The sequence below is a fragment of the Pelophylax lessonae genome (genome assembly GCF_965119305.1).
Source record: "Pelophylax lessonae genome assembly, chromosome: 7".
In the NCBI taxonomy this organism is placed as follows: domain Eukaryota; kingdom Metazoa; phylum Chordata; class Amphibia; order Anura; family Ranidae; genus Pelophylax; species Pelophylax lessonae.
In genome coordinates this window covers 196518345-196590433 of record NC_138774.1, presented here as the reverse complement: position 1 = coordinate 196590433, position 72089 = coordinate 196518345, and the positions used below count along the sequence as shown (strand labels likewise).

General features: G+C 44.6%; 1 protein-coding gene across 1 annotated transcript; it reads left to right on the top strand.

Annotated features, from left to right (window-relative positions):
• The first annotated feature begins 35181 nt into the window (after positions 1-35181).
• ZBTB34 (zinc finger and BTB domain containing 34) lies at positions 35182-65527 on the top strand. Its single transcript, XM_082263659.1, has 2 exons — positions 35182-35281; positions 64007-65527. Exon 2 carries the CDS (start codon positions 64027-64029, stop codon positions 65494-65496), a length of 1470 nt encoding a protein of 489 aa, XP_082119785.1. The 5' UTR covers positions 35182-35281; positions 64007-64026; the 3' UTR covers positions 65497-65527.
• The last annotated feature ends 6562 nt before the right edge of the window (positions 65528-72089 follow it).

Sequence of the window (72089 nt, the reverse complement as noted above, 5' to 3'; positions counted from 1 at the left end):
TGTGGGCACTTTCCACTATTGATCGAAATATATATCGTTTTTTTACCGCCGATACCGATATTTTGTTCATCAGATATCGGTATTGGCCGATATTTTCAGACATTAAAAAATTAATATTATTTTTTTTCTACAGGTACTGTGGTGGAGGGATCTGGGGGTCTAAAAGACCCCAAACCCCTCCTCTGCACTTAAAAGCATTCAAAACGTCAAGTTTGGCTCTTTTGAATGTTGTACCTTTTTTTAATTCGGCGCCGCCAGTCATGACATCACTTCCGGGTACTCGGGGGCGTGAATTTAAAGAATTGGAGACCTGGTCAGACAGCGGCGGTGCAGATGGAGACCCGGTCAGGCGGCAGTGGTGAAGGTAGGATGCCCGGGTCTCCCGGTGGGATAGGAGACCCGGGCGAGCCACGGAAGGCCCCTCCCGCTCCTTGGAATGACAGCCGAGCGGCTTCTCAGCCGCATCGGTTGTCATTACAAGACAGACGACTGTCGACTACGGACACCGGTCCTGAGGTGATGCCTCTAGCTGCAGGCATCACCCCGGTACAAGCACTTTCCTGAAATATCGGCAATATCGGTAAATCAAAAGGCGGATTCCGATATACCGGGGAAAGTGCATATCGTCCCTCGATATATCGGCTTTGCCGATAATCGTTAGATTACTACTTTCCACCACAAACATTGGGGGGACCTCGGTCAGGTTGAGAAGGGTCTTGAAGAAGATTCCCCCTCCGCCGCCTCTGGAGGCCTAGGACTCTGATGTTGTTCCTCCTAAGGCGATTTTCTGCATCATCAGATTTAGCCACCAGGGTTTGGATGGTGTGTTGTAATGTGTAAAGGACAGCATCATGTTGGGCAGTAAGATCCTCTGTGGTGTAAATCCGAGACTCTGTCTCAGAGAGTCTGCCCCTACTTTTATCCAAATCTGCACTGATGAGATTGCATTCCGCAGCCAGATGGTCAATGCGGACCAGTAGGGAGGATTTGATCTGCTCTATTGCAGAGAGGATGACCGCAGTATCACTTGCCTGTGGTGCCGCCTGTTGCGGCCGAAACACAGCCGGGTCTGCCCCCATCTCCATGTCTGCTAGCAACACTTTGAGCTGATCCAAAATGGCATCTGGACTCAAGGCGGATTGAGTGGGCGCCTTCTTTCCCGGTGGCGTTCCTTCTGATTTGTTCTTAGAGGGCATGGAGGATTGTCCAGAAATATTGCAGACTGAACAAGATGGTGCTGATGATTGCCCTTTAAGGACTTCTGTGATTGAATTAGGAAGGAAGGAGTCTTCTGTAGTGAGAAAGCAGCCACAGGTGGATGGATGGCCCCCCGAGCACTCCCTAGGAGGCCGAAATGACTGCAGCCGTGTGGGTCGAACTAACAGCCTCCCATTGCAGTACAGCAGGCCTGCCCTCTCCAGGGGGAATCAGAAGCAGGGATAGAGGAGTGGATCCTGTCTCTGGATCTGGCAGGGTGCGGAGAATAGCGTAGGCCTCAAGATGGTGGCCAGATTACTGCAGCTGAATCGGCTGGCTAAACACGGAAATACTGAGAGTGCGCTGAAGCAGGGGATGCTAGGGAACTGGTATGGTAGGTATGCAGGCTCCCCAGGCTGATTACAGCAAGGATGGCAAGGGATTGGGACCGGCAGGCCATGGGAGTCTGGAGCTAGCTGTGGCCGGAATACTGCAGCTGAACTGGCCTGCCGTGTGTAGAAATATTGACAATGGGCTGAAGCAGGGGATGTGAGGGAACAGGTATGGGGTAGGTATGCAGGCTCAGCAGGCTGAGTCCAGCAAGGATGGAAGAGATCCGGCAACAGCTGGCTTCAGACTCCCGGAGGCCTCAAGATGGCGGCGGTCCACGGGAGTCTGAAGTCAGCTGTTGCCGGATTACTGTGTCTGAATCTGCTGTCCAGGTGTACAAATATTGATGGGGGGCTGAAACAGGAGATGTGAGGGAACTGGTAGAGTGGATATGCAGGCTCACCAGGCTGATTCTAGCAAGGATGGCAGAGGATTGAGTCAGAATGATTGGAGCCCCTTTGCAAATACGTCCACGTTGACTCACATGCGAATACGCCCCACTTCCTAAGCATTCTTGGACCCATTTGGTGATGGACAAACAAGCACAGTTATTTGGGTCACTGTGGATTGTTTTATTAGAATGGCCCACTTTGTGTCCTTGCCAAAGCTTTCCTCATTTAAACCTCATATACAATAACTGGCCCTATTCATCCACAGGAGTGTCTTCTTTCTTCTGTGTTTACAGTTGTCATCCCAATTTTTTTTTTTTTTAAAGTAATCTTTATTTAGTTTAGCATGTAAAACACAAATAAAGAAACAACAATACACAAGGATAGAAACAGGGGGGGGGGGGGCAAACTGTGCTACACACCCATAAACACAACGTATCAGATCAAGGCACATATTTGGCGAATATGACAACAACTGAAGCAGCACAGGACAGAGGACAGGCTGCCGGCAACCGAAATCTTGTAGCAACCGCGGGCAGCCACAAATGCAATCCATTCATTACACAGAGCGAGGGGGGCATATTAGCCTCCATCAAACCTCCCCCGATGCTGTCCCCCCAACCAGGGCCCCCCCCAATCGTGTCCCCGTCGCCCAAGATGGGTAACAAGGGGGAGCTTAGTAGCAGCCCGGGTCCCAGTGGGGAAACACAGGCAGCTTTCGGGCAGCTCCGCGTGGCACAAATGGAGCGCAATCGTACCACCGGCAGCCCAGTGAAGTCCAAAAACATAGCCATCATAGCCATCATCAAAACATAGCCATTTTGAGTTTACAAATCATTTTGAGTTTCCATCATAGCCATCATCAAAACATAGCCATTTTGAGTTTTCAAAATGAAAAAATCATAAAAAACCCTAATAGGGGGGACCTATAGAGAACTGACATAAAATCAGATGTACAGTTTATAATATACCGTATTTATTAATCACATATACAATTATTGCAAATAAGGATAAATACACTTATTACATATACAATAAAAATCTGTAAAAATATAGTAGATTACATTACACCAAATTCTCTATAGGTACTGAGTGGTGAGAAAGGTGAGATGCACCATGAAAAATAGATTACAAGAAAAAGTAAACGAGGCAGTGATTTGTAGGAACCAAGGTGATATACATGTCCATACCAAGGTGAAACATATGCAAAAATGTTTGTGCATAAATGGGTGCATAAAGTAAAAAAATATATATAAACCGTGAAAAGAGGAAAACTGTAACCATGGTGATTTTGGAAACTCATATGCCTAGTTGCACTCAATTAAAGTCCCACATCTCTTTTCCTTTTGCAATACAAATTTAGGGAAGGAGGCAACTAGACATACATCTAGACGATCTATGTGGCAGATCTTTCCCTTTTGTTTTTCCTGATCTATTTTGGGTGGAAGACACCCGCATATTTAAGGTCTGCCACTTTTCTGAGTATCTCTTCATATACTTATTTTAATTATCCCCACTGTATAATTATTCAATATTCTCTCATTTCCTTTGTTTTTTAGTTTCTACATTGAATCATTGCCATAAATGTAATCCAGAGTGGATTTGGAATGCGGGAGCTGGTCCAAGTTTCCGGTTCCGGGGCTGCGATGGTTGTTCAGCCGCTCCTCCCCCCTGCTTGTCTCTGCTCTTTAGCATCCAGACGGGGGGCGGGGCTGTGCTACAACGATCGGCGCCATATTTTGTTTACCATGGATGTGGCGCCACTCGGCGTCACATCACCATGGTTACAGTTTCCCATCTGCGTCTGAAGCGGCTCTTTCCGACCAACATCCGGTCTGGATGACCGGATGTGGGAGGCTCGATCTCCGCCTACTTAGATCAGACGCCATTATGGCGTTGGCGTGGACTCACCTTTGCCCATCGGGATATGCAGCCTGGATACACTTTCAGCTCCTATTGCAATCAGTCTATTTCTGATATTCTTTTACACTGTGGACGTGGGAACCGTGGTATATATCCTCTTTTCACGGTTTATATATATTTTTTTACTTTATGCACCCCTTTTTGCATATGTTTCACCTTGGTATGGACATGTATATCACCTTGGTTCCTACAAATCACTGCCTCATTTACTTTTTCTTGTAATCTATTTTTTATGGTGCATCTCACCTTTCTCACCACTACGCCCTTTCCTTTTCACCTGCCCCCCTAGACGGAGACACCTAATGTGGTATCACCACTCTTTTTTGCACTCTTCACATTTTGGATTTTTTAGACTTTCTGGCTTTTACTTATCTTTCATCGAATCTGATAGTGGTTTCATATCAATATGAGTTTTCTTTCATATGTCAATAGGAATATAAATAAAACAAAGCATTATTTATTTTCAGATCTTATTGATCCCAGTACATCCGCTATACTATCTCCTATGAGAAGTACATCAGATTTCTGGTTTATACCACATACCGGCTTTCAACCTTTTTGCATCCCCCCCCCATGTGCTGGATGATGTCTATGCCTCAGCCCCGGGTCAGGCATTTCTCGGATCAGCTTTCGTCTTCCTCTTCCCTAAACTGGAATATTTTTGGATATGTGACACTATCTCAGGTAGTGCCCATTCCATTCATTACTTTCTTATCTCTCCCCCTCTTTTTTATAATAACATTATGTTATAATCTAGATCTATTATCATTTTTAGATACCCCACTTATCTCTAAGCTCCTGATGAATGGACGGAGGTCCAAGAAACGCGTCGAGCCTAAATTTACTCAGATTTTATATTCAAGTATTTATATGTTTCCAGACCATGTACCTATAGAGAATTTGGTGTCATATGTAATCTACTATATTTTTACAGATTTTTATTGTATATGTAATAAGTGTATTTATCCTTATTTGCAATAATTGTATATGTGATTAATAAATACGGTATATTATAAACTGTACATCTGATTTTATGTCAGCTCTCTATAGGTCCCCCCTATTAGGGTTTTTTATGATTTTTTTCATTTTGGAAACTCATATGCCTAGTTGCACTCAATTAAAGTCCCACATCTCTTTTCCTTTTGCAATACAGTGTATGCCAAGACTCTACACCCAGTGCTGGAACAGGAAGAAAAAATTGCAACACGATGTTCACTTTCTAAACAGTGTAGAAAGCTGAAGACAGCAGATATACAAATACATTTTATTTAGGGAGATTTGTTTCATCTGTGTGTATCATCTGAGGCTGTTTCTTTCACTGGGTATATATGAGGGTTTGCATCCACTTTAATACCATAAATAATAACATGTTATTAGATTTTTATTTCAGGAGTATATAACGAGTTTGGAAATTCTAGAGGAATGCCTAACAAATGCATTACAATTTAGCTAAACCCATTAGATTTTAGCCAACTAAAATGTACTGGAGATTTTAGTCAACTAAAATACTAAAATACTAAAACTAAAACACTAGTAGGGTGTTATCCACTTATTGGGGTAGCCCCCTCTGTAAAATGCTCTATTACATGGACAATAGGTAATGTTTACCGTTTAAAATTTGTCCAGTTTTTACATATTTTGTGAGTACCCCATAGGGGATCCCCTTAGCAGTGGTATAGATGAAGTGCAGAAAAACTGAGAAAAAAAGGGCCCAATAGCACTATATGTCATAATACAGACAGCACTGAGGAAAACCATCTAAACCCTCAGGGCAATGGCTGCTCCCCTGCACTGGAGCCAGGTCAAATATTGACACAGCTCTCTTCTTCTAATTCTAACTCCCTCTCAGGTTTGCAACAGATGGATTATCTAACTAAGGCAGATTTCACTGCAACTATGTCTAATTTCTTTGAAAAAACCCTCTCCATTCTATCTAGAACCTTTTGCTTTCCAGGGTCCAAAAGCACTTTTCTGCCCCTACCGCCTACAACCTGAATTTTCTCAGGAGTATAACCCTGAACCTCCTAACCTCTTTGAAGGAAATATAGAGGAAGGAAGGGTGGATCCAGAAGATTAAATCTTCAGAGGAATTTTCACCTCATGCATGTTATGAGACAAAAGCTAAGGCTTTGCATTATATGCTTTCTACTGTGAGCTTACTTATTGATGTGGTGCACATTAGCCTTTTCCTAGCAGCATCAGAATCTCCTCAGCCTAAACAAATTACTATGGGCACAAAATGGCTGGAAGTCTAGAAAGACTTTTCCCTTTTCGACTCTGCTTTGCACGAGAATCGGCTAAATCCTGAAAAAATATTCCTTTCCCCAAAAACTCTTTGCTGCGTTATAGCCTATAGAAAAGGGAATTAAAAAAAAAAAAAAGGTTGGTCCCAGTAGTGAATGCTGCCATTAAAGTTTCCAAAAAGCATTTCACTATTTTTGTTGAGGATATTCCCTCCTTAAGGGATACTGTAAATAGATCTTTGCTCTTGCTGGTCCTGTATCACAACCAGCCATGGTGGCTATGTCAAGCGGTCACTAACTGTACTGAGTAAATTAATAAAGAACTAGACTTTTTGAGGACCCTATTAATGCCCTAGAGAATGTACTTTGCCAGGTTTCTAGAATTTCTCTCTGTGCACATGTGCAGAATTTTGTGGTTAAGGGCTTTGTCTGCTGAGACTGCTTGAGCCTCTCTCCTAGTCAGTCACCCAGTCAGGGTGCAGTTGGAAATTGCCATGGCTATGGCTTAAATGAATACCCAAGGGGGTAACAGAGGTCAGCAATGATTTACACATGTTACCGCTTCACTGTGTATGCCCAGATTCGGGGTGCTAGTCCAGATCTCAACTGTGAACTTCATATAAGGAAAATAGTGTGACTGCACTCCAGTAAAAAATATACAATTAAATTAAAATTGGAAAAATTATTATAAAGTATGACTCTCTGAGTAAGCACCTGATTCCGTAAAACGTTATTGTGGTCTCACTTCTCCTGCTGCATTGTATGGCCTTTTATTAATTATTTGTCTGGCAGCCCTGAAGGAAACAAGCCTGATTCTCTCCCAATCCATGAAACACATTCCAACTCTATCTGCTATCTACATACCGGGAGTGGAAAATTGGCAAGTGGACTTTCTGAGTTGACAATGTCTGGAATCAGGGGATTGAGCCCTCCATCCAGAGATCTTCCTGATCCTCTGTCAGTATTGGGGAAGACCAGATGTCGAGATCATGACCTCCAAATTTAACAAAAACAAAACTTGTTTGTCGCCAAGCCCACTCTTACGATGTATGCCCTGGTGATTCTTTGGTCCACACACAGACTGGTGTATGCATTCCCTCCAGTGAAGATTCTCCCTCAACTACTCCTCAAGATAGATGAAAAAAAGGATTCCAGTGATCCTCATCACCCCAGATTACTCCAGGAGGTAATCTGTCACACGGACATACTGTATATAGATTCCTGCCAAACAAGCATTGCCCTCTTTCAAAAAGACCAGACCTCCTGTCACAAGGACCTCTGTTCCATCCTGATTTTAAGTTGCTGGCTTTAATTGCATGGCTGTTGAAACCCAGGTCCTAAAAGATAGAGGTATTTCCTTATTTACTCTAGATAAGAAAAACTACTTCTGTTACAAGCTAGCATTGCACCTTGATGGCAAACTTTGGCTGGTGCAAAACCAGGCATCTGAAACCCCTGTAATATCTGTATGCTTCATATCCTTTGCATCCTAGCCTTCCCCCAGTCTTGCCTGGACCTGCATCTGGCTCTTAGTACTCTAAAGGGACAGGTTTCTGTCTTATCTGTTCTATTCAATAAATCTGCGGCTTCAAACTCTCTTGTCAAGACCCTTGAACAAGGAGTTTCTTGTGTCCATCCCTTACTTCAACCTCCTGTGTATCCCTGGGATTTGAATCTGGTTCTTTTGGTTCTTAAAGACTTCCCTTTGAAGCAATTTGGGATATCTCATTGGATCTCACCAGTAAGGTGGCTATTTTGATGCATATTTCCTCCATCGGTTGTGTATTTGAATTAGGAGCCTTTTTTTTCTTATTTTAATATAGAGACAAGATTGTTCTGAGAACCAGACCCTCCATCCTTCTAAAGGGGACTCTTTCTTTCACCTCAGTGAGGATATGAGCCTCCTATCCTATGTCCTGCCCCAAAGCATGCCAAGGATATTTCACTCTACTGCATTGATGTCAGTTAGAAGCATCTTCCTTCAGAAAATCTTTTTTGTCTCTCTTTATCCTCCCTGAAAGTCTCAAGAAGGGACATCCCTGCTTCCTCTGTCACCATTTCTAGTTGGCTCAGGCAGCTAATTTTCAGAGTTTTGACCACAAGGTGCTTCAAATGTTATGGGTCTGTTGACCCTTGTTTTCTTTGGGCCCATTTGCTATATTTTTGCTCACCCATTAGAGTGTACAGTTTTTAAAATACAGTTTCAGTTTTGTGAAAAGGCAACCTAAAAGGGTGAACTATACATACAGAAGTTTGAAGCACTTTGTTGCCACTACAGTGGTGGCATTTCCAAATAGGAGTGTAGGATTTTAAATGCACTTACATATTTGGCAAAGGTTTGCAGAAAACACATAGGTAACAATGGGTCCTAATATAAAGTAACTACCTGGAATGTATAACCAGCAGGATTGACTTCTCGCTCACTATATCCCCAATGTTTGCTGCACTGGCAGTGTCACGGCACCACTTTCATCTCTCTGTTGAATACAAGTGTACTTAAATGGCATTAAAATACTGTCCAAAGGTGAAGTCTTGCTGGCGCTGCAGTGTACTCTGTTCCCTTAGATTATACAGACCAGGATGTATATAGGGCATATTGCAAAACAGCCCTGAAAAACATATTAACGAGATCTTGCATAGCAAATGCATGTGTTGCCAAATGCTTCTGTGTCTTTATAACAGGGGACAAGAAAAGAGGAAACTGTGCACCAAATGATCAGTTCAAAAGTCCATATAACCTTTATTCTTAAAATTACCCATATGTGATTGCTTGGGTTCTTGCATCACACTGTCATTAAACCCTGCATGCTTTTAGTCAGATATTTTTTGAGGAAATTTTGATACAGTCTATATCCGGAACCCCAGCAATCAAATTTCAGCCCTGATAAAGGGGGATTTTTGGCTCCTGAAATGCGTTGACCACTGCTTTGACACCATTCTCAAAAATAAAGGTTATATGGACTTTTTAGTGCTTTGTTTCCTCTGTTCCTGTAATCTTCTCAAGTCAGGTGTCCCACGCCCGTGGAACAATTCCCCCAACCTCATGTTTTTTGAGCGGGCTGGATCAACTGAACAAGAACCAAGATCAATTTGCATTCGAAGTCCAGCACCTCTATTTTAATTTTGTTTTATTGGTAACAGAGGAGGCCATCCAAATTAATATTCCATTTTAGCATGGAACCAACTGCAAGAGATTATGGGAAAATATGCTGGCATAGGAGCCATGACAGTTTACAAGCTTTATTCTCTTGCAAGATAATCATGGCTGTGATTGTTTCCATTCCCATAGTGTAAGTACAGTTTATATGGGTCATTAATCAAATATATATTTATTTTAAATGCAATCTAAAGACACCAAGAACTGTTCGTGACTGTGTGCAACCTTAGAGTAGCGTATACTTACCAACCATCGCTGGTTTACAAAGACATACTCAGGGTGTGTCTCTGAAAATGTCCGCCTTCTCAATGTGAACCATTTTGTACTGGGATCGCCCTATATTTCTGCATGTCAGATTAAATTCTTACCAACTGTTAATCCTAGTTAAAGATAGGAATCTGATAAAGGTAATCTGAAGGCAAATCTGTCATGCTTCTGAAGGCAAGTTTGTCATGCTTCTCTGCTTGTCACTAGCGTGCAAGCAGGAGTAAAAGAATTGTAGCTTCCATCTGTAGCATCTTACATCCGTTTTGACAGATTATTTTAAAACGAAAAACTTCTTATAGAAAGCAATGAAATTCCATGATGTTACTAGAGTAAGGCTGGCCATGGACAGATATCTTACAACGCTAGACTAGCTCTAACTGCACATGTGTGATGCTTCATATAAACAACATAAATACTGGGAAAACCATGTCATTTATCCCAAAACACAATGATATTCAAGTCCAAAGAACAGTTGCAACTGTGTGAAAACAAATAGTGTCTAGTGTTCACATCTAGTGTTCATATCTAGTGTCCAACATGGCATGGCCATCATGTCATAGGGCTTTTAACAATGCGTTAATTTACAATTATAAACATAAGATAAATAGTTGATACTCAGTGCTTGTCCACTTCTTATAGTGAGAACCACTCGTGCCACCCTTCCCCTTGTACACACACTGCACTCTCTCTTAGTGCCAATCTTTTCAAAGAAAGGCAGATCAACTCATGGATGATAACCACTGCTTAACCGGGACACCTCTTTCTCGATCAGCACACCCTTAAGCTCCCAATGGCCAGATCAGAAGAAACCAACAGGAGAAAAAAAATCCACATAATGTAGTAGATCACAGTTCGTGATTTATTAAAAATCAGAAGCGTAAACCTCCCCTCTTTATCTAAGGATCAACTCAATAAACTTAATGAACCATTTACTGTACCTGAAGTTTCCAGGGTTATATCCATCCTTCCCATTAATAAATCTCCTGGGCTGGTTGGACTGACGGGAGAATACTATAGAACCTTCAATGGCATTTTGAGTCCACACCTTGAAAAAGTGTTCAGGGCCGCTGCGGTCTCCTCTTCCTTCCCCCAGAGATTTTAGAAGCACTGGTAGTTACATTACCGAAATCAGGTAAACCACCCGACAAACCCCAGAATTTGCGTCCAATTTCCTTACTGAATAATCACATTAAGCTGTATGCCAAGCTCATTGCCCTTTGACTGGTAGACATTATGCCAACCCTAATAGCTCCCGACCAATCGGGATTCATAAAAGGGAGACAATCCTCCGATGCTACGAGAAGACTGATTGACCTTATCCACTATGCGAATCAATCGCAAACGCCTTCTCTGCTCCTAGTTTTGGATGCAGAGAAGGCGTTTGATAGGGTTCATTGGGGATACCTCAGCAGGACCCTGTCGCGATTTGGCTTCTCAGGTCACATTCTATCGGCAATCCTATCGTTGTGTACGTCCCCGTTGGCCAGGGTGTACTCCTCAGGAGTACTGTCCCGGCCTTTTTTGATTATGAATGGCACCAGACAGGGGTGCCCACTGTCACCCTTGATCTTTAACCTATTAATGGAACCACTAGCATCCCATATGAGACAACATCCTTCCATCCACGGCCTGGAAATCAGTAAAAGTGAACATTCAATTAGTCTTTTTGCAGACGATATCATACTTATGCTATCTTGGGTACCTGAATCCCTGCCTGCGGTCTACAGCTCTCTCCAAGTCTTTAATAGCATCTCATACTACAAAGTAAACAGATCAAAATCTTTCGTATTGGATCTAGGCTTAGACCCTACAACCAAACAGGATATGCAAAATACTTATCCATATACATGGAAGGATGAGGGGATCCCTTATATGGGAACTATACTCACTAGCTTCCCTACTCTTCTAGTTTTGGCTAACTATCTCCCCTGGATAGACAAACTAAAGCACATTTTGATACAACTCGCACAACATAAATAATCCTGGTCAGGCCGTCTAGTGGCATTTAAAATGCAAGCACTACCTCAACTTCCCTACACTTTCAGGACAGTGCCTATACCAGTCTCGGACTCTTTCTTTAAAACCATGCAATCTATTATCAATGGATACTTATGGAAGGGGAAGAGGAACCGATGTGCCTTTGCCAAATTAATCAAACTGAGGAAGGCTGGCGGAATGGGGGTGCCAGATTTAAGAGACTATTATATAGCTGCAAACCTGACACAAAGCAAGTGTTGGTTTACACCCATAGTTCTGCCATGGTGGTGGGAAATATAACAAACACTGATACCTCAGGGAGACCCAGAGGCTTTCCTACATGCGTGTTATCGCATACCGCGCATCTCGGAAACCCTTCCACCTCTTGTAAAATCCACTGTAGCCTCGTGGAAAATTGACACTTCCCCCATATAGAACACCCCTACAGCTCATGAAATTCCAATTCCTCTCAAGACATTGACCTACCTGTTACAAGACCTTTCTTTGACCTCGTGGTCATCCAGAGGTATTACCTGGATATCCGACTTGTACATCAATAATAAACTTAAAACATTTTCAGACTTTTCAGACTGCTCAGAATTCAGTATACCACAATCTCAGCACTACAATTACCTATGCATAGTATCCTTCTTACGCAAAACGCCTGATATCAAATGTAGGATCCCCCTAAAAGCAGCTAAATTACAAAAATCTAAGTCTAACCCTAAAGGGGACATCTCCCTGTTTTATATAACACATAAGGATAAAGCGGAATTTACCAAAACCCCTCAAATACTGGCATGGGAGAGAGACCTGGACACATCTTTCACCCGTCAGCAATGGCAAAAAGCACTAAGTACAACTTTTGCGTCAACTACAGTGCCTTGCGAACGTATTCGGCCCCCTTGAACTTTTCGACCTTTTGCCACATTTCAGGCTTCAAACATAAAGATATAAAACTGTAATTTTTTGTGAAGAATCAACAACAAGTGGGACACAATCATGAAGTGGAACGGAATTTATTGGATATTTCAAACTTTTTTGACAAATAAAAAACTGAAAAATTGGGCGTTAATAGTTAATACTTTGTATCGCTGTAAGTCGCTTACAGCTGTAAGTGCTTGGGGTATGTCTCTATCAGTTTTGCACATCGAGAGACTGAAATTTTTGCCCATTCCTCCTTGCAAAACAGCTCGAGCTCAGTGAGGTTGGATGGAGAGCGTTTGTGAACAGCAGTTTTCAGTTCTTTCCACAGATTCTCGATTGGATTCAGGTCTGGACTTTGACTTGGCCATTCTAACACCTGGATATGTTTATTTGTGAACCATTCCATTGTAGATTTTGCTTTATGTTTTGGATCATTGTCTTGTTGGAAGACAAATCTCCGTCCCAGTCTCAGGTCTTTTGCAGACTCCATCAGGTTTTCTTCTAGAATGGTCCTGTATTTGGCTCCATCCATCTTCCCATCAATTTAACCATCTTCCCTGTCCCTGTTGAAGAAAAGCAGGCCCAAACCATGATGCTGCCACCACCGTGTTTGACAGTGGGGATGGTGTGTTCAGGGTGATGAGCTGTGTTGCTTTTACGCCAAACATAAAATTTTGCATTGTTGCCAAAAAGTTTGATTTTGGTTTCATCTGACCAGAGCACCTTCTTCCACTTGTTTGGTGAGTCTCCCAGGTGGCTTGTGGCAAACTTGAAACGACACTTTTTATGGATATCTTTAAGAAATGGCTTTCTTCTTGCCACTCTTCCATAAAGGCCAGATTTGTGCAGTATACGACTGATTGTTGTCCTATGGACAGTCTCCCACCTCAGCTGTAGATCTCTGCAGTTCATCCAGAGTGATCATGGGCCTCTTGGCTGCATCTCTGATCAGTCTTCTCCTTGTATGAGCTGAAAGTTTAGAGGGACGGCCAGGTCTTCGTAGATTTGCAGTGGTCTGATACTCCTTCCATTTCAATATTATCGCTTGCACAGTGCTCCTTGGGATGTTTAAAGCTTGGGAAATCTTTTTGTATCCAAATCGGGCTTTAAACTTCTCCACAACAATATCTCGGACCGGCCTGGTGTGTTCCTTGTTCTTCATGATGCTCTCTGCGCTTTAAACGGACCTCTGAGACTATCACAGTGCAGGTGCATTTATACGGAGACTTGATTACACACAGGTGGATTCTATTTATCATCATTAGTCATTTAGGTCAACATTGGAGATCCTCACTGAACTTCTGGAGAGAGTTTGCTGCACTGAAAGTAAAGGGGCTGAATAATTTTGCACGCCCAATTTTTCAGTTTTTTATTTGTTAAAAAAGTTTGAAATATCCAATAAATTTCGTTCCACTTCATGATTGTGTCCCACTTGTTGATTCTTCACAAAAAAATTACAGTTTTATATCTTTATGTTTGAAGCCTGAAATGTGGCAAAAGGTCGAAAAGTTCAAGGGGGCCGAATACTTTCGCAAGGCACTGTAAATGTGTGGGTTTGTGGGAATTAGCGCACAAATTAATGTTGCGCTGGTATCTCACACCATACCGCATCTCTAGATTCCATGCTAGCAACTCACCTTATTGCTGGAGATTGTGCGGACAAACTGGTAGTCTATATCATATATTTTTGTCATGTAGCAAACTCGCCGGACTCTGGCCGGGGGTTTTTCATATGCTATTGCAAATTACGGGCCTTACCATTCACCCCTCACTGAGCCTGGCGATATTAAATATTGGCCTGGAGGACATCCCCCCTACCTTTAGAACAACTGTCACTCATATACTCCTAGTCACTAGACTATCTATCACCAGGAATGTGGAAGATGGAGCCTGTACCTACACTGAAGGAGATCATAAACACGACCCAACTTCATTATAACTATGAAATTTGTTTCGAACAAACGCAAGGTAGGCTTGACTACACTGAAAACTTGTGGAGCCCTTGGTCTGACTGGTACTCCAAACACAAGCCAGCTCCTTAAGATCTACACTTCTAGGCCTACTAACGCATGATTGGTTATATCACAATAACTCTTGTATAGAACCTTTGGTTTTTACCGCTAATCTGTATTTCTTTATCGTTCATTGACGGACGCAGTTCTCTCTGATTCATATCAGTAGGGTTATACTGCCCCCTACAGGAGTAGGACACTAGGCAGGAAAAAGTTCCCGGAGGGTACACCCTCTCTCTTCCTGCATAGGATGTCAGTTTTAATCTGCCTAGTCAGGAGTAAGGACCTAGTTCCTTGCTGGGATCTCTGGTCCTGGCATATAAAGTATTTTTTTATGTAGAATTTTTTTAGCTAGCCTTTTTTTCTCCGGATCTTTTTTTCCTGTAAGATCTTCAAGCAATTATGCCGGGCTGGGCGACAGACTGGACCCCCATATCCAGTGGTCACCCCAGTCTGGCCAGTGAGCGCGTGCAGGCCTTAGCTCCGCCCTGTGTCGGCCGTGACATAGTCCCACTGTACCGGGACTGGCCCCGTGAGTTAAACATCTCGCCAGGACGCACAGGACAGGGTCTAGGCTGATGTCGCAGAGTTCCTATTTGGCCGACAGCCCCCCTACTCCGGTGGAGTGGGGTCCTGTCAAGAGATGGCGCCCACCTGTGTCCCCGATATGGTGAGTAAATGTCCCCCCCCCTTCCCTGGTGGATTTTGGGGTGGACGCGGGCAGTCACGTATAACACTTCAGAACCAGTGCTAGCCTTCACCAGTAGAAATCGCCTCTTACCAAATACAGATGATATAAACGCAGGTGTCCTGCCAACAAGGGAATCACGGCACAGGTTCAGGATAATGGAGGTTCTCTGGAATCCAGATTCCAGTTTAGCTCATTTGCATTTCAAGGACAGCCATTCGTTTATATCACCTGCACTGTTCGACTATGCAACAAAAACACAACCAGTCCTTACATGTGGTGGTTGTATGAGTTATTCGTTTTTTGTTGAAGTCATCTGGTGATCCAACCAGATGACTGGATCGGATTGATTGGATCACCAGATGACTTCAGCAAAAAATAAATAACTCATACAACTACCACATGTAAGGACTGGTTGTGTTTTTGTTGGCTGCTCATGTAGGATGTCTAAGCGGCCGTTAGCCGTTGCCCTTTTGGGGGAGTCTCTGGTACAGCGGACTGTTTCCGCCTTTGGTGGACGTACGGTCTCTAGCTGAATGGGACTACCGTTGTTCTGGTGGAGGAATCCCTGTCCTTTAAGGACTTAGGGGATAGGATGGTGCGGGCTGTGGCCTGCGCTCTGTGCTCCCTGGCGTAGCTGCACTGGGAACAGGGTTCATGTTTGCCCTTGCCATGCAGACTCTGCCTGATGGGCGGAGTCCTAACACCACAATTTGGTGTGGGGCATGTCCCTCTTGCTCTGGGGGAGCTGTTGGACCAGCTGGCGCAGGGGCTCCTTTTTGTTTGCGATGCCGCGCTGGTCGAGGCTCCCTTGTATAACACCTTGTCGTTTTTGGCGGTGGTTGACCAGAGTCTACTTGACCGGAGTGTTGGTCTGCGGATCAAACTTCTAAGAAGGTCTCAATGGATCTCCCTTTTCAGGGCGATCGCCTGTTTGGGGCCGCCCTGGATGACACAGGCTGTCAGGGGTGAGGGCCTTCGTCGGAGTCGGGGTTCCTCCCTTTCGGCTCGCAAACACTTTCTTCGTCCCTCGGGGACAGTCGATGTGGCGAAGTCCTTCCAGACTTCCGCGTTGGTTCCAAACGACCCTGGTCTGGCGTACATTTGTTTGTTTTTTTCCAGACCTGCTGACAAGGCCTATGTGACGTGAAGGTGTTTCTTCTCCCATATAGGGGGTCGAGGACCTGCGGCTGGCCCGGATCCCAGGCTGACTGGGTTCAGAAGGTCATGCGGTCCAGTTGCAAGATTGAGTTTAGATCCGGTTATTTCTGGTAAGGTTTTTTCCCTTCCAATGTGTGGCTGTCTCCGGATCGCTTACAGGCGCTCTGTGGGGCAGTTCAGGCTCTGCTTCAACAAGCTGGACCTACTGGTCTTTTGTTGGTTCCGTACAGATCACAAATTCAAGTTGGTAATGGCTTCTCTACATAAGGGGGCTTCCTGGCCTCCATAGAAGGCTGCCTACCTTCACGTCCCGTTATGTTCTGGACAGCTATGGGTTCTCCCTTTTTTGCAGTGGGGAAGGATCTCTTGGTTTGTGGCGTTACCCTTTGGTCTCGCTTATGCTGCTAGGGTCTTCACGACGGTGTTGGCTCCAGTCCTGGCGCTGTTGCGGCAGCGGGTCATGTCAGTCCTGGTTTCCTGGTGAGCTCTGCTTCTCCGTTTGGAGTCCCCTATGGTGCTGACAACAAAGTTGGTTGTCACCATTGGGTTTTGGCGCCTAAAACCAAGAAATTGGGACTTTAAAGGCCAAGTGATTCAATAATTTGTAAACAATTGTACATTTATTGGTAATAAATAATAATATAGAACAAAATTATCGTGACACTTGATATTGTGTCTGGGTTATAGACCCATTGTGATAGTGAGAAAGGTAAGAAGGGTGACACAGCCATATGGTGACATGTGAATATGTCCTTCTGTTGGTCCACGCTGAAGATTTCAGTGGGAACTCTGGTGGAGTTCAGGTGGGTTCTGAACCTTCAGAAATCATCCCTGGTCCTTTCCATGAGACTGGATTTTCTGAGTCTGACTTTGGACTTGTCCTCGGTCAGGGTGTTTCTCCCTCTGGGGTCAAAACTCTTGGCACTTTAGACTGCGGTTGACTGTTGCTGTTCCGCACATGGTCTTCCCTTTGGACCTGCATGCGAGTTCTGGGACTGATGGTGTTGTTTTTCAAGACGGCCCCTTTCGCTCAATCCCTCTGGGGATCCCCCAGGAGGCACTCCTTCTCGAAGGCGAGTGGAATCCAAACTCTCTGGACTTGCGGATCCGGCTGGGCCAGGTGCCCGGGGAGTCTTGCTCTGGAATCCTTCCTCCCCGTCTACTGGAAAATTGTCACCACGGATGCAAGCTTGTCCGGGTGGGGAGGAGTCCTCGTCAGGTTTTCTGCTTCGGGAGTATGGTCCCTGGAGGATCCAGGTTACCGCCTATTGTCCTGGGGCTGAGAGCGTTTCAGCTTTGTCTAGTTCACTGGATCGGGCACCTGCAGCTGTCCGGTGCACTTTCAATTGACTACGCCGTGACCGTGGCTTGTGTCATTCACCATGGGGGCACCATGAGTGTCCTTGCTGCCTTGGAAGTGATGTTTCTTTGTTGGGCAGAGCGCCTTTTTCTTGCTCTATCCGCTGTTCCCTTTCCAGGGGGGAAACAACACAATTGGTAGGCGGTTTGCCTCAGTCGACTGGCCCTGGATGCAGGGCAATGGTCCCTTCATCCGGAGTCGTTCCAGCAGTTGTGCCTTTGTTTGGGGGCACTCCGGATGTGGGCCTGTTGGCATCGCATCTACAGGATAGTGCAGAGGTCGTGGCCAGCTCCCGGGACCCTCTGGCGGGTGCAATGGTGGCCTCACGGGTTCTGTCATGGGCAAGAACATTCGTTAGGTTCAACATTAGGGCTAAATGTCGTTTTTGGCTTCACTGTAATCAGTGGAGCAGCAATTGGTTGTTTTTATTTAGTCAAGGTTTCCTAGCTGGGTGTTTGATTTCTCCCACCTGCTTCTGGAAGAAGCTTCCAAAATATAGGGCAGCGAGAGTGAAATGACCAGCATGAGTATTTATCATGTTCCAGCCAATTCCTGGAAGGAGGCATCCAGTAGGTTGCTGTTGAGGTGATACATGTCTGGAAAGCCTTTCCAGACTGTTCTTTCCTTTTCAGGAAGGGTTGCAGTTCTCTTGGGGCTGCTGCCCCTGGAGGCAGCTTTACTTTACTTTTCAAGGATTGCAGTTTGGACCTCACCAGAGATAGGCTGAGGGCCTGGAGAAGATTGCAAAGAGATTATTTGTTACAGTCTGGGCTTCCACAGGAGTTGAGGGCCTGGGGGAGATTGGTAAATAATTGGAGCTGGAGGCCTCCTCAGATGGGCTAATCTGGAGAAGGATCTTTTGTCTCCCTCACCAAAGGTCTCCAGGTGGATGCTGAGTGGTGTACAGTTCCTAGGACACTGTGAGTTGGACCTGAATGAAGACTGTCCTATTAATTGCTAATCTCATTTGGAGTATTCTGTGACTCTAAGCCCCTCTCCTGTTCAAGTTCTTCAGCAGTAAACTCTAAAAAATATGTCCTTTAGACTGCATCATCGGTGTGCATGGAACTGTGCTTGTAGATGTGCTAGTAAGGGAGACCTGGGAATATGCCCCCTCCAGGAGTAAGCATTACAATTACATTACATAAAACTTACCCCTGCAATCTATTACTATGTTGTATGTCATATAGACCAACTGTTTTAATAAGTTCTTTAACCTCTTAGCCACCGCCCCATGCAGATATACTGCGGCAGCGTGGCCACTCTGTGCTAGATCACGCACTTAGTATGTGATATGACACTTCCGGGTCTGGAGTGTGCGCCACTGGCAACCCGCTCCCACTGTGATTGGACAGAGCGGGAGCCAGTCAGTGTGTCCAGCGAATGCGATGTCCACTGGGACCCACTGATCGTTCAGGAGAAAGGCAGAATTATTTTGTTCCTGTGAAAGCTACAATCAATTGCTGGATAATATAGATCCTTAGGGTCTAGCCAGTGAGCATGTGCAGACCACAGCTCCGGGCTAGGTCGGCTGCGAAATAGCCCTACTGGACGGGGGCTGGCCTGCTAGTTAAATGTCTCGCGAGGGTGCATACGATCTGGCTTTGGCCTGTGTCGCAGCGTTTCCTCCTGCCCAACAGCACTCACATTACGATGGAGCGGTGTCCTGTCCGTAGCGGTGCCCACCCTGTTCCTGGTGTGGTAATTAGCTGTCCCCCCACTACCCCTGGAGAGTTTTTGGGTGGACGTGGGCCCCTACCTGGGACGGCCGGACCCACAGGTTCCCATCCTTCCCGGTCTTTTGGCCCTCCACAGACCCCCTCCCCTCCCTGGGTGAGGTTATGAGCTGGCTGTTGCCACATGCTTTTAAGAGGGGCTGGTTGAAATTGCCACTGACTTGGTTTTCCTGGGGTGCAACATGGGGTTGAGCAGGGTTTCCTGCCCCCCTGGGAGTTGGTGACTAGGGCAGGGGTGTCCTCTGGGCTCCTTGTGATGGTTTTTGGGCTGGGGGGCGGATTTTTTAACATCTGCGGGTACACACCTCACGCGGTCGGATCTGGCCAAAGATTTAGGCCGAGTCTTTGCTGCCTACTTTCTGGATACTTTGTGAGGCAGCTTAGTGAGTGTGGCTGATGCCACTGCCTCCCCATTTGGCATCCACCTTCCCCTCTGCTGCCTCTGGGTGGTCAGCTCCGCTGGGGCTCGCATCCTGGCGGCTGGACGCCTTCAAAAATTTAGGCTGCAGCCTACTAAGCCATGCAGCTGAGTCAGGCGCTGCCGTTGGGGGGCGGCCTCAGTGTGTGTAGCTGAAGCCCCCACTCTTCTTTTGCGCACCTGCTGGGCTGAGGATCCCTGCAATTGTGGCTGGGTCTCCACAGAAATTTAGGCCGCGTCTTGTGGCCTGCTAGGCCATGTGGTCAGCTTGGCACCTCCCTTGGAAGGGGTAGGGCTGTGGGAGCCTTTCATTTTTTTTTTTTTTAATGACAGCCTTGCCGCCATTATTGTGTGGGACACCTGCCCTGTTTTAGTGAGGGTACCCTGCCTGCGCTTCCGCGTTACAGCGGGCGGCCCCCTTTTAAGCGTCCCCTTTGTGGAATCACAGTCAGCGGCCTCCCCTACTGGGTCTGCGTCCATGCAACCTGAGTGCTCAGATAGTGAGGATGATTCCTCTGTTCCTGTAGCCGTGCTTAAATAGGCGCTGGCGGATGCACTGTTTGTGTCAGTGCGTAAAACTTTAAAAATGGAGGTTGCGGCTGATGCCACATAGGAGGCACTGGTTCCTTTTGGCATCCACAGGCCCTCCAAAGCGGCAAGGTGTTCCTCTTTCTGCTTACCTTGACAACATTGTCACAAAACAGTGGGGTTGTCCAAAATGCAGTAATTCGTAAGCATTTTTGCTTGCGGTATCCTTATGAGGATCAACTGCGTTACAGGTGGGCGGTTCCATCTGTAGTGAAATCACCAGTTTCCAGATCAAATTGAGCTACCTTCATTCCGATTGAGGAGACCCCTGCCTTTACAGGTCCAGCTAATGAGAGAGCGGAGGCTCTGGCCCGCCCTATGTGGCTGGTTCGATGATTTGGTCAGTAATAACTATTGCCCTGATGTCAAAAACTCTGAGTGGGCTAAGCTTTTACGTCGGGACCTGGAAGAGACCTGGAAGAGAAGCAGCTCCCCCTGCCTTGGTGGAGCTGCCGGATCAGTTGGTCCAAGGACTACAGTTTGTCTGTGACGCCTCTTTGGATGCCACTCCCCTGCTTTCTAGACTGTCTCAGCAGTGGTCCTGTGCCGCATTATCTGGCTGAAATGCTGGTCTGCGGACCAGGCTTTTAAAAAGGCCTTGTCTATTCTTCCATTCATGGGGGATCGCCTGTTTGGAGCTTCCTTAAAAGACATCATCAAGGGCCTAACAGGGGGAAAGAGTACTCTTCTTCCTCAGGTTTCCAGGGGTAAAGAGTCCCGTCCCAGACGGGGACCCTTCTTTTTGGCTTACAAGTGACTTTTGTATCCTTCAGGGTATCAAGACAAGAGATCCATGCCCTTTCGGGCCTTCGCTGGCGGGTTCCAAAAAGTCTTGGTCGGGCAAACCATGAGCCAGTGCTGCCAGACCTGCAGACAAAAATTCCTCCGCATGAAGGGGCGCCCTCCCCTGTATCTGGGGTGGGGGAATGTCTTTGCTGCTTTCTGGATCCATGGACCTCCCTGATCCAGGACAAGTGGGTCCATGAAGTCATTCGCTCCGGCTACAAGATCCGGTTTCGATCATATCCTCCAGAAAGGTTCTTCCCTTCCAACCTGCACTTATCCCCAGAGCGCTTGAAGGATCTCTATGGGGTGGTGCAAGATCTCTTACTTCAAGGTGATTGTTCTGGCTCCAAAGTCGGAAGGAGAGCAAGGTGGAAAATTGGCAAGCGGACTATTTCGGTCGACAGGCGTTCAATGATTTCTTCATCCCGAGGTGTTTCATCAGTTGTGTCTCTGGTGGGGTTACATAGTTTGTGAGGTTGAAAAAAGACATCAGTCCATCCAGTTCAACCTATGATGTGTGTGTGTGTTTGCTGTTACCCGTACATTGTATACCCCTGTATGTTGTGGTCTTTAAGGTGCCCATCTAATAGTTTTTTGAAACTATCGATGCTCCCTGCTGATACGACTGTTTGCGGAAGAGAATTCCACATCCTTACTGCTCTGACAGTGAAGAACCCCTTATGTATTTTAATGTTAAACCGCCTTTCCTCTAGTTTTAGTGAGTGGCCACGCGTCTTATTGTATTCCCTTTCTCTGAATAGTTTGTTCCTTATGCTAGGGTCGCCAGTACAGTATTTGTACATGGATATCATATCCCCCCTCAATCGTTTCTTTTCCAGAGAGAATAAGTTCAGTGCTTGTAGTCTTTCCTCATAGCTGATGTCCTCCATTCCCCTAATTATTTTTGTTGCCCTTCCCTGGAAAATCCTCCGGTGGTAAAGTGGTTAAAAATAAGGGGATCTAAAATCTTATATCTGTATGGTAAATCTTGAAGCAATCTCCGATGCATAGGCCAGGTTGGGAGGGACAATCGGGACAATGAAAACTAGTGTCTCTTCTAATTCCATTTCTGGTGCACACACAACATCTCTTTTGGCACCTTCTTTATAAAACTCTGGTCCGACCGCATCTGGAGTATTCTGTCCAGTTCTGGTCGCCAGTACTCAGGAGTAATGTGTTGGAGCTGGAGAGAGTCCAGAGAAGGGCAACTAAACTAATTAGGGGATTGGAGGACCTTGATTATGAAGAGCGTCTGCAATCGCTTGATTTATTCTCCCTGGAGAAGAGACGCCTGAGGGGGGACATGATAGCAATTTTTAAATAACTCAATGGGGATCTCAGCTTAGAAAAAAAGCTGTTTAGTCGAAGGGATTGCATGAGGACTCGGGGGCATACAATGCGAATAGAGGAGAAGCGTTTTAACCTCAGGCAACGTGGGGGGTTCTTTACTGTTAGGGCTACAAGATTGTGGAATTCTCTACCACAAGAGGTGATTTCTGCGGGTAGTATGGTGGCTTTCAAAAGACTATTGGACGTGCATCTCAAGGATCAGAACATTCAGGGGTATGAGAGATGATTACAGCCACACACACCTACACAGGTTGAACTGGATGGACTATTGTCTTTATCCAACCTCACCTACTATGTAACTATGTAACTACAAAAGGAAGATCAGTCAGCCCCTTTTTAGAAGCCTGGTCAGCCAACCAGTACTTCAACCAGATCATGTGGCGAAGGATTACCACTGTCACCAAAACCCTGCCTGCCAAGGGGGTCGCATCCAGGGATGCATCACAAATATACTGTAACCCCTGGACCAACTGATCCGCCAGCTCAGAAGGGTGTTGTCTCCCCTCCAGATCCTGGCGCAAAATCTTAGCCCATTCCATTAAAGTCTGGGATACCAAGGCGATCGCAAAACCATTCTCAAAATTGAACCAGCCACGGTGAAGGGGTACTGGACCAGAGCCCCAGCTCGTTTGTCGAAAGGGTCCTTAAAGGATGGAGAATCCTCCACCGGAAAAAGTGTGGCCTTATTTAGGCTGGAAAACTGAGAATCCACCGACTGTGGAACCGTTAGTTTCTTCAGAAGAGACTCCTCAAATGTATATCTCCTAGCAAAACGCTTAGGTAATATAACCATGCATTTCGGGGGACCCCATTGACTAGTGATAATCTCGTCAAAATAGGCAGGAAAGGGAAACACCTTAGTCACCTTGGAAGATTTGCGGGTGTCAAACTGCACCGGCGTCGCGGACTCAGCAGCAGCTGAGTTCTCCAATTTTTAAAGTTTCCCTCACTGACACAATCAGAACCTCCACCAGCGCTTTTTCATGCGCGGCTGCAAAGGAGGAGGACTTATCCTCACTATTAGAGCACTCAGCATGCACGGACACAGACCCAGCGGGCTGACTCTTGTCCGCGGCAGCCAGATCCGCCTCAGATTCTGAGGAAGCAGAGGATACAGGTGAAGTCGGAGGGCGCTTCTTGCCAGGCCTCGTTTTCAGGCCCATATCTACTTTAGCTGCTAGCGACTACAGGGCTACCGACATGGCCGCCAGGGCAGACTAAGACCCAGAGGGTCCCACAGCTTCCAGGAGTGGATCTGGTTGTGAAACGCACTCCATAGGCTTCATGACCATAAAGGGTTAATCGGAACTGTGCTGCTTAGAAAACATTTTTTGGGGAAAAAAATGGGAGGCCTCTCCCCTCGTGCACCACTAAGGCACCACAAGTATCAGCGCACCCGCAATGTTGTATACAGCAGAGGATAGAGTACCCCCAGAGACTTACCACCCGAGCTGGAGAGCGCCAAAACGGTCTGCCACGCTGCTAGAAAGAGGAAGAGGAAATGCTGACCTGACACTAGAGGCCCCAGCAGCCTCAGCACTGCATCAAACTACAGGAAAATGGCCACCATTAAAACTCTATGGGGAAACCAAAAACATGGCCGCTGGACTACACAAACATGGCAGCCGAAGCCAGAAATACAGAATCCACTGCAAAATGGAGGCACAGATGCGGCGCTGCATGGGACCCTGGACCCCAGGGAAGCACAGAGACCCCAGGAACGACCCCCCCGCAGCATTTTAGATACAGAAACCCCCACCAGGGGGCCGGTAGCGGCATCACCCACTACTTCTCCGGCCCAGCCCCATACAAGCCCTCCCAGCCAAAAAACACCCGAGGGGGCCAGGGGAGGGGACAGGGGGCATATGAGGGCACCTACACAGGGGAAGCCCCACTAAGGAGAAGGAGAAAAAGTATGAGGGGAAGGAAGGACAATGGAGGGGCCTACCATCCTCCAGGAGGGCCCGCGACCACCCCTACAATTCTGTGGGAAATGAGGGGGGACACTATTTACCATACCACAGTCACAAGGCGGGCACTACTCCCCGCAGTCCACCGCACCATCCTGGAATGGGGGTGCTGCAGCCTGAGGTACGATGCAACTCTGATCGTGACTGTTGTCGTGACCAGGGCTATGCGACCTCACAAGGTGTTTCGCGGCCAACCTAGCGCAAAGCTAATAGTTGGGTCGCGCTGGCAGGCCAGACTGGGAAGGCCATAAGGGTCTAGAATATCCAGTGCATTGCCCAGTCCGGCTGTTACAATTGTGCTTCACACAGGAACAGTTAATTGTAGTTCACACAGGAACAAAAATAATAAAGAAAAAGTAAAAAATTCCATTTAAAGAGGAAAAATGCCAGGGCCGCAGATCCCAGCAGGGAGCCAGGTCCTTACTCCTGATTAGGCAGAAAAAACTGGAGTCCTACAGTTAGAATGGATATTAATACCCTCTGGGACTGCCCCAGGGGTGTAACCAAAAAGGTTTCCACCTAGTCCTACTCCTAAAGAGAGAAAGCATAAAGCCCAATAGTCTGAAGACTTGATGTTGTGTCCATCAGTGAGCGAAAAAGAAATCCCATTTTCTCTTTCGATCATTGACAAACACAGCTCTTCATCTTCTTGACCATAGGGACGTCCCAAAGCAGTGTCAAATATGAGGGGGTGGGAACAGCAGAAAAAACACACTTCCCCAAGGCTAAACATAGCCAACCAAGTAACTTGGAACTCAACTGTCAACAACTGGAGCTCACCTGAAAAGAACACCCTCAAAGAGGACAAGTCCTCTAAACAGCAGCCTGCAAAACGTTCTAATACTGTCCGCAAAGATCAGGAACAGTGGTCTGGATATAACCTTACTGAGTTCCTTGAGTACTCTCGGATGCACGCCATCCGGGCCTGGTGATTTGTTTGTGTTAAGTTTATCCAGCCTTTCCCTGATTTCACCCTCTGTTAGCCATAGTGGCAAGTCCTGTGTATTACTACTAACCAAACAGTCATGGTCAGTGTACCCCTCCGTTTCCTGTGTAAATACTGACGAGAAAAAAGCATTCAGCACGGTTGCTTTTTCAGTGTCCTCTGTAACCATCCTCCCATCATCGTTAATTATGTGTGCAATATGAGGAGTCTTCTGGCATGGATGTTGTTTTCGGGTTCCCAAGAATTGTCCTCGGGGCCATATCTCTTCCATTTGATCTGGAACTGGATTTGGTTACCTCATTTTCCTGCAGTCCATAATTGCCTCAATTTCATATTCCTCTTCTCCCCCTACTATTGTTGGCTCAGGTGGGCCAGAATTTCATTCCGGGAAGGGGTTGGGAGAGGCAGGTTTCAGTAGGGTCACATGAAAGACCGGATGGATCCTAAAGGAGACTGGTAATTCCAATTCGTAAGCCACATTATTGATCCTTCTCTTTACAGGGAATGGCCCCACAAACTTAGGTCCCAGTTGCCTTGACGGACATGCTAATTTTAGGTTGATGGATAACCACACTTGATCGCCAGGCTCCAGAATTAATTCACCATGCTTTTTCCTATCAAACATTTTTTTGTTGTACTCCTGTGCCTTGGTTATTGTTTCATGTAGTAGCTTGTTGTTGGTTTCCAGAAGGTTACTGTTTCTAGCAGAGCTGGAACAGAGCATTCCGGGATAGTGCTGGGTAGAAATGACGGGTGGAAGCCGTAGTTGGCAAAGAATGGGGATTGTTTGGTAGCAGAGTGGTTGGAATTGTTGTAGGCAAATTCAGCTAGAGAAAGTAATGACATCCAGTCATCTTGGGAAAAGGAAGAAAAGCAGCGCAGGTATTGCTCCAGGGTTTGCTTGGTCCTTTCCGTCTGACCATTAGTTTGGGGGTGATAGGCCGAAGAGAAGGATAGCTGAATTTCCAGGGTTCTTGAGAGGGCTTTCCAAAACCTTGAGGTGAATTGAACCCCTCGATCAGGTACAATGTTAGCTGGGATTCCATGGAGCCTCACTATCTCCTTGATAAAAAATCTGTGCTGTCTCTAGAGCAGATGGTGTGCTTTTCATAGGAAGATAATGTGCCATTTTGGAAAACCAGTCAACCACTACATAGATGGTTGTGTACCCTTCTGAAGGAGGGAGTTCCACGATGAAATCCATTGAGATCATTCTTCATGGTCTGTCCGGAATTGGCAGTGGTTGAAGCAGACCCCATGCTTTGGTCCTGTTACCCTTGTTTCGGGCACAAGTGGTGCATGTCTCCACATACTTTCTGCATTCCTTATCCAGATGAGGCCACCAAAAGGTACGCTGGACCAGCTCAATTGTCTTACTGGCTCCAAAGTGACCTGCTAATGCATGGTCGTGGCATAAGCTTAAAACAGGGACACGTACTTCTTCTGGGACAAAGATTTTGTCTTAATGCCATAAAAGTCCATTCCTTACTTGCAAGGGTGTTTCGGAAGAAGCGCAGACTCCTACCGAAGCTTGCCTGATTTGGGAGAAGATGTCCTCTTGCAATAAAATAAAGTTTCAAGAGGAAAGAATGGTGTCAGGAAGCTCTATTTCCTCAGGTTCACCAAACATGCGGGAAAGAGCGTCAGGTTTAGTATTCTTCGACCCAGGCCTGAAGGTTATGTGGAAGGAAAATCTTTAAAAGAACAATGCCCACCATTAGAAGCTGTGGTTGCTGTTGACAGCGTCTGAACACGTACTCCAACCGTGTATAACCTTCCTGCAGGTTCTTGACGGCCAGGTGTTGGCATAATTCATCCAGGGAAGAGGTTTCTCCCTCAGGCTCAGACATGGCTGTCTCGTACTGTCACGTACCTGGTAGGTAGAGCCTGAATGTGCGGAGGAAGGCCTCCCTTACACCTTTGACTCAGAGCCCCTGATAGAGTAAACAGGAGGTGCAGAGTGCAGAGTCGCATGAGTGCCGGTGGACGTGCAGGCAGAGATCTAGAGTATTCAGAGGCTAGCCAGGTCAAGATTTCAGGAACAACACAGGTAACAGGAAGCAGGACTGGCATGGAACGCTGTAGACAAGACAGCACTGATCCTGGGAGCAGATCCAGCTTAAATAGCCCTTTTGGCGCCTAAACTGTCATGAGGTGCGCTGCGCACTCAAATTTGCATCCCGGCTCTTTCACGTTTGCCAATTAGCCAATTAGCGCGCGCTAGCGCTTTGGCGCTATCTAAGTGCACTTCTTCCTTGGGAGATTCGAGGGGCAGGACCTTGCCTGCGGTTGCCAACTTGTCTTCTGGCAGGACCTTCCTGACAGACTGCCATTTCCCATTTTGAAATACCTGTCCACATCATTTGCCTGCTACCATGTTTCTACCTTCCAAGTTACCTGACCCTGGCCTGTTTACCGATGATGCATTTGCCTGCCGTTTTGAAAACCACGTTTCTGACATCCACGTGCACCAACCTCAGCCTGTTTACCGACTATGCCTTTGCCTGCCGTTTTAAAAACCAAGTTTCTGACATCCACGTGCACCGACCTCAGCCTGTTTACCGATTTTGCCTTTGCCTGCCTTTTTAAACCAAGTTTCTGATTTCCAAGTGCAACGACCTTGGCCTGCTAATCGACCACGCTTTTTGCCTGCCACTTGGACTGATCTTTTGCCCTTCTACTTCAGTACACAGGGGTCTCACACATATGTGAGGGGCTTCAGAATAGTGTTCGGAGTATAGAAAAAAAGTTTTTTGTTTTCTGTGTTCCCAGAACAGGGTCTGGAGTCCGGAGGCTTCAAAGAGATTTGGGTGCGAGAAGCCTCTACCCCTTTCCCTATTCTTTACTGACAGAGGCCTTAAGCTTGATGGTCCTTCCTGCTGCCTGGATCAATATTTTGGCTGTGCTGAACATATCGCTGCATATAATGACCCAGGACTTTGTAAACCACATCTCTGCCTGCTACCTGGACCAATGTTTTGGCTGTGCTGACAGTATCCCTGCCTGCAATGACTATGGACAGTATTTCTGCCTGCTGCCTGTAATGAATATTGACAGTATTCAGGATTTTATAGACAACATCTCTGCCTGCTACCTGGACAAATGCTTTGGCTATGCTGACAGTATCCCTGCTTGCTGCCTGTAATGATTATGGACAGTATTTCTACCTGCTGCCTGTTCCATTGCTTTTGCTGTCACTGACCACATCCCTGCCTTCTACCTGGATGCTCTCCTCTGTGGACCACAACTAAAACCACAGGTAATTTTTTGTTTACCCTTTGCTCAGCAGAATATATTTTGGGGTGTAATTGGTATGTACATGCTATGTGTTAGAAATATGAAGGGCCTTCAAAAATGTAATAGGTTGTCAGGAAATTAGATGTAAAATGCATGCTCCTAGAACGTCTGAAGGTGTCTACTTGGATGTTGGGTCTCTGTTTATGGCCAGGCGGTGTAAAAGTCTCACACATGTGGCATCCTCATACTCAGGAGGAGTGGCAGAATGTATTTTGGGTGTCATCTTTGCTGTGTACATGCTATGTGTTAGAAATAGTTTATAAATTGACAACTTTGAAGGTGCTACTTGTTTTCTTTCCAAAATGGGGTCATTTCATGGGCAATTCCATTTTCTTGGTGCTCTAGGGCCTTCAGAAGTGTGATAGGTAGTCAGAAAATGATGTGTGTAATGTATGCTCCTAGAACGCCTGAAGGTGCTACTTGGGTGTTGAGTCTCTTTATGTGGCCAGGCTGTGTAAAAGTCTCACACATGTGGTGTCGCCATACTCAGGAGGAGTAGAAGAATGTATTTTGGGGTGTCATTTTTGCTATGTACATGCTATGTTTTAGGAATATCCTATAAATTGACAACTTATGTGTAAAAAAAAATAGGTTTTCATTTTTTCCCACATTTTCCAAAAACTTGTGGAAAAAAATTATATGTTCAAATGACTCATAATGCCTCATAGAATATATGTTGGGGTGTTTTCTTTACAAAATGGGGTCATTTTGTGGACGTTTCCATTGTCCTGGCCAGCCAGGGCCTTCAAAAGTGTGATATGTAGTCAGAAAGTTATATGTGTATTTATGCTCCTAGAACGCCTGAAGGTGCTACTTGGATGTTGAGTCTCTTTATGTGGCCAGGCTGTGTAAAAGTCTTACACATGTGGTATCACCATACTCTGGAGGAGTGGCAGAATGTATTTTGGGGCGTCATCTTTGCTGTGTACATGCTATGTGTTAGAAAAAGTTTATAAATTGACAACTTTGTTGGAAGTTGGAAAGAAAATAAAAAAATATATTTATTTTCATTTTCCCAAGAATTGTGGGAAAAAATTACAACTTCAAAAAACTCACCATGCCTCTTACTAAATACCTTGGACTGTCTACTTTCCAAAAAGGGGTCATTTGGGGGGTATTTGTACTGTTCTGACATTTTAGGGCCTCAAGAAAGGAGATAGGCCGTTAGTACATCAGGTGTGATCAATTTTCAGGAATTGGTACCATAGCTTCTAGACTCAATAACTTTCACACAGACTAAATAATATAGACTAATTTTGGTTATTTTTACCAGAGATAAGTAGCAGTATAAATTTTGGCCAAAATGTATGAAGAAAAATAAATTTTTTGCAAAATTTTATAATAAAAACTAAAAAAAAGTGTTTTTTTTCCAAAATTTTTGCTTTTTTTTGCTTATATCATAAAAAAACAAATAACCCAGTTGTGATCAAATACCACCAAAAGAAAGCTCTATTTGTATGAAAAAAATGATAAAAATTTTGTTTGGTTACAGAGTAGCATGACTGAGCAATTCTCATTCAAAGTGTGAGAGCGCTGAAAGCTGAAAATTGGTCTGGGCAGGAAGGGGGTGTAACTTCCCTGTATCGAAGTGGTTAAATCACAGATATTGGAGGTGCCGTGGTCTGAACATTCCCCGATTCAAGTGTCTATTCTGGCACTGGGGACTCACCCTGGATCGTTTACGTAGCGACTTAATGCCTCCCTGCTGAATGATCCTACTATCTTCTCTGAGGTAGAGACTGCTATTCGCCAATATTTCCAGGACAATGTCCCCAGTGATACCAACCCAAGTATAAATTGGGCGGCCCACAAGGCGATGATAAGGGGTAGGCTGATCCAACTGGCTGCTAGATCTAAACATATTCATATTCAGACGATTCTGGAACAAGAGGAAGCTCTGAGACTGCTTCACCTGGAACAGAAACAAAACCCCCTCAGGGACCTTAGTCACAAAATAGATGCTGCACGGTTGGCACTCACTCTTTCCCTTACCACTAAGGTGAAAAAATATCTCCGATGGTCTTGCCATCGCTTCTACACCTTGGGAGACAAACCACTCTCTTGGCGCGGAAACTGAACCTCCGACCCTATAACCCTGCACTTCCCCGATTGCGTCTCCATACGGGCAAACTATCCCAAAACCCAGACCTAACAGTGTGCAAATTTTACGTATTTTATTCCAAACTCTATGCATGTCCGGGCCCACTTCCTACTTTGAGACTTTTTTACATGATGTCCCTCTCCCTCAAATCCATAAGGATCATGTGGCACTTCTCAATGTACCGTTTACGGCAGGGGAGGTGACACTGGCTTTAAAATCCCTGAACCCTTCCAAGGCTCCTGGCCCGGACGGGTTCTCGGGTCATTATTATATAAATAATGCTGATTTTCTTACTCCCCATCTATGCTCCTTCTTTAACGACTTGAGAGGAGGGGGGTCGTTGTCGCCTTCTGAAAATGAAGCTTTTATTAACGTCATTCCCAAACCGGGCAAGGACCATAGTGATTGTACCAATTATCGCCCAATATACCTTATAGACGTGGACCTTAAATTGATGACCAAAATCTTGGCTAACAGGCTGCATTCCTTCCTGGCCCAGTATATCCATCCGGACCAGGTGGGTTTTGTACCCGGACGACAGGCCCCTGACCAAACCCGACACCTAATAGACATTATAGCTGCAATTCATTCCGACTGGGATGGGGGCGGTCCCCGCAGGGGTATGTTATCGTCACTGGATCTTTGTAATCCCTTTGATTCTCTTTCATGGGACTATATGTTTCTCATACTACAGAAATTTGGCTTTGGGTCGCATTTCCTGACGATTCTGAGGGCCCTTTAATCGGCACCTTCAGCTATGGTGGTCATTAAAGGATATACTGTATATGCAAAAATGGGAACAGGACCTTCATTCCACTTATGAACTCGAAGACTGGTTCCAGATGGCCCAGAATGCCTCTAAGTCCTATGTCAACACCTCATTAATTGAGGCCAACTTTAAGGTTATAATGCGCTGGTATATGGTGCCGACTTGAATAGCTGCGTATGCTCAGGGGGCTCCAGCACCATGTTTCCTGGGTTAAGGCCAGAGGGGCACGGTTCTACATATATATATGGTGGACCAGCCCCAAGGTAAAGAGGTTTTGGGTCAGGGTGTATAACTTTATTTACTCTCTCACTCAGGTCAACTTGACCAAATCCCCCAAACAGGCTTTGCTTGGACATTCTTTGGTGCTGGTGCCCTGTAGGGCCAGGAAATTGGTGGCATTTATCTTTACAGCAGCCAGATTGGCGGTAGCGAGATCATGGAGGTCCCCGACCGTTTCCTTTGATCTTGTTAAACACAAGTTAAACTGGATCATGCTTAAAGCGGAGTTCCACCCGAAATTTATACTTACCTCCATCTTCTCGCTCCCGGTCACCTGAAAAACAAATGGATAATCGCAATTTTTTTTTTTTTTTCACTTACCTTTTAGAGAAAATATACTCACCTTACTTCCTTCTTCCTCCCCTCGGCGGCCACGGCGATTCGTCACTTCCTGGCTTTTGCAATGATTCCTGGGAGCTGAACGTCATCGCTCCCAGGAATCATTGCGCCTGCACCGGCCCCGACGTCAGTTCCGGGGCGCGCGCGTCATTCCCTTCTAAACAGCTTCTGGGCATGCCCAGAAGCTGTGGAGGGATGACGCGCGCGACTCGGAAGTGACGTCGGGGCCGGTGCAGTGCATCGTGGGACCGAAGAAGGAGGAAGAGGACCGAAGAGGACGCGGAAGAGGATCGTGCTGGCTTCAAGCTGCCCACACCTGAGATGGCAGCGCTGGAGAAGACAATTTCAAGGTAAGTATTTCTCCTGAAAGGTAAGTGCAACCCGGGACAGATCAGAGGCTAGCCATTGTGGAATGTGCTAGCCCTGACTGTCCCGGGGGTATTTTTGTAAAAAAATGTATAACCAGGGTGGAACTCCGCTTTAATGAACGCCTCCTGGCCACCCTTTTGGATAGGCTGCCCCAATCTGATAGCAACTGGGAACCCTGGATCCATTTTCTATCGGCTTCTTTGTAAACTTGAGCTCGCACAAGCCCCCTCAGCTTAGTCAGCTTAGCCAACTTGCCCTGCACTTGCCCACTCTTGGACTGGTACCTCTTCCTCTTACTTCTTTCCTTTGCATTTCCTCCTTTTCTTTTCTCCCCTATCTATCCTTTCCTTGTTCCTTTTGGTCATTTTTATGGGCTAGCCATGATACAGCTATAATTTTCAGCGGCCTTTGTGGTGTCGCCACGCCCTCTTGCCCCATGGCCCTAGGATGTTTGAGGCTGGATTGGGGGGTTGACGATGTACACCTTTCCAGGGCACCCGGACGGTGGCCTTTGTGGGGCTGCCGGGAGCACTGGACTCTCAGGTTGCTACCTGTGATGGGAACAGTTATTCCTATGGTTGGTTGCTTGGCAAATGTAATGTACCCCCATTTTAATATGTCTGCCTCATGTGCTTTATTTGTTCCACAGACCCTTTGTTGCTTGTGTTATTTATGATGTAATTTTCACTTTGTATCTGATTTGTTTGGTTCTAATGGTGATTGTTCCACTTGTCCTGAAAACGTAATAACAATTACTGCAAATGAAATGAAAAGTTGTATAGTGTGTATCCAGCTTAAAGTGGTAGTATACTCATTTTAGGTACTTTTCACAATAAAAAACATATCTGCCCGTATGACATCTCTAACCTTTTCTTTTGCCTGTCACTTCTGCCGTTCTCTTTATATTTTGTTTGTTCTTGTCAGTGACGTCATCCGCGCATGCTTAGTTTACCCTGATTTTCCGGCAAGCTAATGATGCTGCCGGAATAATGCAGGGTCTATGCGGGGGCTGCGTCATTTCCTGTGCTGGACGTCAGCCCCGTGCTGACGCGAGACTCCGACCGTCCCCATGCAGAAAATTCTCCACTACCCCACGTGACTTGCTACGTCACAGGGGAGTTCTAGTGGAGAGAGAAGAAGACGGCTACTGCGCATGCGCAGGATTTCCGAACACCGCCTAATGTGGGCGGAAATACTGCAGTGCTCAGGAGACAGAAACCAAAGCAAGGATGGCGGCGCCGAACAGGAGAATATACAGACCCGAACGGAAAAAAATAACTAATGTAAGGAACATTTGTAATACCTTATTTACAGGCTATTTTATTGCAAATGACATGTTACTGGCTTACATTGGATTTAGAGAAATCGAAGTGCTGAGTATACTACCGCTTTAAAGCAGGTTCTCGGGAGGATATCCAGGGACAATCCCTTCTAGAACTGGAGCACTGCGCTGTAGCCGTATATCGGCTTTAGTGTGGTGTGCAAGTGGTTAAAGCATGGTCTATGGAGATTTTTAGGTACCGTAGTTTATTGCCATTTCACAGGTGTGTGCAATTTTAAATCTTCACGTTAGGTTTCTATTTTTTTGGCACAACATCATATTTTACAAATTATTATACTGTTTGTATGCAATAAAATGTATTTATGTGTATTTTTTTCTTAAAATTTGCATTTGATAAATAACTGCATCGATATCGTGTGACATAAAAAAATTGCAAGACTACCCACTTTATTCTCCAGGGCCTCTGCATTTCGAAAATATATATTAGTAATTTTCTAGCAAAATATTGCTGGTTTTAACATCTGTATGAAAAATTCCAAAATTGCTCTGGACGGTAAGCGGTTATTTTGTAGACATTGGCAAGGGTAACCATTAGAATCGGGAACTGTCCCTGGAAATCACAGATATTTAAAGAGGAAGTAAACCCTCCTCTGCAAGTTGTACCTATAGGTAAACCTATGATAAGACTTACCTATAGGTACTGTAAATTTCTCCTAAACATGCACCGTTTAGGAGATATTTACCTTACATACAGCCAGTGATGTCACTGGCGCATGCCCTCTGAAGGAACGGCCGCTGGTGCCATTTCTTTAGAGCCCCGTGCCGTGACCGTCGGCTTCCGCGTGCGTGCGCGGCAGTGACGTCAATCAGATGGCCGGATGCCGCGATCCCGGAAGACGGGTGACTGAATATGTCGCCCGTCATAGAGGTAAGCGGGCGGCACGGCGGGGGCTCGTTCTAAGGTAAGTATTTCATAATGAGCTCGTATGCGATGCATACTAGCTCACTATGTGTTTCTCTTTCAGGGTGAAAAAAAAAAAAAATTCGGTTTACAACCTCTTTAAAAGCTGTAAGCAGAACACGAAGCAGCTAATTGAGAAGTGTACACGCGCTTTATACACAGAACGGTTTTCAATAAAGTTGATTCAAATAAGATGGTAAAGACGCCCCCTTGGCGTAGCGGAAGATGCGTGACGCGAGGCGCGATGGGTGGGGCACCGGCAGGAGCGATGCCGACCCGGAAGTGTGTGCGGGCGAGGCTTGAGAGTGTTTCCGGCAGCTGAAGAGAGCGGAGCGCGCTGGGCCCGGCTGAGGTGTTCGGAGCGATGTGAGGAGGAGCGAGGCGGCTCGTTCCCCGCAGGTGAGGACCGGGCACCGGACTGTGTGTGTGTGAGAGTGAGTGAGTGAGAGTGAAGAAGGAGGGGGAAGTTACTCCATTCACATTCCTCGAAAACACCTCATACACGTCAGCGGCGACACATCGAGCAGCGCCCCCCTATGGTGGAGACCCCGCCAGAGTGTCCATCGCTCAACAGGCTTCCTCGATTTCCCCCTGTTCCGGCCTTAGTAACGAACACCCTCCTCCCCACCACACATCAGAGCGTGCTCTGTGCCTGGAGGAGGCATTCCTGCGAGTCCTGTACCCACCGTCACCCCCTGGGAGCCTCGGCTCTCCGTACCCAGGACAGGGGCATACCAGACATACCTTCCCCCCCCTTCCTTCATTCACCATTCCCCACTCCTATTCCTCCATACCCTGCACATAACCCCCCCCCCCCCACTGCCAGTATCTAGTAACCATTACTGAGCCCCTATTCCCTCATACTCTGTGTATGAGACACCCCACCAATCACAGAGCTTTCCTTCTATTCCTATATACCCTGTGTATGAGACCCACCACAGAGCCTCCTTCTATTCCTCCATACTCTGCACATAATGACCCCCCCAATCACTGTATATAATTACCCCCCCCCCCCACCAGTATATAGTAACCATTACTGAGCCCCTATTCCATTATACCCTGTGTATGAGACCACCCCACCAATCACAGAGCTTTCCTTCTATTCCTATATACCCTGTGTATGAGACCAACCACAGAGCCTCCTTCTATTCCTCCATACTCTGCACATAATGACCCCCCCCCCCCCAATCACTGTATTTAATTACCCCTCCACCAGTATATAGTAACCATTACTGAGCCCCTATTTCATTATACCCTGTATATGAGACCCCTCCCCCCCCAACCAATCACAGAGCTTTCCTTCTATTCCTCAATACCCTGCACATAATGACCACCCCCCCAAATCACTGTATATATTAAACCCCCCCACCAGTATATAGTAACCATTATCGAGCCCCTATTCCATTATACCCTGTATATAAGACCCCCCACCAATCACAGAGCTTTCCTTCTATTCCTATATACCCTGCACATAATGACCCCCCCCCCCGAATCACTGTATATATTAGCCCCCCCCCCAGTATAGAGGAACCATTCCATTATACCCTGTGTATGAGACCCCCTCCCACAATCGCAGTGCTTTCCTTCTATTCCTCCATACCCTGCACATAATGAATTCTCCCTATAAAGACCCCCCTACTAATACTGAACCCATATGTCTATTACCCCATATCTTGTATAGGAGACTCCTCACCAGCACCCATCACTGATCCTCCTGTTCCTCCATGCTCTGCACATAATCTGCCCCCCCCCCTTCTTGCAATCATTGAGCTATCAATTGCTGAGCTCATTTATTCTTCTCTATCCCTTGCTCCCCAAGCAGTTGACCCCCCCCCCCCCCAACCAATACCCATAATGAAACTTCCTGACACTTGCACATGAAAACACTCACTGAGCTCTTCATCCATTCATACTATACACATAATGAAATCTACTTGACGCCCCCCCCCATGAATACCTGGGCATATTAAGATCTGCCAGTCCCCAAATCACTGAGCCAATCCATACTCTACACAGTGCAATCATTAAATTCCTTCTTGCACATAGTAAGATCCCCTTCCAGTTTCTGGATTGAACAAGGCAGCCATGATTCTGTTTGACCTTTGAGGATCTGGCTGACTGGAAGGGCGGAGGCTGTGGCCTGCAATATGTACACCCTGGCTGGTTCGGCACTGAGGCCGGTATTCACCATTGCCCTGGTGTCGCAATCTCTGACCAAGTGGGCTAAGCTTTTAAGCCGTGATCTGAAGGGAGAACAGCTCCCCCTTGCTTTGCTGCACTGGCGGACCAGCTAATCCAGGGGCTGCAGTTTATCTGTGATGCCTCTTTGGATGCAGCTCCCCTAGTGGTGAGGCTTTCTTTTTCGGCAGTGGTCCCTCAGCATGTCTTTTTGGCTCAAATGCTGGTCTGTGGACAAGACTTCTGAACTTCCCTTTCAAGTAGATCGCTTGTTTGGAGCTACCCTGGAAGACCTCATAAAAGAACTCACAGGGGGGGAAGAGTACCTTTCTTCTGCAGGCTACTAAGGGCAAGGAACTTCGTCGTATACGTGGGCCTTTCTTCTCGGCTCATATGTTTTTTTTTTTTTGTCCCTCAGGGTCGACTGACAAGGGATCAAAGCCTTTCAGAGCATCCTCTGGAGGATCCAAATGAACCTGGTCTGGCAAACCGTGAGCTGGCTTCTGCAGACCTGCGGACAAAGCTACTTCAGCGTGAACGTGTGCCCTCACCTGTATCGAGGGTGAGGGGATGTCTTTGATTTCTGTACCCGTGGACTTCCCTAGTACAAGACAAGTGGGTCCAGGAAGTAATTCGGTCTGCCTACAAGATCGAGTTTTGATCTTGTCCCCTGGCAAGGTTCTTTCCTTTCAACTTATGCCTGTCCCTGGAACGCTTACAGAGTCTGTTTGGGGCATTACAAGACCTGTTGCTTCAAGAGGTAATTGTCCCGGTTCTGACTTGAGAATGTTTTCATGGTTTTTAATCAAACCTGTGTACTGTTCCCAGGAAGGAAAGCAAAATGCGTCCAGTCCCGGACCTCAAGGCGCTGAACTGCTTTGTGCGGGTGCAGAAGTTCAGAATGGAGTCCATTTGAATGGTGCTGGCATCCCTGCGTCGGGGGGGGGGGGGGGATTTCCTTGCCTCTATTATGCCTACCTTCACATTCCAATATGTGCCAGTCACCACCTTTTTTCTCTGGTTTGCCTCGGGAGAGGAGCATTATCAGTTTGTAGTGATACCCTTTGGTCTCGTCTCTGCTCCTCGGGTCTTCAAAAAAGTGTTAGCCCCGGTGTTAGCTTTGTTAAAGGCTGGGCTACTCGGACGATCTCCTTCTGCGAGCGGAGTCTCCTACTATTCTGGTAGAAAACCTGGAGATCACAATACAAATTCTGCGGCAGTTTGACTGGATTCTGAATTTTCAGAAGTCTGCTCTGGTTCCGTCCACGAAGCTGGACTATCTGGGCCTGACTCTGAACTCGGCCTTAGCTAGAGTGCTCCTTCCTCTGGACAAACTCCAGAAATTTCAGGCTGCAATTAGTCTCCTGCTGTCCAGCAGATGGTCATCCCTCCGGACTTGCATGCAGGTGTTGGCCTAAGGGGGGTGGTCCCTTCTTCCAGGGGGGTTTCATCAGTTGTCTCTGTTGGGGCATCCCCGAGGTAGATTTATTGGCATCTCGGCTCAACAGAAAAGTGCAGAGGTTTGTGGCTCGGTCACGGCATCCTCTGGCGGACGCCACAGACACTCAGGTGGCCATGTGGGGTCAGTAGCGTCTTATTTACGCCTTCCCTCCTCTGAAGCTTCTGCCAAGACTTCTACGCAGGATCAAGACCGAAGGGATTCCAGTCATCTTAGTTGCTCTGAACTGGCATCGCCGGGCTTGGTATGCTGGTCGCTGACGTTCCTTGGAAGCTTCCTCTCAGGGAGGATCTGCTGTCCCAAGGAATGATCTTCCATCCTGATTCATAGTTGCTGGCTTTGACGGCTTGGCTGTTGAACGCCAGGTGCTGAAGGATAGGGGTTTATCTGAGTTGATTCCTACACTGTTAAAAGCTAGGAAAATTTACTTCTAGGAAGATCTACCATTGTACGTGGAACACGTACATTGCGTTGTGTGAGTCTCTTGGGATTCATCCTTGCTCCTTCCCAGTGGCCTGGGTCTTGAGCTTCCTTCAATGGGGGGGTTGAACAGAAATTGTCCTTGAGTACCATCAAGGGCCAGGTGTCGGCATTGGCGGTCCTCTTCCAATGACCTTTGGTCACTCCCTGGTGCGTACCTTTCTTCAGGTTGTGTGACTACCTGGTTCTTGACCTATGTGGTTCCTTCCAAAGGTTGTCTCTGCTTTTTCATTTGAATGAAGATATTGTGTTGCCTTCCCTGTGTCCCAGGCCTAAACATCTGAAGGAAATGGCCTTGCATGTGGTCTGGTCAAATAATGGTGTACATGGCAGCTACAGAGTCTTATAGGAAATCAGACTCACTATTTGTGCTCACAGATGGGCCTCGTAAAGGGCGGTTCGCTTCTTCTGCGACTATTTCCAGATGGATCAGACAGTGATTCAGGCCTATTCCGTCAAGGGTCAGGTTTCGCCTTTCCCTGTTAAGGTGCACTTTACTAGGGCGCTTAGTTGCTCCTAGGCCTTCAGTCATCAGGCGTTGGTGATAAAGGTTTTTCAAGGCGGCCATCTGGTCGTCAGTGTACACTTGCACAAAGTTTTATTAAGTTGATGTGTTGGCATCTGTGTATGCTTCTTTTGGCCACAAGGTTTTGCAGGCTGCTGTTGAGATGATCTGATCCTCTGAGGGTGTATTGTGTTTTTCAGGTGGGCTCCAGTTGTTTTGGTTGAGCTCCTGTTGCCTGGTTGGCTACTGTTTAGCCTTGAATTTTTTTGCTGTTCCCACCCTTTTGTGTTTAACACTGCTTTAGGACGTCCCAATTTTTATACAGATCAGAAGCTCTGTCCGTCAATGAATAAAAGAGAAAATGGGATCTTTGACTTACTGTAAAATCCATTTCTCTGGTGTTCATTGATGGACACAGCACCCACCCCTCTGTGGAGTTGTAATTCTTACCTATAGCAGAGAGAGGGAGTATACCCCCTGGGACTGCCCATGGGCATAGCCAGATTTTTTTTCTGCCTAGTGTCCTACTCCTGTAGGAAGCAGTATTTTACGGTAAGTCAAAAATCCAAATTTTCTGGAGGGGAGGTCAATCGCAGCTCCTGTACCAACTACAGGGTTTGTTTTAGTGGTGCACCAAAATGAAAATTGTGGACTCAAACCAAAATTTCAGGATGCACTTGGCTGAAATCCGAAATGTTACAAAAATGTACATCTACTGTGAAATGCATTGAAGATGTGGCAAATGTATCAAAAACACACCCGTGTTGTGTTTTTGATGTTTTTTTTTTTTTTAGTCCCATGACCTATGAAAAACGCACCGTAAACATGGTAAAATTGTGGCAAAATAGAGCGTGTTTTTCGGCGCCATTGTTGCCACCTTTTTTTCCTTTTGGTAAAACATCGATGACCCTGTTTTTGGCCGATAACGTTCGGTGGAGGATATATTGGTGCATCCCTAGTTTCTTTAATGTATTACTGTGCTGTGTACAACTGGTGATAAAAAATGACTGCTGTTGTCCATTATTGATAGAAGAACAGTTTATCACACAAAAATACATAATTGCCTTCTTGGAGAAAGATTGCTGTTCTGACATTAACCTTGTACATTGATATCTTCGGAGAAATATATAATATCACCACTGTTTCTGGTGCAGTTCCTCTGGGATTTATAGTACATCTGGCCATTGCAGTTACTCTTCTACTTCAAAGTGGTTACGGCTCTTATGGATAGATGCTGTTATCTAATGCTGCAGTTGCTTTAACCACATCTGTTGAACATTTATTGAAATGTAACCTATTCTTTCAATGTGTGTTAACAATTGGTAACCCGTTCAGCAGCATTGATGCTTCAAGCATTCCTGGGAATGGCGTACTGGCACAGCCATGTCTTGGATTGCATACTTGCATATAAATCATGTTTTGTGTGTGTTTTTTAGGTAACTGTTTGATCCTCCTCTTGAAAGAGTAAAACTTGTCTATCACAATTATCACACCCTTCCTGCTGGGCGTCCCCAGAACACCCCCTCCCCCAATAAGTTTACCAACACCTTTTACCTTCAGGCGTGGCTTAAACCCACTTCATGCCAAACTTTAGTAATGGAAATTAGGCCGGGTAGAATTTTTAGGACAACCAAACTGATGAATGTTTGGGCTTTAGAACAGTGCCTTAAACAAAGCAAGGTGGTTTTTGTAGTTTGCTGCTGAATCACAGTGCATTGATTTTGTGCATACATGTTTTTAACTAATCGGCCTTTGTGAAGGCTTATCATTAAAGCATCATTCCTGTCCATGCAACTTTTACTATGTTACCAGAAATGCACAGTTAAGCCTAGTACACACAATGAAATTATCAGACGAATGGTAGTCCCTTTTTTTTTTTTTTTTTGCACGCTAGTCTTAATTTCAAAAATGAATGTTACCAATATACAAAAAGCCATCCCCACTGGGAGAACACAGTGATTATTGCTAGCAAGAGAATCCAGCAGGCTGGTTGCACCCAAGTTGATTGATCAACTTGGTACATTCACCCTGCCAACTTCCTGTTCAAATCTCAGCCGGTTCCTGCTACACAAGCCAAGGTTCAAATCATGTATGGCCTGCCTTACTCTTACACTGGTGCCATTCATATGGCCTTATCACCAAAAGTAACTGTAGCGAATGGTCTTTGTAATGCACCATAGTGCGGTGGAGATGTAAACAAACTGTATCATGCATCATTTAAGGTATGTCATGGCCCACTCAAATTTATTAGACTTCTTAATTCAACACACAAAAAATGTGCAGTGATGCCTGTTCAACACGTGCGATAAGACAACGCACTAGTGTGAACTGGTTATTTAAAGAGTAACTCCTTCATATGGAAAAAAAGCAAATTAAAAATAACTTAACATATACAGTTGCTACACTGGCTCTATTCCAATTGAAGTTTATTAAATATTACTTTTCTATTTCAGTTTGCAGTCATTGTCATTTTCTTTAAAATTCAGTGCTTTATGGCATCCTGCAAGTCTGTACACAGTGTACAGAATAGAAATGTAGTTTCCGTTTTAGGCATCCTGTGCAATAGGAATTATATTTTTGGCAAGATCCTCCCTAATGGTAATTTCTAAAGGGATGCAGACACTGCAACTTTCCGCATTAGAACATTGCAGATGCATCAGCTTATTCGATTGCACACGCTCCCATTCAGGAATCAGTATGCCAATGACATAGTGGCACTTTTACAGCTTTTTCTTAAGGTGATTGTAAAGTTCTTTTTTTTTTTTCTAACAAACATTTTGCACAGAGTGGCCCAGATCCTCCTTTTCTTGGGTCCCTCTTCGCCTCTCCTGGCCACTCCCTCCTGTTAAGTGCCCCCACAGCAAGCCGCTTGCTATGGGGGCACCTGAGCCAAGTCACAGCTCCCTGTGTCTATTCCCGACATGGAGCTGTGGCCTGGCCCAGCCCCCCTTCCTGATTCTCTGACTGATTTTGATTGACAGCAGCGGGAGACAATTGCGCCACACTGCTGTCTTAGCCAATGAGGAGGGGAGTCCTGGGCAGCTAAGACACTCCTGCAACATCGCTGGATAAAGACAGGCTCAGGAGTGTATTGGGAAGGGCTGAAAATGCATTGATACAAAAAACCTTCTGCCTTTACAATCTATTTAAAAGCAGTAACAGGTAGGACTCTGCTACAAAGCTTACGAAAAGTATTAACATAGATCACCCAGAGGGGATTATTTTTTTCTTCCCTTAACAAAAGCTTTAAACTACCCAACACACTCAGAGCTATTGGTGGCATATCTGTGCTTCCTGAGTTCCAGGATCTGCATATGCCCATTATGTATTTTCAGTATCTGTTCTATTGTAAAGTTTTCACTACCAGGGTTACTTCAGAGATTGCTAGGGCTCCTTGAGTTGTGGCTGATATTGGAGTGGATCTTCACTGCATCTGAGCACCACAAACTAAAAATGTTATTTCATTCATTTATAATGGAATGCTTTATTTTGGTGAGCATTTCTGGCCATTACCATCTTAAAGCGGTTGTATCCCCCCCCCCCCAAAAAAAATAAAAACCCTGCAGGACAATGGCATAATGTGCTAGTATGCATCGCATACAAGCACATGAAATCCTTACCATAGAACGAAGCCCCGTCACGGTCTCCCGGATACCGCTGAGGCAGCTGATGTTCCCTCGGCGTTTCTTCCGGGTTCGGCGGCTCCGGCGCTGTGAGTGGCCGGAGCCGCAATGACATCACTCCTGCGCATGTGGCGAGGGTTTTCTTCTTACCTTGACAACATTGTCACAAAACAGTGGGACTATCCAAAACGCAGTGGTTGCTAGGGTATCTTGTTTTTTTTTTTTTTGTTTTGTTTTGTTTTTTTGCGGTATCCTTATGAGGATTTACTACGCAAAAGGTGGGCGGTCCCACCTGTAGTGGCTCCGCCGGTCAAATTGAGTTACCTTCATCCCAGTTGAGGAGTCCCCGGCCTTTACAGGTCCAGCTAATAAGAGGGCAGATGCTCTGGTCCTCCATATCTACGCTGTGGCTGGTTCGGCAATTTGGCTGGTAATTACTATTGCCCTGGTGTCGCAAAATCTGACCGAGTGGGCTAAGCTTTTACCTGTAGGAAGAATAGCTTCCCCCCTCTCTTTGTTGAGCTGGCAGACGACCGGTTGGTCCAGGGGTTAGTTTGTCTGTGATGCCTTTTTTGCTGCGGCTCCTTTTTGATTTCTAGGCTGTCTGTATCAGCAGTGGTCCTTTGATGTATTGTCTGGCTAAAATGCTGCTCTGCGTACTAGACTTCTAAGAAGGCTTTATCTCATGTGTGTCCAATCTTTAGGCTTCTCTGGGCCACATCGCGTAGAGAAATTTTTGCGGGCCGCATATAAAATATATACTATAGTTAAGTCAGGGCTTGACAAATTTTCCTGAAATCTAGGAGCCAGCTAAAAAAGTTAGGAGCCAGTTTTTTTTTTTTTTTTTTTAAACAACCAAGCTTTATTTAATAAAACGGATACTAAATATTCACATAAATACGACTAGAACCCCACTCTCCTCTATAGCGCAATTGGATGAAAACAGACTGTCTCTTTCCATCCGATGCCATCTGATCCGATCCACGGGATGGATAGAAAATAGAACCACCATCCGTCTGCTTTTGACAGACAGGATCAGATGGCGGCAGATTACTGCTCCATAGAGGAGAATGAAGGGTCCGATCAGGTCTGCCTGAAAAACTGACAGGCGGACCTGATCACAGCCCGTGTGAAAGGGGCCTTCGGCTGTGGCATGGCGATGAGAAAAAAAAAAAAAAGATTGTGTATGTATGTGCTATATATATATATATATATATATATATATATATATATATATATATATATATATATATATATAATAATATAATATATTTTTTTTAATAATTAAAAAAAAAAAGAAAAATATTTTTTTTTTTTTTACATTTAAAAAATAAATTAATAACCACACTCCCTGTCAAAGGTAACTAACTGGACAGGGAGATGGTAATGCATTGAGAACAAACAGGCAGTGGAAACAGTCATTACTCCCGGCCACCACAAGAGGGCGCCAGTTCCCCATTGGAAGCCTCTCATCTCAAGTAGGCAGAAAAGCCGGGGCCTCAATTTTTGGACGGCGCGGAAGTCTGTGCACTCCTTGCGTGGAAGTCCGTGCAAAAATGACAGGACACCTTCTGCGGGGCACCCCAGGCGCCAGGTCACTAATTCTAGTCGCAAATGCGACCTGGCGCCCGGGGTTTGTCGAGCCCTGAGTTAAGGTATATAAGTAATAAACGCCGCCACGCCCTTCCCCCGACTCTACTTCCTTCCCAGCAAAAAAATAATTGGCAGTGGGCCGCATTGCCTGCGGTTCTGGGCCGCAGGTTGGACATTCCTGCTTTATCTGATCTCCCTCTTGTAGGGGATCGCCTGTTTGGAGCTTCTTTGGATGACCTCTTTAAGGGTCTAATGGGGGGAAGAGTACTCTTCTTCCACAGGCTACCAAGGTCAAGGAGCCCCGTTGTAGACATGGGCCATTCCTCTTGGCTCCGAAACGGCCTCTTCGTCTCTCAGGATTTTAAGACTAGGGATAAAGAGTCAGGGCCTCCACTGGAGGTTCCAAGAGGACCTGGTCTGGCAGGCCACGAGCAGGCTCTTCCAGACATGTGAAAAAGGCTGCCTCTGCGTTAAGTGGCGCCCTCTTCCACATCTGGGTGGTGGGACGGCTTTGCTGGTTTCCAGATTCATGGACCTTCCTGGTACAGGTCAAGTGGGTCCACAAAGTTGTTCGGTCAGGCTACGAGGTCGAGTTGGGTCTTGTCCTCCCGGAAAAGTTTTATTTTTCCCTTCCAACCTGCGCTTGTCTCCAGATCGCTGATGGGGTCTCTTTGGGGCAGTGCAAGACTTGTTACTTCAAGGGGTGGTTGTTCTGGTTCCGACTTCAGAACATTTTTAAGGTTTTTTTTACTCAAACCTTTTTACAGTCCCCAGTAAGGGAAGGCAAGGTACGTCCCATTCTGGACCTCAAGGCGCTAAGTTGCTTCGTGCGAGTACAGAAGTTCTGCATGGAGTCTATTCACATGGTTGTGGCGTCCCTACATCAGGGAGATTTATTCTCGCTTCTATCGACATCGATGATCTAATCTAATATGTGCTGGTCGCCAGCTCTTCCTCTGTTTTGCCGTGAATGAGGAGCATTATCAGTTTTGTGGTGCTGACCTTTTTGGTCTCTCCTCCACACCTCGGGGTCTTCACTTGAGTGTCGGCCCCGGTGCTTGCTTTGTTTGAGTCAGTGGGGGATCGCAGTACTGCGGTACCTGGAAAATCTTCTTCTGCGAGCAAAGTCTCAGACTACTCTAAAGCAGTGGTCCTCAACCCTGGTCCTCAGGGCCCACTAACAGGCCAGGTTTGCAAGATAACTGAAATACATCCCAGGTGATATAATTTGCTGCTCAGTGATTGCGGTACTCTAGTCTGCATCTCCCCAAGGTAATACTTAAAATCTGGCCTGTTAGTGGGCCCTGAGGACCGGAGTTGTGGGCCACTGCTCTAAAGGACTACTGGAGGCTGCTCTGCGTACTGAGGGAGTTCAGTTGGATCCTGAACATTCAGGAGTCTGCTTTTGGTTCTGTCCACAAAAACTGGACTATCTGGGTCTGACTCTGGACTTGGCCTCAGCCAGAGTTTCTTCCTGGTGGGGGGGGGAATCCAGACATTGCAGGAGGAATTTCAGCTGCTGCTGTTCAGTAGAGGGTCATCCCTCCAGGTTTGCATGCGTGTGCTGGGCCTGATGGTGTCCCCCCTCGAGGCGGTCTGTTTGCACAGTTCCACACAAGATCTCTGCTAAAGAGTTTCTGGTGAAATGGATCAAGGATCCACGGTCTCTAGAGGTGGCATCGCTCTGCAGCTCTTTGATGGGGAAAATCCTTCTCCCCCTGTACTGGACAGTTGTCTCCACAGAAGCTAGCCTGTCTAGGTGGGGAGGCGTCTAAAGCACTGACGTTCTTGGGGGTCTGTACTCTGACAGAGCCCAGGCTGCCGATTAGTGTACTGGAACTCTGAGCAATCAGACTTTGTCTGGCTCGTTAGATAATCGTCTTCAGGTGTGTCCGCTACAAATTAATCTGGACAATGCCACTGCCGTGGTGTATGTCAATCACCAAGGGGGCACAAAAAGGGTCCTGGCGGCCCGATAGGTAGCCGGTATTCTAAGTCATGTGGATGGACTGATTAGTTCCAGCCTTCTTAAACTTCTGCCATGACTCCTGTCCAGGATTCAGGCAGAAGGGATTCTGGTCATTCTAGTGGCTCCAGACTGGCTTCGCCGGTCTTGAAATGCCGATCTGGTACGGCTGGTCGCCGATGCTCCTTGGGGACTTCCTCTCAGGGAGGATTTGCTGTCCTAAGGTCCAGTGTTCTATCCTGTCTTAGTCGCTGGCTTTAACGGCTTGGCTGTTTAACACCAGGTGCTGAAGGGTGGAAGTTTGTTTGAATCAGTGATTCCTATGCTGTTAAAAGCTAGGAAATCTGCCTCTGGGAAGAGCTACCATCGTATGTGGAAGACATACGTTTTGTGGTGTTAAGCCCCGTACACACGTACCGATCGTCGGCCGAACGATCGGCCGTCTTTTGTTCAGGGCTGTCGTGTCTGTTGAAAACTGCAAAAGACTGCACACGAATTTTGTCGGCCGACAGCCGACTGCAGAAGTGATGTCATGTGATGGTTAACTTTCCTTGTCTTTTTTCTTTTCTGAGCATGCCCAGTCTTGCTAATCTGCTGTCTGTCGGCCGAAATCTGTACTGACTGGCGAACAATCGGCCGTTCTGGTGTTTGCCTATAAAAATTTTAATGCCTGCACGACAGATTCTGTTCGGCCGAAAATGCGCTGTCGGAAGAATCATACTAACAAGCCTACAATCGGCCGATCGGTCGGCGGCCGAATATTTGCGGCCCGACAATCGGTACGTGTGTACTGGGCTTTAGTCTCTTGGGGTTCATCCTCGATCCTTCTCGGCGGTTCGGATCTTAACCTTCCTTCAATGAGGGCTTGAACAGAATTTGGCCTTGCGTGCCATCAAGGGCCAGGTTTTGGCGGCCTTTTTTTCTAGAGACCTTTGGCCACGCACTCCCTGGTGCGTACCTTTTTTTCTCTTCAGGGATTTGGTCCCTTCCGTTTGGGCTCCGTTGCTGCCCTGGAATCTTAATGTGTTTTCAGCTTACTACTCTACTGAAGCTTCTCTTTGAAAATATTGGGGGGGGGGGGGGGTCTGGCCGGGATCTGAGAGGAGAGAGGCGTGCAGACCAGGAGCTCCCTGCGACTGACACTATACTCCTGATAATGGCCACACACGTCTTCCCTGAGACATCTCCCTGATACTTCCTGGATCCCTCGGTGACCTAAAATATTGTGGAGGTTTCCCTGTTTACACTGCCCCAAAAATTGACCACCTTGGTGGCTATCACCTCTGCATGCAGGGTGTCTGATCTGACAGCGTTATCCTGTCATTCACCTTATGGTGATTCACATGGATGTGGAGGTGGTGCTTTTCCTCTGTCATTCCTTCCTAAGGTGGTCTGACTGTCTTTTGAATGAAGACATTGTGTTGCCTTCACTGTGTCCCAGGCTTAAACATCTGAAGGAAATTGCCTTGGATGCGGTCGGGGCAATTAGGGTGTACCTGGCGGCTACAGAGTCTGTTAGGAAGTCAGACTCTATTTGTGCTCATGAACTGACCTCACAAAGGGTTGTCTGCTTCTTCTGCGACCATTTCCAGTTGAATGCGATTTAGTTCAGGCCTATTGCATCAGAAGTCAGGTTCCTCCTTTCCCTGTTTAGGAGCACTCTACTAGGGCGCTTAGTGTCTCCTGAGCTTTGTCATCAAACCTCAGTGACACAGGTTTGCAAAGTGGCCACCTCGGCCGTCGGTGCACGATTTTACAAAGTTTTTGTAAAGTGGTTGTGTTGGCATCTGCGGATGCTTCTTTTTGGCCGCAAGGTTTTTGCCGGCTGCTTTTTAGAGGACCTGGTCCTCTTTGAGGGTGTATTGTTTTTTTCAGGTGAGCTTTAATTGTTTATGGTTGAGGTCCATATTACCTGGTTGACTATGGTAAGCCTTGGGAATTTTTTTCTGCTGTTTCCCTCCCCTCATGTTTGACACTGCTTTGGGACATCCCAATGATTAAAGAGAATCGGGAGCTGTGTCCATCAATGAACAAACGAGAGGGGGGGGGGGGGGTGGGCTTGTCACCGTCTAAACAAAACACACACGCTGATGGCTCCTGCTGCAGTCACTAGCTTGTAAATAAAAGTTCACTCTTTGGAGGTACATAATATGTCCACAGAGCAGAACTGATTAAAGTGGTATTAAAGGTTTGACTTTTTTTTTTTTTTTTTTTTACACATGTCATACTTACCTGCTCTGCGCAGTGGTTTTGAACAGATAAACCCAGATCCTCCTCTTGGTTCCCCCGCCAGAGCCTGGCTCCTCCTTGACCAGTGGGCTTATAGCAAGCCGCCTCTTAAGAGGGCATTTGGGGTGTGCTCGCTCCTGAGTCCTCCTCTATACATTCATAAGACAGACACACAGGGCCTTATTTTGTGAACTGGTCCAAATCGTATGGTGGAGGGGCAATTGTGGTGTGGGGTTTTTTTTTTTTTTTTCATGGTTTGGGCTTGGCCCCTTCATTCCTGTGTAGGGAACTCTTAAGGCATTGGCATACCAAGACATTTTGGACAATTTCATGCTCCCAACTTTGTAGGAACAGTTTGGGGATGGCACCTTCCTGTTCCAACATGACACTGCACCAGTGCACAAAGCAATGTCCGTAAAAATATGTATGAGATAAGAAAAAAAAAAAGTGTGTGTGTGTATAAAATATTCTCAGAAGATGAGGCTACAATCCCCAATTTGCAATAATGTTGAGCGCTTAAGGGCCGCCCAACTTTTAGTGCGGCAGAGCGCCCCTTAAGCACAAAATCGTGTAACTACATGATTCCTGTGATTGGCTCTGGGGAGCGCATGCTTCCGGAGCTGCACTCCCATTGTGATTTGGACATAGCTGGAGCCAATCAGCAGTTCCGGTAGCTGCCATGGCTTCCCGCCACCTACGCTTGTTCACAGGAGAGGCAGCACTGCGGTCTGCCTTGCCGTTCTGTGAGGGAGGAAAATGCATAACTCGAATCTCGGTTTTCCTCCAGTCACGGCATTCCCCACACAGTTAGAAAGCACTCTCTTGGAGCACATTTAACCCTTTGATTGCCCCTGATGTTAACCCCTTTCCTGGCAGTGTCATTTATTCTGACAGTGCTTTTTTTAGCACTGATCACTTTCTTGGTGTCGCTGGTCCCCAAGAAGTGTCACTTCATGTCAATTTGTCCGTTGCAATGCCAGTTGCTAAAAATCGCTGATCGCCCCCATTACTAGTAAAAAAAAATTCCATAAATCTATCCCATAGTTTTATAGATGCTATAACTTTTGCGCAAACCAATCAATATTAGGGCTGCAACTAACGATTATTTTCATAATCGATTAGTTGGCCGATTATTGCTTCGATTAATCGACTAATCGGATAAAAACCTAAAAAAAAAAAAAAAAAAAGTGTATAATTTAGTTAATATTCTTGAATATCTATATGTAGTGGTAAATATAACTATCCAGCTATATAGTTGGATATTTAATCCACTCTGAAACAGATATATGTATTATTAGAGGTTTAAATGTGGTACATATCAGACTCCGAGATCAATATTTTTAAAAGACCTAAAACACTGTTTTGCAAATTTTCAGACCGGATTTGTATATAATAATGATATACCGTATATACTCGAGTATAAGCCGACCCGAGTATAAGCCGAGACCCCTACTTTTACCACAAAAAGATGGGAAAAATCATTGACTCGAGTATAAGCCTAGGGTGAGAATGCAGGGCGGCGGGCATGGTGCAGGAGAATGCAGGGTACTGGCATGGTACAGGAGAATGCAGGGTACTGGCATGGTGCAGGAGAATGCAGGGTACTGGCATGGTGCAGGAGAATGCAGGGTACTGGCATGGTACAGGAGAATGCAGGGTACTGGCATGGTGCAGGAGAATGCAGGGTACTGGCATGGTGCAGGAGAATGCAGGGTACTGGCATGGTGCAGGAGAATGCAGGGTACTGGCATGGTGCAGGAGATTGCAGGGTACTGGCATGGTGCAGGAGATTGCAGGGTACTGGCATGGTGCAGGAGATTGCAGGGTACTGGCATGGTGCAGGAGATTGCAGGGTACTGGCATGGTGCAGGAGATTGCAGGGTACTGGCATGGTGCAGGAGATTGCAGGGTACTGGCATGGTGCAGGAGATTGCAGGGTACTGGCATGGTGCAGGAGATTGCAGGGTACTGGCATGGTACTAGAGGATCCGGGGTTGTGGGCATACTACAGGAGATGCAGTGCTGTGGGCATGGTACATGTGGACCATGCCCGCAGCACTGCATCCCTCGTAGTGTGCCCGCAGCCCATGGCAGGTAGTGAAGCTGTTTCACTTACCTGTTCCAGAGGCGCCTTCATTTTAAAAATGGCGCCGCCCGGGGCCGACACGTCATTGCGCACGCGCCACCGCCGCTCGTATACTTTCGGCTATTCCCGGCCTCTCCCGAGCGGCGCCGGGAATAGCCGAAATTACACGAGCGGCGGCGGCGCGTGCGCGGTAACATGTATGCGACGGGCGGCGCCATTTTTAAACCTTAAACCCGTCGGAGAGGACATTTTTTTCCTTGACTCGAGTATAAGCCGAGGGGGACGTTTTCAGCGCAAAAAAATGTGCTGAAAAACTCGGCTTATACTCGAGTATATACGGTACTCCCTTATTAATAGGCAGGTAGTTTGATACAAGCTCCCTGTGCCTGCTGTCACTTATGCTGGTAATACACAAACTAAATTTTTTTTAGAAAATTTTTAAAAACATTCATCTGATTTTTCTAACCATTAGTGTATATTGGTGTCCGGTGTCAACCACAGTGACAGGAAAATTTGAAGGAGCAGAATAGAAAACTTCTCGATCAAACAAATCTTCAAATAGTGTATGTGTTTTTTGCTCAGAAGTTTTATTCATTTTAAAATTTATTGTTAAAAGCAAGTGGAATTTTCAAACAACACTCGTCCATTTAAAAAATATACAAATCATTCTTGAACAAATATAGATGCAAATATTTTTGTCCAAAAATCCAATACATGTATGGAAAGCAGAAGACATCTAGTAGCAGCAGCATGCTTTTTTTTTTCATGTGTATGTATATAAAAAAAATATGCCCAGAAGTCGGATATGCAGGATATTTTAACTGGGAGTCAGACATGAAGGTATATGAAGGGTGGAGGGGGGAAAATAACATTTATATATTAAAGTAGTACTAAAAGCTGAGACTTTTTTTTTTTTTTTTCATGGGTATAATAATTTTAAATACAGTATAATGCACATTACTAAAACTTTTACTTTAAATGTAATTGTAATGCCTTATATCACCTCTAGTCTATCGGCCTCCACCTTCTCTGGGTTCAGATGCTGATCTTCCCAGCACAGAGCCCTTACAGTGATTGTAAACGATGGATTCTTTTCTTTTTAACAACAATCTTGTAATACTTATCCTCTCTGTGTAATGATTTTTCACAGAGCAGCACTGATTCTCCTCTTCTGACCCCCCCCCCCCCCCCCCCATGGCACTTCCAGCCCCTTCTGCCTTCAAAGTGCCCCTATAGGAAGCAGCAAAGTATAGTACTGTACAGAGTGTCAAGGTTAAAAATCCTCTGCCTTTAGAATCACTTGGTTCCTTCTCTTGCCCAGGACTACATTTCCCATGAGGCATTGCTCCTCACACATTCACAAGTTCTCTGTCATCTGCTGACATGTATGGATGGTTTACTGAGCTGTATGTGTGTTGCACTGTATTTTCTGATATGTAAACAAATAATGCATTCTGTATGAAGGACAACTAATCGGCTGACGATTAATCGATTACGATAATAGTTGACAACTATTTTCATAATCGATTAGTTGACGATTATAATCGATTAATCGATTAGTTGTTTCAGCCCTAATCAATATAATTATTGGGATTTTTTTTTTCACCAAAAATATGTTTCAGGATACATATTGGTCTAAATTGATGAAGAAATTGGATTTTTTTTAAATTTTTATATTGCAAGTGTTTTATAGTGAAAAGTATGTTTTTCAAAATTGTTGGTCTTTTTTTGTTTATAGCGCAAAAATAAAAACCGCAGAGGTGATCAAATACCACCAAAAGAAAGCTCTATTTGTGGTAAAAAAAAAAAAAAGACTACTTCTACTTTATTTGGGTACGGTACAGTGTCGCACGACAGCGCAATTGCCGTATCACAAAAAATGGCCTGGTCAGGAGCTGAAGTCCGGATCTGAAGTGGTTCAACTTAACCTTATTGCAAATTGAAGATTGTACTCACGGTTTTTGATGTTTTAATTGGTGGATGATTGGAAGCCCACTATTGATACAATCTCCATGTGTTGGACTTGGACATAAGAGGAGTGACTCACCCTAAATCTATATTATTTATCCATAACCCTTTTGGACATGGAGTTTACCAGAGCTTCACAGGTTGCCACTGGAGTCCTCTTCCACTCCTCCATGACGACATCACGGAGCTGGTTGATGTTAGAGACCTTGCGCTCCTCCACCTACCGTTTTGAGGATTCCCCTACCGATGCTCAATAGGGTTTAGATCTGGAGACATGCTTGGCCAGTCCATCACCTTTACCGCCAGCTTCTTTAGCAAGGCAGCGGTCATCTTGGAGGTGTGTTTGGGGTCGTTATTATGTTGGAATACTGCCCTGTGGTTGAGTCTCCGAAGGGAGTGGATCATGCTCTGCTTAAAGCGGAGTTCCAGCCTTTTCTGTGTTTATTAAAAAGTCAGCAGCTACAAAAAGTGTTGCTGCTGACTTCTAATAAACACACACTCACCTGTCCCATGGTCCATCAATGCGGCTGCCCGAAGCCTCGATCCTCTCCCTCTGGTCTCGGCAGCGCTGGCATCACTGGTGTGGGCACCCGGCTGTGACAGCTTGCGGTTTCACAGCTGGGTACGCACTGCGCATGCACAAGTTGCGCTACGCATCTTCATTGGCCAGCAATCTTCTGGGACCTCTGACATGTCCCAGAAGATTGCAGGGAGGGAGGGGGGGAGTAGAACTTCCACTGAGGGCGCCGCGGCACTCCATTCGGAAGTGGGAGCGGGTACCTGTCAAAACTAGTTACCTGCCCCCCCCCCCCGAAAAAAAAATGACATGTCAAATGTGGCATGTCAGGGGGCTATGACTACCTAAAGTGGAAGTTCCACTTTTGGGTGGAACTCTGCTTTCAGTATGTCACAGTACATATGTTGATGGGAATGGGGAAAAATGGGGAGGGAAGGGGGAGCGGAAAAAAGGGGAAAGATGAGGGAGATGGGACTTTAAATGAGACTCGTGCCATAGAGTCTCCATCCCTATTAATCATGAACATAAAATGAACATAAGGAACACATAGTGTTCAGAAATAATATGTTCACACCTCCATACAAAGTCCCACCTTTTTCTATTTTTGAACATTTTATTTTTGAACACTGTGTTCCTTATGTTCATTTTACGTTCATGTCACAGTACATGTTTGCATTCATGGTTCCCTCAATAAACTGTAGCTCCCCAGTGCCAGCAACACTCATCCAGCCCCAGACCATGACACTCCCACCATCATGCTTGACTGTAAGCAAGACACACTTGTCTTTGTACTCCTCACCTGGTTGCCGCCACACATGCTTTACACCATTTGAACCAAATAAGTTTATCTTGGTATCATCAGACCACAGGACATAGTTCCAGGAATCCATGTCCTTAGTCTGCTTGTCTTCAGCAAACTGTTTGTGGGCTTTCTTGTGCATCATCTTTAGAAGAGGCTTCCTTCTGGGACGACAGCCATGCAGACCAATTTGATGCAGTGTGCGGCGTATAGTCTGAGCACTGACAGGCTGACCCCCCACCCCTTCAACCTCTGCAGCAATGCTGGCAGCACTCATGTCTATTTCCCAAAGACAGCCCCTGGATATGACGCTGAGCATGTGCACTCAACCCCTTTGGTCAACCATAGCGAGGCCTGTGCTTAGTGGAACTTGTCCTGTTAAACCGCTGTATGGTCTTGGCCACCGTGCTGCAGCTCGGTTTCGGGGTCTTGTAAATATTCTTATAGCCAAGACCATCTTTATGTAGAGCAACAATTCTTTTTTTCAGATCCTCAGAGTTCTTTGCCATCAGGTGCCATGTTGAACTTCCAGTGACCAGTATGAGTGAGTGCGATAACACCAAATTTAACATACCTGTTCCCCATTCACACCTGAGACCTTGTCACACTTAACGAGTCACATGACACCGGGGAGAAAAAATTGCCAATTGGGCCCAATTTGGACTTTTTCACTTAAGGATGTACTCACTTTTGTTGCCTGCGGTTTAGACATTAATGGCTGTGTGTTGAGTTATTTTGAGGCGACAGCAAATTTACACTGCTACAATGTAAGTGAGTGTACAACTTGTATAATACAATATTTACAAAAATGTGAGGGGTGTACTACTCACTTTTGTGAGATTGTGTGTGTGTGTGTATGTGTGTGTGTGTGTGTATGTATGTATATATATATATATATATATATATATATATATATATATATATATATATATATATATAATATAATTTTTTTTATTCCAGAATTTGTTTTCATTTTCACAGTTCAGCTTTGAAATACAAGTCCACCCTAAAATCCCTGCATCTATGCATTTGCATGATCTAATACTAACCTATCTAGCCCTGTAAAGAAATGAATGGGGAGTGTTGTCACCCAGAGAGTTACTATAGGGCTTCCATTGTCAGCTGTGTCCTCTGCACCCGCCTCCACAGTAAAGCCGTGGCTGACAGCTCAGCGTGGGATCGGCTTCCACAAAGGTATGTATACTGATTTCTCTTTCACAGGGTTAGATAGGTTAGTGTTAAATCGTAAATGTCCATAGATGCAGGGATTTTAGTGTTAAGGTGGACTTCTACTTAAATATTTTCTGCAAATATTGATCTGTCCATGATAAAAGGAGCAAACATTAGCAGATGCCTCCAAAATTCAAAACACAGTAGATTGTTATTACATAAGTCACACAACCAAAACTTGTCTGTGATCATTCATTCACTTACCACTGCATCCATCACTTCGCTTATTATAGGTACACAGGGAAATTGCATCATTGCAAGAATTGGTTGCATTTAGCTTTTAGTCATGCATAGACAGTCAATGCAGTTTTTTTCAGGTTGGTGTTTTGCACAACAGCTATACCTCTATGTATTTTGACATCTTATGGACTTTTTTTGGGAAGGTAGACATATTCGATGGCTTCATGGAGTGAAGAGGCACAATTCTGTACAGTACTTTGTGTATGGACCATTGCATTTAAAGAAACCAGTTACTTTTGAACAATACCGAACAGATGAAAAATGCCTTTCTGGTGTATGAAAAAGGAATTAATGCAGTGAGAATGTCTGAATTTTAATGTGTTGCCAGTGAATATCAATTTCATTTTAGTGGTATGTGCAAAACACACCTCTTCACTAGGTTAACCTACTTTTCTGTTCAATCCTGACTTTCCCTGCCCATGTTGGTGGATTTGATTTTTAAGCTCTTGTCTTGGTTATAATTCCCAAGGGCAATTCTTTTTTTTTTTTTTTTTTTTTCTGTTTTTTATTTTCAGCAAAACCTAGTTCAGGAAAAACTGTTGTACATTTTCATTAAATGTCTTGCTGCTCTGTTGAGTCTTATTATTTCCAACACAAAGAACATTAACACCCAATATATTTATTTTTTCAATGTTCGAGTACAATAATGGTTTTTCTAAATGGAATGCAAAGATAAATGATTATCCATCACTCTGTTGCTATTTGCTAAAGCAAGTATTTTCATGTCCATTTTATTTTCTGAAAGACAGGTGTCTTTAACCACTTCCTTACCGCTGGACATCGTATGACATCCAGGGCTTTAAGTGGGGGATATCTGAATAATGCCTGCAGCTGCAGGCGTCATTCAGATGATATTTTTTTCCGCCGGCAATTCCCTGCACCATAAGAACAATCATAGCGGCTGTCAATCCGCTTGATTGTTCTAACAGGCAGCAGGATGGGGACATCCCCCCCCCCCCCTCCCGCTGCCGCCTTTCCGGTGCTTCTACTGCCTTGCCCTGGTTATCTGGGAGATGGAATCCGCCAGCGACGGAAGTACACCATAGTCTGCCGAGACCAGATGGTCCCTGGCAGTCTGTGACTCTCGGAGGCCCGGGCGCGCTGTAATGACGTCACGCCCAGCCTGGCAGTTGTTAATACTGCCGATCTCTGCTGTATAGCTGAGATCATGTTTTGTTTTTTTTTATTATTATTATTTCAGGCTTTCTAGCCTGTAGGAGAGGTCTAATTGACCCCAGATCTCTCCATAAAGAGGGCCTATTATTCACTATTCCTATTATAAGGGATGTTTACATTCCTTGTAATAGGAATAAGTGTGATTAAAAAAAAAAAAAAAAAAATTGTGCCTCCGTCCCCGGGAAAGCAAATGCATGCTTATGTTGCGAGAGCAACAATTCTAGCCCAAGACCTCCTTGGGCTAACTTACGTTTTTTTTTTTTTTTCTCAAAAAAATTCACATTTTAAATAATTTCTGCGCAATGACCGCCATTTTATTCCCTAGGGTCTCCGTTTAAAAAAAAAAATATATATATATATATATATATATATATATATATATATATATATATATATATATATATATATATATATATATATATATATATATATGTTAGGGCTGCAACTAACGATTATTTTTGTTTTATTTTTTTTGCTTAAGTGCCGGTTCACACTGCCGCGACCACTAAAGTCTCCTCATAAGGGGCGACTTCTAGCGCGACTTCAGCGCGACTTGTGAATTATTTTACGCGACTTATATGATAGACGACTTTGTATTTGGCCAATCAGAATATGATGTTTTTTGGATAGTGTCTGGGGGGTCTAAAGTGTCCCTGGGAAGTTTCATCACTGTAGCATGTCCAGAACCAGCAAAAAAGCATTTTTCTTATTTTTATTAGCACATGAATGTCTTCTCTCCACCTGGTCGTTTTTCTTGCAAGCAGGCATTTATCGGGCATTTTTGGAGGCAGGCATGACTTTTTTTTTTTTTTGGATTTAGTGTCTGGGGGGTCTAAAAAATGTCCCCGTGAAGTTTCATCTCTGTAGCATGTCCAGAACCAGAAAAAAAAGAGCATTTTTCTTATTAATACAGCAGTGTGGCGGCTTCTCTACACCTTGCATTTTTTATTGCTGGCATTTATCGGGCATTTTTTGGGCATCTCTGGAGGCAGGCATGTCTTTTTTGGATTTAGTGTCTGGGGGGTCTAAAGTGTACCTGTGAAGTTTCATCTCTGTAGCATGTCCAGAACCAGAAAAAAAAAAACATTTTTCTTATAATTATTAATACAGCAGTGTGGATTCAGTGTGGGTTCTGGACATGCTACAGAGCTGAAACTTCACAGGGGCACTTTTTAGACCCCCCAGACACTAAATCCAAAAAAAAGTCATGCCTGCCTCCAAAAATGCCCGATAAATGCCTGCAAGAAAAACGGCCAGGTGGAGAGAAGACCTATTCATGTGCTAATAAAAATTATAAGAAAAATGTTTTTTTTTTTTTTTTTTTTGTTCAGGACCATTTTTATGGAGTCGAATCACGGGTCGCCTCAAAGTAGTAAAGGACCCTTTTCTGAAGTTGCAGCGACTTCAGTAGTGCCAAATAAGACGGCACTCATTGATTAATATTGCTTTTGTTATGTCAAGCGACTTGGGGCGACTTGAGGGCACACAAGTCGCCTCACAAGTCACGCTAGTGTGAATGGGCTCTAAATGAGTGTTCTTTTTTTGATTAGCTAATTAATCCTTTGAATAACTTTACAAAAAATTATACGTACAACTTCTAGTATAATTCAACTTTTGTTAAATTTTTTTCCAAAAAATACTTCAATGTAGTTGAAGTTTTTACAGTATACAAAAATGAAGTGGCAAAAATAAAATGTAAAAAGGGAAAAATTTCTGCGCTAAAGATGAGTGAAATGGCATACAAGCAAAGCTGCTGGCACTGATCTATAGTGTACTTTATTATATGAGAGGAGAGCAGGGTAAAGCTCTATAGTGTGCATATACTTTATTAGATGAGAGCGGGGTAAAGCCTATCGGTGCCCATCAGTGAAGGAGAAAGATGAATTCCTTATTTACAAAATGTTATAACAAACTAAGAAATAAGAAAAACCTTTCTCAGTTGAACCTACAGACAGGTCCATCAGCCTGCACAGTATTGTATGAATCTATCTCTAAGCTGCGGCGAGCTGTTATTTCTGCTGGAAACTGCTCTCTGCCATCAGCAGCAGCATGGCGTACTTTGTGGATTTTCTCACAGCAGGGGTTGCAGCAAACACTGACCCCGACATAGCTGTGATTACTTTACCTCCCAGTCTTTTTTCATGCCTCAATCTTTCCCGATCTTTTCATGTCTTGTGCACTCCGAGGAGGGGGAGGAGGAGAACAGCCGGCACAAGCAGGGGGTGTGTGACGTCACGTGTGACGCGTCAACGCCTTTCACGCACGTCGACGTAATTCTGTAGTCGACGTAATCGATTACGTCGTTGCAGCACTAGTGTGTGTGTGTGTGTATGTGTATATATATATATATATATATATGAGATGTATATAGAGATGTATGTGTGGGTATGTATATATGTGTGTGTATATATGTGTATATATATATATATATATATATATATATATATATATATATATATATATATATATATATATATATATATATAATGTTTGGGGGTTAAGAGTCATTTTCTAGCAAAAAATAATTTTTACATGTAGGAGCGGAGTGCCAGAAATGGCCGGTATGGAGGTGGTTAAAGCAGAGCTACACACACACTTCCCCCTCCACTGCCACATTTGCCACTTTTTCATAGGGGGAGGGGGAACCTGGTTTTGACAGGTACCCACTCCCACTTTTGGCTGAAATTGCTGCAGCGATTTGAGCCGAAAGTTCAGGCCTCCTCTCCTTCCCCCGCAGTCTTCTGGGACCATTTACAAGATGCAGCTCGCACGTGCACAGTAGGAAGCCAGATGTGAAGCCACAAGGCAAGACATCACTGGATCCCTGGACAGGTTAGTGTCCTTACAATGAAAGTCAGCAGCTACAGTGTTTTTGTAGCTGCTAACTTTACATTTTTTTGGGGGGAGCCTGGAGCTCCTCTGTAATTTTAGTAAGTCCTCTTCATATTTTGCATAATTGAACAAACATTTAGGCTGGGTTCACACTATTGCGAATTGGATGTGGGTTTCTTTGCATGTCAGGAGATTGACTGGCTCTCTATAGAGCCGGTTCACATATCTCCGGAGCGAATTGCACAGGAGTCCTGGGCATCTTCTGGTCTGTTTCAGGTCTGAATTCAGCCAAAATTTGGACTTAAAACGGACCTGAAACAGTGAAAAGGGATGCATTGAGCAGCTTCTTGTGGCAGTGTGAACCCAGCCTACATCAGGACTGGAGATTTTTTTTTTTTTATACAGTATCTCACAAAAGTGAGCCCACCCCTCACATTTTTGTAATTTTTTTATTATAGCTTTTCATGTGACAAATGTTTTATTATAGCTTTTCATGTGACAACACTGAAGAAATAACACTTTGCTACAATGTAAAGTAGTGAGTGTATAGCTTGTATAACAGTGTTAATTTGCTGTCCCCTCAAAATTACTTAACACACAGCCATTAATGTCTAAACCATTGGCAACAAAAGTGAGTACACCCCTAAGTGAAAATGTCCAAATTGGGCCCAAAGTGTCCAATTGTATGGCCACCATTATTTTCTAGCACTACCTTAACCCTCTTGGGCATGAAGTTCACCAGAGCTTCACGGGTTGCCACGGGATTCCTCTTAGGCTGGCCATACACTATACAATTTTCTTCAATTTCCTTTAAATTTACCTTAAACTATGTAGTACAAGGGCCTGCCTGATTGCATACAAATTGAAAGTTTGTAGATTTGACCCTATATTACATGGTTTTGGTAAATCTAAAGGAAAGTTGAACAAGAAAATTGTATAGTGTATGGCCAGCCTTACACTCCTCCATGACATCACAGAGCTGGTGGATGTTGGAGACTTAGTGCTCCTCCACCTTCCGTTTGGGGATGCTCAATAGGGTTTAGGTCTGGAGAAATGCTTTACCAGTCCATCACCTTTACCCTCAGCTTCTTTAGCAAGACAGTGGTCATCTTGGAGGTGTGTTTGGGGTCATTATCATGTTGGAATATTACCCTGCAGCCCAGTCTTTGAAGGGAGGGGATCATGCTCTGCTCAGTATGTCACAGTACATGTTGGCATTCATGGTTCCTTCATTGAACTGTAGCTCTCCAGTGCCGGCAGCACTAATGCACCCTAGACCGTGATACTTGCACCACCATGCTTGACTGTAGGCACGACACACTTGTCTTTGTACTCCTCACCTGGCTGCTGCCACGCATGCTTGACACCATCTGAACCAAATAAGTTTGTCTTGGTCCCATCAGACCACATGGTTCCGGTAATCCTTGTCCTTAGTCTGCATGTCTTCCCCAAACTGTTTGCAGGCTTTCTTGTGCATCATCTTTCCCAAAGACAACCTCTAGATATGACAGTGAGCACGTGCACTCAACCACTTTGGTCGACCAATGCGAGGCCTGTTTTGACTGGAACCTGTCCTGTTAAACCGCTGTATGGTCTTGGCCACCATGCTGCAGCTTAGTTTCAGGGTCTTGGCAATCTTCCTTTTAGTCTAGGCCATCTTTATGTAAAGCAACACTTTTTTTTTTTTTTTTCCAGATCCTCAGTTCTTTGCCATGAGGTGCCATGTTGAACTTCCAGTTATCAGTATGAGAGCGATAACACCAAATTTAATGCACCTACTCCCCCATTCACAACTGAAACCTTGTAACACTAACGAGTCGCATGACACCGGGGAGGGAAAATGGCTAATGGGCCCAATTTGGACATTTTCACTTAGGTGGTGTACTCAATGTTGTTGCCAGCGGTTTATACATTAATGGCTCTGTTTTGAGGGGACAAAAAATTTACACGTTATACAAGCTGTACACTCACTACTTTGCATTGTAGCAGAGTGTCGTTTCTTCAGTGTCATGTGAAAAAATAGAATATATTTACAAAAATGTGAGGGATGTACTCAATTTTGTGAGCTACTGTACATAAGTTATTTTTGCCTTAATGGACACACATCCAGATTGACTAGTTTGACTTTCCTTGTTCACAAAAATGTTGATGTTTCTGGGTATAGGATGGTGTATATAGAGGTTTTTGATTTGTGTGTGTTTGTGTTTTTTTTTTTTTTTTTCCCCTCCTTCAATGTTGGTTGAACTGGGTGGGCTTGTGTTTTCTTTTCAACCAGATTTACTATGTAATCCCACATGTGTGGCACGAAGACTGTTAACATATGCGTTAGAGCTGCATGATTCTGGCAAAAATGAGAATCAAGATTTTTTTGGCTTAGAATGAAGATCACGATTCTCTCACTATTCTCAAAATCCACTGCTGGGACCACACTTATGTTAAAGCAGACCGTCCGCCGTTTAAAAAAAAAATACCGGGGTTATTGCAGCTATCTACTGCCATAACCCCGGTATTTAATGTCAAAATTCCGACGTAAATACACGGTGGGCGGTTCGTAAATGGTGCACTGCAGGCATAACGCAATGGCACCCAGACCACATTTATTTTCTGTGTGCCCTGGCCTGTACCAACCATAACATTGAAGTGAGGTAGGTTGTGGCGCTTTGTGTAAAGAAAAGGGGGGTGAATCGAGATCGCGATCCTAAAACGATTAATTGTGCAGCTCTAATATGCGTGCACGACCTGCATATCCGTTTGCCTTTGCATGCTGGGCAGAGCTTATTTTTTTTTTTTTTTTTTAAATCACATTTTATGCTATCACAAGAAATACACCGCATCCCTTCTGATAGAATGGGCTGTGACAGTTTGGAAGTGACAAAATACTCGTCGCTTCTGCTTTCCTAGACCATTCAGCTGATTGAAGACATATTCTGGTCCTCGATCCTCTCTGTTGTCTCCACCGGCTGCAGTCCTGGGCTCCCAGTGGCACAGGAGAGCCCGGGAAGTGGAAGACCCCATCTCGTCACCCGTAAAAGCAATCCAGCGGCTAATTGTGTGTGTTAAACGTTTTTTCTTTTTTTTTTTTTTCTCTTTTGTATGTGTGATCACATACCCTCAGTTCTCAGCTGTATTAAGACTCGGAGTTGGAGGAGGAGAAACAGGAGCATGCTAATCTTCCCAGTGAATGGTTGTGCAGGGAGAGCGTGTTAGCACAAGTCTGGTCATTGGAGCAGAGCTGGCTGAGTTTCCAGCATAGCTACAGAACTGACCAGGCTGTGCTCTCCTGCCTAGTGTGATCAGTTTTTATTAGGAAAGAAGAGGGACAGGCAGAAACCTCCAGGTAGCACGGAAGCACTTACAAGAGAACCAGATACTTTTTCATACAAGCAGTTAGTAGTTTTACCTTTTTGCAGTCTTCTATGCATCCCTTCGATAGTGAAGAATTGTGAAAAAATGCTTCTTTATTTGTCAGTATCCTAGAGGAGGGGGCGGAGAGCTGCAGTTAGAGCTCTTGTATATTGTGTGAGAGCTGACTGGAGGAAAGGGACATTTCCCCCTTCACACATGGCACAGGAATGAAGGAAGCATACAGAGCTGTGCTTTGAATAGACGAGCTGAGTGCGGAGCTCTCCTCCCCATCATTAATTTTTCACGTCGGGAAAAATCAGAAGTGAGACATGCTGATAACCGAGGAAGGAAGCACAAGAGAGACACTGCAGCCCTGGATAAAAGTGGGACTTTTCACTTTAAAGGTGGGTGATTGATTGCTGGGACCTCCCCACTGCTTGGCAACCAACCACCTGCTTCTTAACTTGAAAAGTCCCGCCCTTTGTCCAGAGCGGCCATGCTTTGTCTCATGTGAATAAGGCAGTGTGCAGCGATGTTATGGAAGGGACAGACCTGCCGCGCCTCCAATGCTGTGAACATACCAGGACCATAGTAAAGTTTGGTGGACATAATCATTGGAAAGAAAGAAAGTTATTTGTAGATTGTTGCTTTCCCTGAGGGGACATTCTTTCTTGGTCATTGAATCTACAATAGTCTAGGATTAAATACCTTTTACATGGTAATGGGGGGGGGGGGGGGTACACAGATCAAAGTTTAAAGGCTTCTGGACTCTTGTTAGCCAGACTCTGGTGGTGTAGCCCAGGCTGGCATACCAAATGATTATTACACTGTTTCAGCCCTTCGTTTCAGAAACTGCACTCTCAAACAATGATTTTGATTACTTTTGTTTTCATTTCAGAAACTTGTGCAGAAGACAAGATGGACAGCAACAGTTTCATCCAGTTTGAAGTGCCAGAGTACAGCAGCACAGTTCTGAGCCAGCTAAATGAGTTGCGTTTGCAAGGAAAGCTATGTGACATCATTGTTCACATTCAGGGCCAGCCGTTCCGCGCACATAAGGCAGTCCTCGCTGCCAGCTCCCCTTACTTTCGTGATCATTCAGCACTGAGCACCATGAGTGGCTTATCAATATCTGTTATCAAGAACCCTAATGTATTTGAACAGTTACTGTCATTCTGCTACACTGGAAGAATGTCTGTACAGCTGAAGGATGTTGTGAGCTTCCTAACTGCAGCTAGCTTCCTTCAAATGCAGAGCGTCATCGACAAGTGCACTCAGATCTTGGAGAGCATCCACTCAAAAATTAGCGTAGTGGGTGTGGGTGGGGAGGACAACCAGAGTAACCACAATGGAGTCAAAGATGATAGCTACTTTGCTAATCCATTGGAGATCTCTCCATCATACGTTGGGCAAGGGCGACCATCGATTGTAGGCAATGATTTAAAAATAGATGGGGTAGCCAGCAAAAGTTTAAAAAGCCGCCCCCAAGAAGAGGGTCAGTCAGACAGAGGCAGCAGTGGTAGCATTTCAGAGCATGAAATTCAGATAGAAGGCGATCAGGATCATGGTGACACGGTGCAGGAGAACCAAATCTCAGAAGTCAAAGTCAAAGCGGAAAAGTCTGACCGGCCAAGCTGCTCCGATAGCTCTTCTTTGGGGGATGATGGCTACCATACAGAACTGGTTGATGGCGAGCAAGTAACTATGCTGAATGTAGGTTCCTACGGGTCTGTATTGCAACACGCATACTCTTATTCTCAAGCTGCTTCCCACACAACCAATTTGTCTGAGCCCTATAAGAGCATCAGCAACTCAAGCCCTTCCAGGTCCATGCTTAGTTGTTATCGGGGAGGCCGGGGACGCTCTAAACGAGCATCTAATTTAACCAGTGAAGTTCATAATGTGATCCAAAGCCCTGAAAGTGAGACTGTTCTAAGCACACCAACTTATGAGAGCAGCCCCCAAGAGAGGGCCTCCAGAGGCTATTGGCATCCGTACAGCGAAAGACTTATCTGCATATACTGTGGCAAGACATTCAACCAGAAAGGTAGTCTTGACCGACATATGCGGCTCCACATGGGAATCACGCCGTTTGTGTGCAGATTTTGTGGGAAGAAATACACTCGCAAAGACCAGCTGGAATACCACATACGAGGGCACACTGACGACAAGCCTTTTCGATGTGAGGTGTGTGGCAAGTGCTTCCCGTTTCAGGGCACACTGAATCAACATTTGCGGAAAAATCATCCTGGTGTTGCCGAGGTGAGGAGCCGGATGGAATCGCCAGAAAGAACGGAGGGATTTGTAGACCAAAATGATACCAATGTTTCAGATGTGCCCATGGACTCCAATATTGAAATTCATACCGTCACTACTACACCTGACTAAGTCAGACATGCCAGGGCACTGTAAAAAGCACACATTATGTTGATTAATGCCTATTTTTATTATTGCTTATTTGGTAATCTCTTTACTACGGAGAAAGCTACTCTTAATCCTTTTGTTCTTTGAGAATGCTTCTTGATTATTCAAAGACATTTTAAGGTAACTGGGTGATACACTAAATGTACTTTGTTTTACTTTGGAAATTTTTTTTAATATATACTTTGTCCATTTTGCTTTTTTAAGGAGACAGGGTACCATTGCACTCCTAAAGAAGCGTATATTTAGAGGTGAAAAAGTGAGATTTTGTTTTTAATTTTTTGGTGAATGAAACAGTTTTATCTAACAAAAGTGTTTATATGAGATTCTATATATCTCAATGATGTATATCTCAATGATGTATGAATAGCTAAGGCAGTAATGTTATAAGTAGAGCAGTGGCCTTGACTAATAGGAACAGTGCAGTTACGGGAATCTGCTGTAAGTTTAGTTCAGCCAATTTATACGCTTTTGCATTATTTGCTGGACATTTGTGGTTTGGCTAGGCCATGACCTTGAGTTTGTTGGCTGTTGATTTATGATTGGATTTGGTTGTAAGGTTGGAAAACATCAATTTATAACTTGCTTTCTTGGCTAAAAATATCAGTACATTTTATTTGGATCATCTGCAGGCAACCACCAGCCCGGCAACAGGGAAGGAGTTAAATGACTCAGCATGCCCTATCGAATGGAGGGTTTTATATAGGAAGTTGTAGGTAGTTTTAAGTGCTGCCAAACTTTTCCTTCATCACCTATTTGGAAGATACTTATGACAAAAGCTGCCCCAGCACTCTTTCTATATGAACATGCCCATACTGCGCGTGTGTGTGTGTATATATGTATATTATATGTGTATACACACACACACACATGTAGGTCTACACGCTGCTTCAAAAGAACAAGTATATGTTCTAGTTTATCCATTTATCATTTATATGATTATCCATTTTTAGTTCATTCACAGCGTAGGCAAACTGTCACTGGTTACTTTTCTGTTGTGAGTTAACAGCTTCAGTTAATTCTGTTTTTGACCTTTTGCATAACTAAAACAGTGTAAAATTCGAACACTGTCACTTTTATTTTTTTTTTTTTTCATGCCAGATAAATTAAATTTAGTGGAACAGAAGTTTGTTAGTGACAGGAGGCTGTTATTGGCTTTGTGACAAATTATCAGGAAAGTCAGATTTCAGTTGCTATTGAATAATACTATTTATTTACTTGAAATCTTATGTCTTAAGACCAATACATATTGTGAACTTTTAGTTAAGCAGACCTTGCAAACTGTCTGATTTCCCCAGAAAAAAATAAGTTGACTTGGAATACTTTTGGCCTTTCTGTTCAAATCTATTTTATGCCATGTCTTGTGATTGCACACATTGGTTGTGCATGTAACGGTGTTTAGCATTACTGGTAGGGTAATTGGCTCCTGTGTAAAATTTACCCTATTATACTATTTTACTGAGCCTGCCCAAGATGGCTGCCTCACTATCTTCCCCAACAGACAACACTATCAAGAAAAAAGTTAATACAATTTTTTTTTTCCATACTTGTAAGTTTTTTATTTTGAGTTTTTTAGTGTGGCAATTTTGCATTGCATAGCAGAGATGTACTACATATATCTTTTTTTGTTTGTTTTTTAGTTTGCCCTGACATACATTCAATGTTTAAAAAAAGTTAAAGTTGATTTTATTTAAAAAAAGGTTGAAAAAAGTTCAGAAGAAATGTCTGTCCTATAAATTGGTCACATTGGAAGGCTATGTATTAGCCCATGTTTAGCAATCAACTGACTTTCTTTAGCAACTCCAGTGTCTTCAAGTGATGCAACATTTCAGGCATTGCTTGAGATAATTGGGCAGTTGTAGGGGAAGACTGTAGAGCAGGGGTCTCAAACTGGTGGCCCTCCAGCCGTTGCAGAACTACAATTCTCATGAGGCATTGCAAGGCTGACAGTTGCAAGCATGAATCCCATAGGCAGAGGCATAATGGGACTTGTGCATTTGGAAAGAATTAAATGGACTTTATAGGCACAGATAGAATAGAGTAAAAAACTTTTTTATTGATTGACATAAAACCAGGGGAAAAAAAACCCTAATACAGGGGAATGGTTGCTAAACATACATAGGATACACAGGAAACAACGAAATGTACCTTAACAATAAGGCATATACATACAAAATGGTTTACAAATAATTGCATAACCCATGAAATGTGGTGGTGTAGGGATACTATACATTACATCCTACATGACTCGAAGACGATGCCAGAAATGACGTTAAACGTCCTCTAGAGTGTGGTTGGTGCAGCTCTAAACGTGAGGGAAGGGTCATGTAGCCAGATGCCTTACATGTTTCGCTTAAAAAAAAAAAAAAAAATCAAGCTTCTTCCGGAGCTACTGGTATACAGATTCCCTGTAGAGGCGAGTGTTTGATCACAATAACCAATATATTGGACAAAGGAGAGGTAAACAGATCATAAAACAACACGGGGGGGGGGGTGTTCTGCTGGAGTGAGTCTGGTAACTGATGTCACTGTAGACAGGATAGGCAAGGTGCATATCTTAATGAAAACAGGGGCCAAAGGCGGTAACCAGTTAGAGACAAAAAGCCAGAGAAATATGGCCCAATCCGAAATGTAAAAGGTCCCTCATGCAGGAATCATCAGAGAAGCAGGCTCACAAACCAGCAGATCAATTCCCCCGGATGGGGATAAACCACCAATGGGACTTGTGGTTTTGCAACAGCTGGCTGCCAGTTTGATACCCCTGCTTGTAGAGCAATAATAACAAACCTATGCACCAGGCCAAGATTCTTCTGTTGTTGCTCTCCCATTGTTCCCTGTCACTGTCAATGGAAATCCTCAGGACATTTACACACCTGTCCTGAGGATTTCCCAGGAGAGCCAGGGGGAATGACTACACTAGATCCCAGTGAGGAAGGACAGGCAGATTTCTCACTACTACTCTTTTATTCACTAACTTTTTTTTTTTTTTTTTTTTTTTTTTAAGAAACCTACACGTTACAATCCAATTGTAAAGTTTCCGTTTGATTATTATTTGAAGTTTATTGTTCAATGAGCTGTGATATTTTTGATGAGATTGATTGATTGAAAATTGTTTAATCAATTGATCAATTAAGACTTTTATTTATTTTATTTATCCACATTTCTGACAGTCTACTCAGCTCATATGTGCTTTAATTTGGCCAATATATCTTTCTAAATGAGAGAATTTTGGACGAATACAATACATTGTAATATTCTCTAGTGAACAGTTGTAATAAAAAAAAAAATATATATATATATATATATATATAAATATATACATTTTTTTATTCCAGTTAAAATCTTGACTATTTGTTATGGGTTATTGCACATTTTTATTAAATGCATCTGTTAGACAAAGTAGCATTGAGCATACTATAACGTATAGGCTTTTAAATATCTATATTTTGACAGTGTTTAATAATCAGAACATTCTTTTGTGTGAAGAAGAAAAAAATGTGCAAATCTGTTTAGAACTTTATTACTTAGGAGTTTTACAGTCTCATTGAAGTAGCTGCTGTGAATTTCTTTCTCCAGAAACACTTTAGCCTTTCTTCACACCCCACCACCCAGATGCCAAATGCATGAACCAACATTACTTCAGATGTTCCTGTCTTAGGCCTTGTTTAGACTTGCAGTTGAGGGGCAGCAAAAATGTGCAGTTGAGCCATGTTTTTGCAACCTGTAAACTGGCCCCCTTTAAGCTGCAGTTAGCAGCAGACGGGGTGTTTTACATGCTGCAGCCAAGATGCTTCGCTTTACACCCACAGCGAAGTTGACTTGACACCCCCCATGTCAATGTGGGGAAATGTCGCAAATGCCCCACGATTGCGCACACACGTTTGTGGCACATTTGTCAGCAAAAAAATGGGGTTATAACAGTCGATGAGGAATTGTCACGTCAGTAGCCTTTGGAGTGCAGCTTGGGCTTCAGAGGCAAGGGAGATTGAGACACCTGTCTGAATCTAGCCTAAATGCTGGATTTTGTGTTGCAGAGTTTCATTTTTAAAAACCTTGGGATAGTTTCAGTGGTTGGGAGTCTTTTTTTTTTTTTTTTTTTTTTTTTTAGTGCTTAGTCTTTACTGTACATTAATGCTTCTTTGAAGGCAACCTTTGACAAAACACTTGAGTCTTTAGAGAAACACACTTTCCCCCTTCCCTTTACTGCATATAAGTTGCAATGATGCGTATTTAGCAGTGTTGACAAAGGCAGTTTTTTCCTATCTCGTCAGTCTGTCCCATCTCTTTACTCAACAGTGCACCCCCCCACTGATTATCATTCGGTTTTGTTTTTTTCTTTATAATCACATAATCAAAAATCTTCATGTATGTTGTCATTGGGCAATTTCCAGAGAATCTGTTGCTGTCAAACTTTTATGGAGTTAAAGTAATTTCTTAAGTTTTTTCTCGGGCAAGGTTTTATAGTATGTTTTCATATACCTATATATGTCTTAGGTGTGTGGTGGGTTGTTTGGTTTTTTTTTTTTTTTTTTTTTTTTTAAACAACATTTTATTAAGTTTTTGCAAGAAGGTCTTTATACTTTTCTTTTTTTTTTTGTTTTTTTTTTTTTTTGTTTTGGATCTTCCAAATGGCCAACTCTAATTGGACTATGGACCAACAGTAGTACACAGAGTTGGGATTGAACAACCAGTTATAAACCGTTTTATTTTCATTAAAGTTCACTTTTTTCAGTTTTTGTTTTGCCTCTGCATCTAGAATACCACATATAGAGCTCCTCAACAATCAAGTCAGTTTTTGAGTAGGACTGCATATTTCCCCGTAAAAATAATCCTTTGAATATGTAGGTACTTTTGATATTTTTGTGGTGCTTTGTGCCATTCTTACAGCTTGAGCAGTTTATTATCACCATCTGGAAAAAAAAAGGCTAATGATGACATTTCTCCAGGTCCTGATTTTGAGTACCAGCTTTACCTCATGCCTCGTACACACGTACCGACCGATCGGCCGTCTTTTGTCCCCGGGCTGTCGTGTCCGCTGAAAAGTGCAAAAGACTGCACACAAATGTTGTCCGCCGACTGCAGAAGTGATGTCATGTGATGGTTAACTTTCCGTGTGTTTTTTCTTCTCTGAGCATGCCCAGTCTTGCAAATCTGCTGTCTGCCGGCCGAATTCTGTATTGACTGGCGAACAATTGGCCGCTCTGGTGTCGGCATACAAAAATTTTAATGCTTGCACGACAGATTCTGTTCGGCCGAAAGTGCGCTGTCGGAAGCATCATACTAACAAGCCGAAAATCGGCCGATCGTTCGGCTGCCGAATCTTTTCGGCCGACAATCTGCACGTGTGTACGGGGCATTACTATAGGGATTTTTTTCGGACAGTACATTTTTCACCAAGTGATTTTCAATTTTTTCTTTTAGCATCAGGATTTGCCAAACTTGCCAAGACAAGTCAGTGGTTTTGGGGGGCAGAGGGAGCTGTTCAATGCAGATTTGTTGTGTTTTTTACCAAAGAGCATGCAAAGGATGCCCTGTCTGTACAATGACAAGCTATCACTTAGTTGTAGGTTTTCTTTGTGAGCAGTGGTTAGGTAGGTTCATAATGACGACTGTTTAATGCCAAACTACAGAGTGACTGCTAGGTACACAGTTTAATTACATGTATGGACTGGTTTACCAGGCAAGGGTTTTGTATTTTATACAACCAATCCTGTGATCCATATACTGCTGCCAAACAGTGAGTGAAATAGTAAAGCTTGGTGCGGGAGCCACTTCAGCATGTGACTGGACAGTAAAGGCTAAGGGGGTTAGGTTATCTCTGCACTTTGTATTATGTTCTCTGTCAATCTTTGCGCTTTAATCGCTTTCTCTCCTGCTCTGCAGAGAATTACAATATGTACATCAAGTCAAATTTAACTCTAGGTCTATGAAAAAATGCATTAATAAAAAGCATGATATATATATATATATATATATATATATATATATATATATATATATATATATATATATATATATATATATATATATATCATGTGTGTGTGTGTGTGTAATGTATGTCCAGCTTTAATCTTCTGATTTTCTCATTTAGTTTATCCTCAATGGGTTTTTGTTCCCAACCATTGCATACCTGCAGAATGCAAGCTTCAATCATGACTGTGAATCTGGCATACAAATACATGGGCAATTGCATGTCTGGTTTTTGTCCACTGGTGGACATTTCTGCATTAGGTGCTCACTCTTGTTACTAGTCATGCTTGTCTAATGTGGACATTTGGCAGCTGGGTTGATCGTTCAGATCACAGTGTACAGAAGATGTACACATCTTCATGCTAGTTGAAAAGGCTTTTCTGTGTAGACAGTTAAGGGCATCTGTTGGTCCCAAATGATAAGGCCTGTAAGAATTCAAATTCTAACTATTTTTTTTTTATGACGCCATCTGCTCATGCTCTTTTAATATGGCCACCTTAAGTTATGGGGAAAAAAGGGAATAAATATGGCTTTTTACCTCATAATCGGTCTGTGGCATGCTATTAAAATGAGATTGAACAATTTATCCT

Excerpts from the sequence above, each read along its gene's own strand:
- ZBTB34 (XM_082263659.1), top strand. The coding sequence starts at position 64,027 with ATGGACAGCAACAGTTTCATCCAGTTTGAAGTGCCAGAGTACAGCAGC.